At 32.3% G+C, this 71,844-nt stretch overlaps 1 protein-coding gene across 1 annotated transcript; it reads left to right on the plus strand.

Moving 5' to 3' along the window:
- The first annotated feature begins 20,427 nt into the window (after positions 1-20,427).
- Positions 20,428-59,284, plus strand: LOC111085158 (synaptotagmin-10-like). The gene is made up of 9 exons (XM_022382535.1): positions 20,428-20,686; positions 38,688-39,050; positions 41,946-42,142; positions 44,347-44,459; position 45,250; positions 45,843-46,052; positions 55,870-55,990; positions 58,001-58,172; positions 58,691-59,284. The coding sequence occupies exons 1-9, from the start codon at positions 20,611-20,613 to the stop codon at positions 58,890-58,892; spliced, it is 1,455 nt and encodes a 484-aa protein (XP_022238243.1). The 5' UTR covers positions 20,428-20,610; the 3' UTR covers positions 58,893-59,284.
- The last annotated feature ends 12,560 nt before the right edge of the window (positions 59,285-71,844 follow it).

Below are 71,844 nucleotides of genomic sequence, written 5' to 3' on the forward strand. Positions count from 1 at the left end.
GGAAGGTCTTATTCGTAAATAAAAATATTGCAAGTAGTTTTAAGCTATATCAGTACTCCTATACCTTCAAACAAAATCTCATTCATCATTTGTAAAACGTTCCAATCAAATAAATTAATATGAAGTTTTGAAAGAGTTTGAAACTCACTAAGGGATTGTTTCAAAAGTCAATACTGGGCTGTATTTTACTTGAGCCCATTATCACTTACATGCTGGAAAAAAAAAAACATACATTCCCAAGGCGTGTCTTTGAAAATATAATCGTGGTACTTTTTATAAAAAAAACTTACATGATCATGTAAATGGCATTTTTAAAGTACAAAAGTTAAAGTTTCTAGTGTTCCTATTTGAACTATATTACTACAGTGTAATATACTCAAATGAGGAAAATATATTCTCTACTGACTTTATTTATAGTCCTTTTTCAATTGGAAATTGCCCTTAGGGAACTCAAATTCTATTACTGAATGTCAAAGGAAAAAATCTCTAAATATTTATTCGATTGTAGTAATACTGTGCATAAGAGTTCTATGATATACTGGCTGGCTATATTATTCGGACCAACACATACATGTACAGAAAATGTTATTTATTTACATGTGCATAATAAGCTGTTATGCCTCGTGAGTGTTTGTGGAGATCTTTTAGTTGCAAGGCAAGGTACTTTTTAAATACATTGTTGTTATACTATAATTAGTTCAGTTGAAGCGAAAAACAGGATTACAAAGACTCGTGACAAAAAAGGTGTTTCTATTAAACCGATTTTGTCAAACCTGGACACTTATATATTATACTTATAGATAATACTTCGTCGGAATATGTTATTCACAACATTTTTTACTTCGATAAGTTCATAAAATATGCTAGTGCTTTGATGCTAACTCACCAGAGTATATTCTAATAGTTGTATTAAAAAACAATGACATAGCTTGTGAACTTGTTTTTGCCCCTCCTCAGATTATTTATGCTGCAGCAAAAAATTTATTTTAAAAACAATTACAATTTATAACTAAGGAACCTTATTTTGTTCTTTAATGAAGACTTTTATGACCAGACACATTTTCTTGGCGCTCCGTCCCTGTAGAACCTCTTTATGTCACATAACAAAGCACAATGGCTGCACAACTTTCCGTTATCTTTTTATGACCAGACACATTTTCTTGGCGCTCCGTCCCTGTAGAACCTCTTTATGTCACATAACAAAGCACAATGGCTGCACAACTTTCCGTTATTTTTTAATCCTTTTTGCTACTCCAGATGCGTGTTATCGTTTTCGAGTCTTCCTGAATAGGCACCATAATTACACAAATAAAAACATAAAAACACAGTTTTTACTTTTAATTAGAAAGTGACTGCAACCTTCTTTACCTTGAGACTCTCATCAAACTTATGATTTGTATTCTAATTTCTAGGCTTCGTTCTTCATTATTTTGAGAAAAATATAGTTTCCGTTCATGTATCTAGGGTTTGTAAACTAGTTAGTTCTTATAAACTGTAAATATAGTTTCCGTTCATGTATCTAGGGTTTGTAAACTAGTTAGTTCTTATAAACTGTAAATATAGTTTCCGTTCATGTATCTAGGGTTTGTAAACTAGTTACTTCTTATAAACTGTAAATATAGTTTCCGTTCATGTATCTAGGGTTTGTAAGCTAGTTACTTCTTATAAACTGTAAATATAGTTTCCGTTCATGTATCTAGGGTTTGTAAACTAGTTAGTTCTTATAAACTGTTCCATAAAATATATTATAGTTACTAGAAGTATAGTTAGTGGAAATATCTATCCTAGACCTTTCATTGGTAAAACCATTGCATCCTTAATCTGTCTTATACAACAAATTTTAGTTCCATTTTTGCAATATTACACCTATTAGATGAACTTTCGTATACCTTGCGTGATAAGTTGAAAAGCTTGGTAATCAAAGAAAATTTTCAAATCTCTCCGTGAACTAAACTATATTTCGGAGCTATTTACAACTTAAAAGTTGGTTCACATTCAATGACAAAATATCCTAAGTGCAAACTTCATTTATTATCTATGTTTTTAGTACCATCCAACAACTAGAAATGGGATATTTGGAAAATGCGTCAGGAAGTCCAAATAACACATCGTATGTGTACTATCTCTTGTATGGAAAACATGATTTGTCTATTTGAATGCAAAATTTCGAAATTCTTAATATAGCTGTTAGCGAACAAGAACTAGGCATCAAGGAAACACTCCCTCTACCTGAAATGAAACCTGAACTAAATTCCAAAGTATATGTTAACTATTAATCTGCGTGTTTAGGCCTAATTACACTTTGCCCAATCAATTCGGACAAATAGCATTAAGAAATAAAGAGAAAAAAATTGAAATTATAAAAATATGTCGTCGTCGTTGTTGTTATTATTAAGCACAAAGCTACACAAAGGGGTATCTGTGTTATGCCCACCACGGGTATCGAAATCCGGTTTCTAGCGGTATAAGACCACAGACATACCACTGTGCACTGGGGGCAAACCATGTCGTATTGTAGTAATTATCAGTCCAAATAGTTGATTTTTTTTCGAAACTGTTACACCAATTCTAATTGCTTGTCTATTGCCAAAACAATATAAACAAGGTCATGTGCTTCATGTGTTTTTTTCTATTTTTTACTCTACGGTCAATCTGGGAAATGGTGAAACAAATTTAATCAGATCGCATCACATGTTTCAAGTTATTAACTTTCCACGCTTTGTATTGAGCTTTTCCGTTTTTTTGGAAAAGGTAGATAAAATCCACAGAGTGACTGAGCTTTACTGCTGACCATATTTACCTAATAATTTTTTTCCTATTTCTATCTTGATGAACAAGGACTCTTCCAAGGCGATAATGGAACAATCCAATGTTCTCGTATTACCTAGAAATAGTTTCAAGAGCAGAACAGTGACTTCAGTCACCTTCTCGTGCAAGTACAATCTCTGAATCTGAATCCAGTTAAGCAGCTTTGGAATACAAACGAACCCCGCATTTGGCATGATAATCCACTATTGACATTGTAAACCAACAAATAGGCCATGAATGATCCTTGACGAAAGTATTATAACTGAATAAAACACCTTCTGGTTTCTTTTGAAGTGCATGTCCAGCTCGGTCTTCTCTATTATCGTGGCGAAAAATTATCAAATATAAATTTTATAAGGTTACAAGATAGCTGACTCATGTCCGTTAACTGGCATTAAATAAATAATAACTGTTTCGTCCGGGACGAATATTTTACAAAGTTATTCAAATTAAATAAAAAATTCAGTGTTGTTTTTTTAACATCTTTCAAATTTATTATTATATAAGTAATTTCATGTCATCATTGATGAACGGAGATAAAAAAAAATATTTAAAATGAGTTGTTAAAAGGTCTTGACGAAGGTAATTTTTTCATATTCAATTTTGCTTTTGTTGAAAATGATCGAGCTTGTCAGAAGAGCTAGATATTCTTCGTTCGGAAATTTAAAAAACTCTTATCTATTAGGAGCAAAACTCAGCCAATAGTTTACAGTAAGAATCAAAACGTAAAACATGATACAGTCATCACTATATAAATATCGGGCAGCAAAATACGTTTTTTGTTTTTAGAGTTTTTGCTTCAGAAGCTTACAAATATATGGAGTTAAACCTGCGGGGAAGAGGGTTGAGCTGTCAGCACTCATCAACTGTCATTGCCAGTCTCCTTTCAGGCTAAAAAACACAAAAGTCTTGAATTTTATAAAGTACTGACAAATTACACATATATGCCGATTTCTGTTTCTTTTTGTTCTTACCACATATTTTTTATAATTTTATGATATCCGAAGCTTCGAACTGAAATTTTTTACATCAAACATAAAACTTTCTGATAGTTTACAGTTTGCAAACAAAGCGAAACACTGTATTTTTTACACAAACAAATTCTAGTACGTTGACAGGTAGGTTTAAAATGCAGCATTCGTGTTTGTTATCTATTCTGCTAATCAAATTTAATTAATATATATGTGTGTGTCTGTGTTTGTGTGTGTGTGAACTTGTTCACAAATGTTATATTAAAATGCTACTTACGTTTTTTTTTGATAGATTGTTTAGGCAGCGTATTCATGATGAAATTTGGTTGAATTGATGGCAATTGCTGTCCATTGAACCAAATTTTATCGTTTCTTACATGTATTGGTTTTCCATGTATATATATCATCCTACACTTGGAAATCATGGAGCGAAAATATTTATCAATACAGTCACATCACAGTTCATATTACTATCATTAATTCCCAGTTACGAAACCACTGACATGTTATTAAATGCACTTAATCTGTTTAGTGTAATACCACAGTTCAATCTGAACAAAAGTAGAAGAGGTTACTGTGTTTAATTTTTTTATATTCTGCATTTATCATCGACTATTGCATGCATGTGCTGTACACTAGTTTATGGTCTTATATTAAATCATTTACAACTGAAAACGTCTCGAATTTAATAGAGATGTTTGTATCAGCTCAAAATCTTGCTGGTTATTTAAAAAAAAAGAAAATGTAATGCTGAAACCTATAATAGTATATACGTTTTTCTCTTCCATATAATTTTATTTAATGCCAACTTTAGCTCATTATCATCCTTTAGTTTTAGTTAGCTTTGCTTGTTTTCGCTTTACAAACAGCTGCATAAGAGTACTTACTTTTTTTTTTGAAAGAGTGGTAAATTCTTTATTCAACAATATATTATTTGTCTAAATAGTTTGACGCCATCCCTCTTACATACGTAGCACATTTAAAAAAAAAACAGGATTTGGAACAATGCTTTACAGTTGTACAGAGTTATAGTCTCTTGATAAAGAGTATAGCCGAAACATTGAGACAAAAATAATACATGCTGGAATAAAACAAACGTCAAGCCTAATTCTTTTAATACGTTCAAAACCTTATTGCACTGTACTGAATATATCTTAGACTGCATTTTACACACAAGCTGGCTTTTTTTCTGGATAGTATTCCCGCAACTGGATAGTGTATTGCCATTCAGATGTTAATAGTCCACACTGGACTCGAGTGCATCAAATTAGTCTACTCACAACCAGGTATTATATACTCATGTAATAGCGTACTTGCATCTAGGTAGTATATCAACATTTATATAGTATTCTCAAAGTGAAGAAGTATACCAGTAGAGAAGTAGTGTACTCATAACTGAATATCTGTATCCGTTACACTCACAATCATATAAAATACTTCTCATACAGCTATTTTACCCATTTATTTCCATTTTAAGACTTTATCACACTGTAGTTGTACTTGTTTGTTATTCATATTACAGTAGTATAGTACACTCGTTCTTGGATAGAATACTCACAAAAGGTAGTGTACACTCACTCAGATAGTGTATTCATTACTATGTAGTTCGCTCAGAGCAAGGGTGCACACTCGCATTCAGATTGTATACTCGTATTTGGATAGCATACTCACAGCCGAGTTATTTCTTTACATCAGATAGTATACTCATATCTGTGTAGTGTATTATCTGAATAGTATACTTACACCAATATAACATACTGAATGCGGTGATGTATCTGCATCTTGATACTACACTCTCTTCCATATATATATATTCACATCCGAGTAATATGTTCACATGTGACTTGTATTCTCAAATCTATATAGTTTATTCACGATTTTCAGAAAATGGCTGTGACAGTTACAAGTACTATTAAGTATGAAAATATATACAGTCAAGTAATATAAAAATGACGATCAATCCCATTTTAGTTCCAAAACCGGGCAAAGCTTTTATGGTGGCGCTTACTGTTAACTGGCTGCCTTCCATCTGGTCAATCTGGTCAGAAGGGGTCTTTGACCTGGTAATTTAGCTTAAGTGCGCATAAGGTGATGTTCAATTTGAAAACGCCTATACCAATTAGAAACATTCGTTATTAAGGAAGTGTTTGTTTCTGTGGGTAAAAATTATTCACTAAAGCTATGAACAAGGTTTTACTAAGATTATAAGGTTTTTTGCTATCTAATGTGTAAATAGCAATAAACTGAGACTGAAGATTTGTCCAGTAAAAATCTATAAGCTGATAATGTACTGGCATACTTTTAAACAGCTCCTAAGCAGTCATCCATTCCTTCTTTATATGGATAGATGGCATTGAATAAAAAATATATATGTTTAATTTTTAGACCCTAAACATGCCTTATATTTTAAATCCACGCTGACGACAAAAAGTTACTATCTTTGAATTACTACGATAACTCTTCTCTAAGGTTCTTTACCTTTCAATTTCAAATATCATGTCACAGATTGTGCCAAGTATGTACGTGATATACAGTACGGTGTTAATAACGTAAATAGAAAGACATGTGTAGTTTACAGTGAATTCTCAATCATTCTGTAGTGTCCTACTGCAACGTGTAGCTTTTCAAGTAGAGGAATATAAAATAACTTTTCCGAAGATAAATCTTAATATAGCAAGATTGTTAAATGGCGTAGGATCAAAGGGTACAATATTTTAGAGACAAAGGACGTTGCATTTCGAAGAGAAGAGCCTTCATTGTTCCCTATGAAACACTTGCACAGCAGAACATTTAGGACAGCAACAGTTTTCGAGACCACGCTGCAGTCCAATTCGGAGCAAAGTCTTCAACTGCAAAATGAAGACAGTGATTATAAAACATAATCCTTCAGCCCCCCCCCCCACAAAAGAAAAGATTGTGTTGAAGCTAGGCTGATGCCGTTTACAAGATAAAAAGCAAACATTAGAATTGACAGATTTCACGAGCCAAAATTTCACAAGCTTCCAAAATCCACGGCTATTTTCATAAGCAAGATTTTCAAAGAAACGGGAATCACAGTAATCCTGTTTACCCATATGCTCGTAAAATTCCCAATGCACGTTCTATAAATCTTTATGCCTTCGGTCTGCTTAAACGTTATTCTAAAAGCCGACATCCACGTGGAGTGTCTTTAAGAAGCTTGTCAAGATGAGTTATCTAAGTACGACTTCGACACTCTCCGCAGAAGTTTCTTACAATGAAGCTTGGTTGTATGGTAATAACGCGTAATCATGGTAATCAGAGACTGGTCGTAGGCAACATATTGTATACGTAACTCTCAGAAACTAATTTAAACAATATCTGTCCAACCATTTGAAGTAAACAAAACCTGCATTGCGATAATTATTACAGTAAACATGTACCAGGGTAGCACTAATGATCACAATAGTAATTATATTCATCGTGGTATGTCTACTGATCACAGAACATCTCTACAATGGTGATGTCAATACTCATAAAACATGTGTACCATAATCACATTAATGAAAATAACATTATAATGGTGATGCTCATGAGGCAAATATTTGAACTCTGAAGATTTAAATAGACGTATTGATGAACACAAGAAAAATGTGTCATGGTAACATTGATTATACAAATAGAACAGACTCAACTATCTTAATGTTAAAGATCCTAATACATTTGTACCAAGGTAATGATGATAATTCAAATAAGTTTGCACAGTTAATATGCTGATGATTAAAATAAGTCAATACCATAACAGTGCTGCTAATCACATTCTCTACCATGAAAATGATTATCACAAGATACGAGAACATGGTGATACTGACGATTACAGTACACCTGGACAATAACATCTGAGCAAAAGTAAACTAGCTTTATATATCAGAAAACAAAGTAACCTACAAACTAATTAAGCCTATTTTACGTAGTAATCTCACTATTTAGAAGTGTACAGCGTAATGAACCATCACAATGAATAAAAAACAAAAACTGTAATGGTTAAAATGCACTGCTTCATTAATTGGTTACCGGTTTGGGTGTAGCCCAGTGGTTAGCACGCCAAGTTGCGGATCGAAACATCCTTAGATTCGCATTGTGATTCTGCTGAGCAAGTTTTGCCATTTTCAGTTGTGTCTGTGCTATAAGTATAACAGTCATTTTTCGTTTCAAAATCGGACATAGCCTTTATGGTAGCGGGTACTATTAACAGAAGGGGTCGCTGACTTAGCTGCTTAGCCTAAGTGCGCATATGATGCAGTTCAAGTTGAAAATACCAATATCGATTGGGAACATTCGTTATTCATGATATTTCCAGCAGTAAACTCAATAATATCTCATGAATTTCGGGCAGCTTAGGAGACATAGATTAGTCTTAAACCCATATGGTAAGAGAACAATGCAAAGTTATCTCCAGAGGTGTAACAATAAATAACAATAATATTCAGAAGTATTTTTTAAAATTATAACCAACAATATTAATGAAACTAACCAAAGTAGTGTATGTTGCCTCACAAAAAAAAATGCTTACTCTTACATTCTGTCTTATTACCTAGAAAATGTTCATGATCACAAAAAGTTGGTGAATGGTAAAAACGAATAACCAGAAAGAATATTTACCATACCAATGCCCATGTTTACATTGGATCTTCAACGTGTAATCTATGATGAACTCATTGGATCCGAGTTCTAGCAATACCTGAGACTAGCTCTTCAACATGGCAATAATGCTAGTGATCAAATTTAAGCTGTAAAATGTTAATAGCCATTAATATATGTAGCAATGTAAAGTTGATAATCTCAGCGTGTCAAGAGCCATGCTTATGGAAATGTTGATAAATGCTTTAGATGCGTAAATGAAGTATCACGGTGATTCTGATTATTACATTAGATTAGATTATTAGATTATTATTAGATCCTGTACTATAGTAATGCTGATGACTACATTAGATCTAAGCCCTCTGTACCATGATAATGCTGATGATTACTTTTGTATCACAGATATGATGACGATCAAAACATTTTGGAACTATAATAATACTGCTGCTTACACTCACAAAAACATCTATAGAATTGATTATGTTGAACATTAAATTAATTATGATTCACAAAAATTCTTATTAACAGTAATTATATGTACCACGGTAATTATAAGTTTAAAAAATTCTGTAAAACGATATAATACGAAGTTGTAAAATTTCTGTACCATTGTAATTCTAACTCACAAAATGTCTGTGCCGTGAAAAAGCTAGATCACAAAATTTCTGTATCATGGTACTATTTATGATTGCATTAGAATTGCACTTTGGTAGTTGGAATTATCTCAGTACTCTCTCTGAGTCAGTTCCAGTGTAGCTATGATAGTCATAACACTGATATTTACCCTATAATTGTAACGATGAAACTGTTTTTGTATCACGGTTGTTTGTCAATGCCAAGTTACGATACAAAACCGCAGCCAATAAATGTTTGATAAACACTCTAAATAATGCAAAGTTTAGAAGATTTAAAAGAATTAGAGTGGAAACTTTATCTATACATGAACCTGAATAAAAATGCATATATTAAACCTTTCAGAAATGAACTAGTATGCTAAGCCAATAAGCTAAACGTAAAGTTTAGACACACTTGCAATGTATTGTTGATTACTGTACGAGTAGAGAGTTTGTTGACGCATACACATAACGTTATAGTTCCTTGTTTGGTGACACACGAAGGATTTATACTAAAACGGGAGTTTACAGCTGAAGATTGGACGCACAATAATTTTGAGTATAATAGCTAAGTGCTTAATACCGTAGCTTTTTTGAATACAGCAGTTGATGGTTGGACACATAGTTTTGTTTAATGTAACCATTGATTGTTTGACAAACAATAACTATGTTAAACATATCAATTAATGGTTTTACACGCAATACACTTGTTGAATATAGCAGTTGATGGTTTGGCATACAGAAAGGCTATTGAGTTGAGTATAGCAGTGAGAATTTAACAGGCAATAAAGCTATTAAATACAGCAGTTGAGGGTATGACAGGCAAAACGTTTGTTAAATATAGCAGTTGACATTTTAACAGGCAGTAAATTTGTTGGATACAGCAGTTGAAAGTTTAACACGCAGTAAGTTTGTTAAATATAGCAATTAACTGTTTGAGAAGCAGTAATTTTGTTGAATATAGCAGTGGACAGTTTGGCAGGAAGTAAGTTTGTTGAATATAACAGTTTATGGTTTGACAGGAAGTAAGCTTGTTTTAAGTAACCGAACATTGGACATTCATTTAATACATTGCAAAAGTTGTTTAGTTTCTGTAAAACATATTTTTATTATCTACTCAGAACTATAGCAGTTATTGCACTTGGTATTTTTATTGTTCACACTTATGCCTAATGTTCAATTTGTTTGTCCTATAGTTGGTTAGCGGGAAGTCTACGGACTTACAATACTAAAATCCGGGCTTCGATTCCCCGCGGTGGACAGAGCGCAGTTAACTTATTGTGTGGCTTTGAAAGAAATTGTCGGACATATAGAGAAAAAGAAAATTGCTATTAAGTAATCCACATTATCTGAAACTTGTTATCAACTCTTTACTTACAGCTCTGATTCAGCGACAATTCTCAGGTTCTACGTCAGTGTGTTGTACTAGATAATAATAATCTAACAATATTTCAGTCCTTGCTTAAGTTCAAACGTCCCCACGTGGTTTGAAAAATGTTTGAATTTTAAAGATTGAAAGAACCAAATTTAAGAATGCTAAGTATTTATTGAAAGTATTTCGTTTTTATGGATGCATTTAGAAAAAATCAAGTAAAATAACTTGCATCTTAATGTGTCAGTGTTTGCTTTGTTATATTCAAAGAACACCACCAAATGTTTAATCTTCTAGTCACGATTCAGTAAAAGAACCAACAAAAACTATTTAAGGTTTCACGTCAGACATAGATGTTTTATAGCTGAAAAGGAGATAACTTAGCGCTCTAGTTTTTTCCAGCAGAAACTACTTATCGATTTGATACCATTTCCAGGGCCTCAGAACGGTTTTGCTGAAACAACCTTTTTTTTTTTTAGCTAGCTGAAACAATGAGCAGTCTAATCACATGTCACACTTTTTCAATACACATGCAAGGAATCTTTTAACGTGGGTAACCTGCTTCCTCCTGATCGAGTGGTAAAATTATAGTTTAAAACCCATGAAAGAAAACTTAAGCTTCAATAATAGTTATGAAAGTAAGACAGGAAAAGAGAAAGCTTCATAATAATTTAGCTTTTGAAATTAATAGCTAATTTGTAGAAGCTGCAAAACATTATTTTATAGGAAAACATATTAAATTAAGCAGTACGTTGAAATTTAAGGATAACCTGCATAAATCACTTTGAAAATTCCTTCGTGTTAAGCGGCAAAGTTTGCTTCTTTGTGAAGCAAAATCAACAGCTGAGTAACCAAATCATTTGAACTTATTATGATTATTTAATCAAATAGTGTCTACTGATCTTGGTATCTTTCACAGTTTATTGTTAGAAAGTGCTAAATATGCAACCTTCAGAGAAAAATAATTATATACAATAGTTTTCTATTCCTTCAGTGTAACTATTTAAATATTTTTGTACCATCATCAACAGGAAATGTATAAGAATTATATATACTTGCTTTGTTTTACTTTTACTATTCCTACAGTGTAACTGCTTAAATGTTTTTGTACCATTATCAACAAGACAGGAAATGTACAAGAATTATATATACTTGTTTTGTTTTACTTTTACTATTCCTACAGTGTAACTGCTTAAATGTTTTTGTACCATTATCAACAAGACAGGAAATGTATAAGAATTATATATACTTGTTTTGTTTTACTTTTACTATTCCTACAGTGTAACTGCTTAAATGTTTTTCTACCATCATCAACAGGACAGGAAATGTATTACTCAACATGGTTAAAGCGTTCAAGAAAAACACTAACATTTTGGTTAATTTGTCAACATAAAAATAGTGCTAAAGCCCCTTTAAAGTTCATTACAAGTTCAACGTAAGCCGTGTTCTCAAACACTCGTTAATAACTAGTACTTAAAGATTTTTATATGGCAATATTTTCCATAATGAATTATCCTCAGTTTAAGCTACATATAATTAAAAGCTACTAGTTTTATCTTAGTTTATTGACTAAAAGTGATTATTTCGTCCTCTGCTGAATCATTCAAAAAATTTACCTAGCGTTTTCTATTTTCAATTTCTTAAAGATGTGTGAAACTTTTAGCTGTGCAACGGCAACGTATAATTAGACGAGATGTATTTAACCTCATTTTCATGCATAAGTATAGATTTAAAGTTTTTATTCTGCCTAACTATAACTGATTGACATACATAGTTTAAATTATTTATAGGGCATCAATACAGAGTAGTTCATTCAAATAAAATATTTTGTATTGTAATAAGTTTCAACGTCGTCCCTCGGTGGTGGGAAAGCAGTAAGATTACGGACTAACAATGCTAAAATCCGAAGTTCGACCCCTCGCAGTGGACATATAAGATAGCCCAATGTGGCTTTATTCTATAACAAATAAATTTTCAATATTTGTTTTGCTATACCAACTATCAATAATATACATCTAAGACTTCAAAACTTAAATCAAAGTGTTTACTATGATATCATATATTTCATATACATTCTACGAATTCAATTTTTTTAGACTTAAGAATGTATGGAATATTTAAGCTTATAGATGTTAATGTGTATAAAAGAGCTGACATTGAAAAAAACATCCTCATTCGTAATGGAAATTTTAGATCTGATGTATGCCATGTTCATACATCTTATTACCTCAAGAGACTCATTACAGCAGTCCTCGATGAAAATTATTATTTTTTTTTGTTTTTCATCCGCTACTTTCTCAAATTAAAATGTATTTCACTTTTTAAAACAACCAAAAAGGTAAACTGAATATAGAGAATATTTATACATACACAACATTTTACTCTTTTCAATATTAAAAAGGTTATTCAACTAGATTTATCATTGGGTGTTTATTAACTTGGCTACAGTATTACTTGAAATATGAAACGTATATACCCATACTGGATAACAAATCCCATACGATCAGATGAGTTCTATGCTTCCCAAATATATCAGTTCTTATTATATAGAGTTAATTTGGATAACACTTTCTATAACAACTCGAAACTGCAGTATACTCAGTTCATTGTGGTATGGGATTTACGATCCGTTTCGTGAATATAATACAATCATTGAAGGTAAGATAAGACATTTTTTTATCTTCATGTCTCTCTTTTTTTTAATGGGTGTAATATTTGAGGATAATCTTCTTAAGTTCTTGACCACCTTGCGAGAGTCCCAATCAGTGATAAGACTCAATGAGTCTGCAAAATAAAATTACAATTTAGTTTTATGAAAGAAACTGCGAAAGGTACACTTGGTACGAAAACTCTTATTTTAAAACTTATCCCATATAAATGATCAATTAACAGTATTTGGATTAGATGTGTAATCTATACATGTAAACAAAAATTACTGACATGCCATTAATATACAAGGCCTGCATTATTTATTTGGTTCTCTCTTCCAAGCAGCACTAATGAGACGTGAATTCGGCGAAACTAGTCTGTTGCAGTGGATTAGTGAATAAAATAATATGTAAGGCCTCTCTCTATTTTACATTTTCTTCACTGAAACTTGCGTGTTGGTGGAGAAAAGATATTAACAATTAGCTAACACTTTTCAATTATATACATATAGAGTAGATTATGTTTAACCAGCTTCATTGCAGTATTATATTGTTTCAATAACTTTTAATATTAACATATCTTTACAAAATTATACTTCGACTGCTTGCAAATTAAGAATAAAATCTTAAGTTTTAGTCATCTATGTACGTCTGGTTTTGCTATAAGAATTTCCTTAAAGTTCTGAAACTTATATATATTTGTATATGGTGTTTTGGACCTGGTTAAAGTTGTTGTAGCTTACACGTCTGGTTTTGCTATAAGAATTTCCTTAAAGTTCTGAAACTTATATATATTTGTATATGGTGTTTTGGACCTGGTTAAAGTTCTTGTAGCTTACTCTACATTCTTGTGTCCATCTGGTTCGACTGATAGAGCATACTTTCATAAGTTTCTTTAGTTTAATTTTATGACAGAAATGTTTAACATATCTAATAGTTTAGGTTAACCTATCGTCTAATAAATTTTACCGCCATATATTTATTCTTTTTCTATTTATTCTCATATACCTTCTAATTAGTCTCATAGTTAGTCACTAGGATGGACTGGAAAAAACCGAAAATATTTTGATTATTCTTTTGTATAATATATGATCTCATATATGTATATTTTTCTTGCTTTTAATTATTAAATACACGCCATATTTTTCAAGGTTTTAACACACCTATTGACATATTTTATCTGGTATCGAACAAATAAAGGACTTGCTTCGAAAAAGTTGGAAGAGGTGGTCCAACAAAGTGTAGATTATGGTGGGTATTTTTTTCTTCTTCTTCTTTTATAGAGCAACATCTTTACTTTGATTTCATTTTTATTTAACTAATTTATCACTAACATTGACCTTGCAAGATTTCAGGTTTGTTTTTCATTGCACTGGTTGTCTATTTTTTTTCTTTCTAGCTTTTTTCTAATACAGTATATGGACAAATTAGTTTAAATTATCAACATTTTTATGGATCAAACTCATTCCTTTGTTGGTTGAAGGGCGAAATTATAAATGTTCCCTATTGAACATGAGACACTTTAGGCGTAATTGCACATATATACTAATCATAATGTTGAGAAATGCGTTGCTATTTTTAAGACAGGTTCATTTATTTCTGCCTAAAACCCTAAAAAATTTAACTCCGATAAGCAACATTTTGAAAGTTCTTAGATTAAAAGATAGTGGAATAGTGATAGCGTGTAGGAAAAAGGAACAGTTTTTACTTATTTTTATTTGTTTATTTATTTTTATTTTTTGAGGAACAGTTTGGTATATCATCCTAATTGTAGAATGAAGTGATATGGGTTTTATAATACCGTCACACAATAAAGTAGCTGAAATGAACAAAGAGCGTGCCAAAAATGTAAAAGGATCCAATTGGTCAATAAGACATAGTCGTTATCTTTGTAATAATTGTGTTACCTTTCGCTATTACTATAAACTTTTAACGCCCTTTTTATACTTCAAATCGTCTTCAGTGTTACAAAGTTCTTTTCTTTTCACACATTATTGTGAAGTGTGGAGATACTCTGTTTACCATTTATAATAAAGTAGTGTCTAGTTGCGGTCAATAGATTTGCTAAAAACATAAACTATCTCTTTACATTCTTATGCAGTTGTCCAAATCACATAGAAGCGTAAGCTGAGTGATGGACGCCCATTCTATGGTGAATTCACCTTTTTTCATAAGTTGGTAGTTAGACATAAGTAGTTGCTGATCCAGTATCATTCTATATATTCAAACTCTAACAACCTCAAATACCAATATCATATTTTGTTGTTGTTGTTGTTGTTGTTTGTGAGTGAAATTATGAACGATTCCCATAAAATCTTGAAAACTTATAAGAGAATAAATATTTTGACAAAGGCAGCTTGAATACCTAATATCATTTTTCCTCAGGATGACCATTGGTCTGTTTAAGCTATTTCACTGTGACAAATAGCTACTGCTTTCTTACTATCAAGAGATTATACAATATGTTGCCAGAGATAAACATAACTTAGTAGTTATCTGTAAAACTTGTTTACAATCCCCCACTCTTTTTATGGATACATATAATTGCAGTTGGATTAGTGTAATCATCAACGAGATAGCGTATATTTTGTATTTCGTCCAGATGTATTTTTCTTTAAAAGTTCTGAATATTCCTCTTTTAGTGTACTGTGAAGATGTTCTACTTTTTAGAATGTTTCATGAGATTTTTTTATACATTTAATACCCTTGTAAACGTGTTAGAGTAGAATATTTAAGTTATTTTCACTACAGTTTAGAACTATTTATTTTATTTGGGGTTTAACATCTTTTTTATATATATATATAACTGAAATTATGCAGATACAAATGGTAGAGTAGTAGAATTTATCTTCCAAGAAAAGAGGTTGGTATATTTGGATAATTGTGCATCTTCTAAGAGGTTTTGAAGTATAACTGATGATAAGTCTATGTCTATTTAGGATTAAGAATAAATATTTAATTCTGTACTAATTTACTGTCTACTGTGTATAATGTTTTTCTTAAGTTTTTTGGATATGATTTTATAACTGTTGTCCAGGTATCTTTATTTTGCTGTAAACTAGAAATAGCCGATCTGGCTTTAGTTTATACTCTCCTGATTTTTCAGGGTACCGTAAATTTTGTCTAACTCTTTTCAAAATTGTATCTTCTAATGTAAACACCCACCTTTTCTAAGGTATTTCGTAGGATATAAATGTCAACGATATCTTCTGTTGGAAGCAAAGTTAAAGCCTTACACCTAAGTGCTTCTCTCTCTCCAACGTTTTCTGGTGGTAAATCAATACTGGACTAAAATATGAAATTTCCGTTTTACTGCACTATAATGTCATTAAATAATTTCACATGAATGATTTGGCTATTGAAACTCTCCTTTCATCTGAACGATGGCTCTATGGTTCTAATAATAAATGGCACAACTAATGTTATTAAAAATGTCAATGCGGTCTCTAACTCTATTTTTATACAAAATATGTGCCAGGTAATCAGTCGTGTGATTTTATATGAAAATATCTTCCAGTGTAGTCCATGCTCATAAATACTCTCTTGATACTACTCTCTTTGCAGCTCCGGAAGTGATAAGAAAACATGGGTTGATAAAATGTATAACCACTTCAAACACTAAAGCAAGGTTATGAATCAATGAGATGCTAAGAACTTATGGCTGACCCTTCTATTACAGTTACTTCTCATTGATCAACATTACTTAGTGGTGAATCACATGCTGCCAAACGTCTTCTTAGAGCATCCATCAGATTAAAGTCCAGTAAACATGCTATCCAGTCAATTCACTTGATACTCTATTCTTCCATAAACATGTTGAAAAGTTGAACCTGATGAATGTTATCACTTATCAAAAAAGGTTCTGATCAACTACATTCAAAGTGTCATACCATAGCACCTTAAACATGTATTCCATCAACTCCATACATGTGACTTTCATTCGTGAAACTTGGGTTGTAAATGGTTCTGGGCACTCTTAAAATATGTACTTGTCTCATAGCAGTCTACAGTTTGAAACCTGGTTTAGCTATGGGTAAGACATTCGCTCACATGTCATTTAGCCAACCCCTATAGAGGAACCACACCATTGTTGTTTAGAAAGAAAGTCAACCTTAAACCTGTTTCTAATCGTTTGTATACTGATTTGTCGGCCACTAATTGCTCTGCAATGCTGATTCAGTTCAGGAGCTGAGGTGCGAGGGTTTCTTTGATACACAACAATGGTCTACCCTGTTCATGTCTCCAGCTAAATGTATTGATGGTCTGAAAGCGTGTCTACGTCCTGCTTACCACATTTTGGAAGACTTAAAGCCATTTTGCAAAGACTTGTTGTGTTTGATTAGCTTCTAACCAATCTATTGCTCTCAGTATCTCGAGCACAATGTGTTTATTATGATATTGAAACTATCAACCTGATCTATTTACACACTCAGCTGTTGTTCAAACTGTTAACTGAGAACACATTCTTCCATTTTCTATGCAACTGCAATTTGGAAGTCAGATGATATGACAGGCCATCTGACATTTGTTTTACATAAACATGAACTCAGATCTGTCATTGACATTACATAATAAAAATAGTTGTGCTTTGTCATAACTTGAATATAGACAATTCCGAATATAAATTAATTATTTCGAAAAGTGTACATTTAACAGCCAAACATTCTGTTTCAACGAAATCGAATTTCTTTCCAATTTCAGGTTTTGTTTACCAACTTTTAACATTTGAACTTTCGGTCTTACATGAAACATTTTCACAAACTTAAAACTAGTCTGTTGCAGTGGATTAGTGAATAAAATAATATGTTAGGCCTTTCTCTACTTTACATTTTCTTCACTGAAACTTGCATGTTGGTGGAGAAAAGATATTAACAATTAGCTAACACTTTTCAATTATATACATATAGAGTAGATTATGTTTAACCAACTTCATTGCAGTATTATATTGTTTCAATAACTTTTAATATTAACATATCTTTAATTTGTGCCTTCTTGGAGTACTATAAATGAAAGACTGTCTCTTTGCTTTCTTTTACTATACGTTTTGTTTAGTGTATTCTTAAAACCTATCCTTTACTTCCGTCACGCAGAAGCCTTTGCTTTCCATTAACTTTCATTCTATAACCTATTTGATGCCTAGCTTGCCTTGAAATGTGGAATCTTCTAGTCCCAGCCTATTGAGTGAGGAACGTTTGAATTTTTTCCTGGCCTTTTACTTTTTTATCATATAAGTCTTTCTCTGAGCTTCTAATCTCCGCACTCTTGTTGGTGATAAGATTGTTGCGAAATATATTCTTCATCTTCCCACACGTCGTCCTTATCCATCAGTGCTACTTTTATGTACTAATCCTCCAATACAAGTGGCACGCTGTATTAGGCAGTTGCTGCCTATTTCACCTTTCTTTGTTCATCATATAGACTTTGCTAAATCATCTATAAAAGAATAAATTGATAATTAATTTGGAAAAACATTGTTAAAGTAATCATACCTTTAAAGTTTTGCATTTAGCGAGCCTAACTGATTATCCAGTTATCCAAAACTAATCTTCGGATCTTCTTTTCACCAGGAGTTTGTGGTTAGAATTTACCATTTCTGAAATTGAACTTCTTTACTCCATTTTATGTCACCACTTAAACCATTGAACAGAAACGTTTTCCAACTGTTTGTCATTAATTCTATTTGAGAGCAAGTTAAGCAATCTTCTCTTGAAAAATTACACCATTTTATCTATATGTTTTCCTTATTAACAAATCTCTTTCTCATCATTATCGAGCTCAGATGTATATTGTCGTGCTAGGTTTTATTATCTGATACTAAATGTTTTATCGTTTTGAGTAATGTTGTTCCCTGTTTCTCTGTGTTTACTAAATTGCCTTAACTTTTTACATCATTCATCCTCACTAACAGAAAAACGTTTGTCTCTTTGTCCTTTGTGGTTTCTATTTTGTTTTGGAATCTATAAAAGTATCGTTATAAACTACAATATATTTTTAATTGGTGAACGATTGGTTTCTTTTGTTAATATGTTTATTCTATAAACAAATTGTGCATTAAAATTTGAAAATTCCTCTTGAGTGTAAGTTTTCGTCGCTTTAATGTCTGCAGGCTTGCGGGAATACTCTTGTTCTTTGATTATTTCCCACATCGCATATCCTTTGTTGTCAAGAAGTAAGTGAGTTGGAAATACCTCATTAAACTTATTTATGGCCACCATGTATAATATAGGAACATGGAAACAAGGTAAAATATTCAAAGAAATGATGGTATTCACCACGAACGATTTAGCACCGATTGTATGCTGTAAAATACTAGTGAGCTTTGAACCTTTTTGCATATTTCCGATTTAATATTTTATTGCTTCTGAAGAAGACAGTAAAATAATTTTATCCCATTGGCTTGTATGCAATAGACACTCACACTTAGATAACAGGCCAGAGCAAAAAGGATGACAAAAGAAACAGTATTTGTTCTCCCGTGGTTATATTTTTTTAAATATTTATCATGAAATATACTATGACTAATAAACACTTCGTGTTCTAGTAAAGTTGTGTTATAGATTTCTCGAAGTTGTTTGATTTGACATATTTTCAAGAAACATAAATCCAGCGTTAGATAAAGTTTTAAGATATAATAACGAAACGAGTTTTCCTTAAATAAAATAGAGGTTTAGCTGAATTAGTTAAAATAGTTGTATTTCTAATCAAATGGCTATTTTTTTAGTTATGTAAATGTATGTTTTCTGTTTGTTTGTTTTTTATTTCACACAAAGCTACACGAGGGCTATCTGCGCTATCCGTCACTAATTTAGCAGTGAAAGACTAAAGGGAAGGCAGCTAGTCATCACCTCCCACCGCCAACTCTTTGGTTACTCTTTTATCAACGAATAGTGGGATTGACCTTCACATTATAATGCCCCACGACTAAAAGGGCGAGCATGTTTGGTGGGACGAGGATTCGAACCCGTGACCCTCAGATTGCAAGTCAAGTGCCCTAAACAGTATGTTTTCTTAAGAAATTTTGGTTCAATAGCAAGAAATCTAGGTGATATAACATACCTAAGCCATTTTATCAGTTCATTCATATGCCATTTTGCCTGCAAATTAGGAGTAGAAAATTATAGATTAATGTGTTTAATAACCTAATAGAACGTATGATAAATGTTATTAGATTTTTATGAATTGTCTTAAAAGTTAAAAAATTGAGATTTTGCTAAACGAAAAACTTAAAACGTAATGTATCAAAAGCATCTACAAGTACTAGTCTGTAAAGCATTGTTATAGACATAAATTTGGTTAACGAGACTATGCAACTAGTTGCCAGCTATTTGTCAACTCAACCTACTGTTGCAAAATGTTTCAATTTTCGGTCGCTTTCAACCAACGCAGTTAGCTACGTCACGAAAACGTAGCCCGAGCCAAGAGATCAATTCAAGTGATAGTCATTTCCATGTCAAATTAACCTGTGGCATCCGCCAGTGTTTCTCATAATTTACCTATTTCTCGTCGATAAGGGTTGTTTCCTTGTAGTCCACTCGTGGCGCTAGAGTCCTTCTGCAGGTTCAAGCAAGAGTCCGGAAATTCTGACAACCACTGAAGCTATGGGAGTGTGGAACAGGAATGAAAACATAGGTTTCACCCAGTCACCTCGTGTTACTCAGATTTTATCACCAGAAGGTAGGTTGGTTTTATTAAGACTGTCTTACAGTTATAGTAATTATACATTACTGACGGTTTAAATTTTTAATGTATTAAACTTTGCTATGCTAAAATATATAGTTTCATACAATTCAAAGATTAAGTTAACTTTGTAGAATATAAAATGTTATCATTACATTATATATTATAGGCGTGCTAATAATACTTTGCGTTCTTCTAGATTTTCTACACTTTTTTACTTCCTAATGAGTTAGTGTTACATGATATATTATTAAAGTCTTAACGTTGCGAAATAAGTTCCTGAAGCTATACCTTAAGTATTTCTAGAAAAATATCATTGCATCATATATTCATAAAGCATTAGCACTATTTAATACGTTCTTAATGTTCACACAATGTTACATACTTTAAAAACGTTTGCAACGCGTTACATATTGTTAAATTTTTAGTGCTGGTTTACTCATTCCAAGTGATAGATCTAAGTTATATATTTCTAGTCTGAGGACTGCATCAGATATTTGCAGAACATTAGCATTACGTTATATATTCCTGCAATGTGTACACGAAGATATATATGTATATTCCTAAGTATGAGCACTCATTACATATTCCAAGAGTACACTGTCTACATTATAAGTTCTTAGAGTTTTAACATAACTTTGTATATCTCTAGAGCATTAGCAATATATTATATATATAATATATAATATATTTCTAGACACTTACTGCTACTATACATACTCCAAGTGTCAATTTAGATATGTTGTTTTCAGTCTGTCATGTTTCATATATATGTCTAGAATATCAAACTTAGGTTATATATATTCCTATAATATTAGTACTACGTTACATATACCTATAATATAGGCACTTATTACACAATCCTAGAGTGCTAGTTTTATGTTATAGAGTTTCTCAGTATTATACAATCGTTAGGGTTTTGTTATATACTCATAGAGTATTAGTTTTTAGCTAGGGGTTATATCGTTTTTCAATAGTCACTTTTAACAATCTAGTATTAGAAATGTACTGGCTGTTTAACTACATGATAATGTTTGAGCTGAGGGTATTACTATGTCCTGTTGGTGTGAATTCTCTGCTTAGTTGTAAACTCTTTTAACGATAATAACAGATTAACTAGATCTTGAATTATATAAGTTGATTCTTTATTAAACACTGTACGAATTTACTTACTTTTAGCTATATAATTGACTTCTTCCCAGCAACTGTTAAACTGTATACTATATTATACTCGCTGTTTGATTGCTTTTATGATCTATTTTATGAACATGTAACTGAGTTTTTATTCTGTATTGTTACATTGTCTCATATATATTGTCTGTTTAATTTTGTTCTGTCTTGCATAAAATGACTGTTTACATTTGCAGTGAATTATACAGATATTCTTCTAAATGAACTACCTACGCTTGTTAGATTTAGGTTTAGTTTAATATTAGCGTCACTGAGTTATAAAAGCAGTTAATTCATCTTTATATAATTTTTACAGATCAGTTACCAGTATTTTTGTTGTTGTTGTTGTTGTTTTAAAACTAGCTGAACGTTAACTTCTCTAACTCCGTTGCTATTTGCGCTTTGTATCGCAAAGATCGAATTCTAAACCTTAACATTGTAAACCCCAGTGGATGGCATAAAAATCATACCAAAGTTAAATTGAACTTTAAATTAACTTGTTAGACCAACCGCTCCTATTTTCCTAATGATTTTTTTCTGCTCCATATGTATATAAGGTTTTCTAATTAAATAATTGTTTGTTTTTATTTTGAGTTTTTTTTTTAAACGCAACAAACTAACTATAGTACCCAAAAGAACAACTATGCATTATATCAAGACAATTAAACTGGATGAAACTTATAATAATTTTAACTTAGAATATCATGTATAGTTGTCTCTAATTTTAAACTGATATACTAGAAAGGAAGAAGATAGACACCGGCATCCACCGCCAACTTTCAAGTTATGGGATACTCCACAAAATGATATACATCTGCTTAACTGGTAATATTTTATAAACTAAAGTTACACGTATTTTTGTTGTCAAGTGACACTATATTTCCTTTAGGTGCTGTTACTATTCTTAAAATTAACAGTGCTATTATTGTTAAATTCCAAAACAAAAACTATAACAAATTCAGGCCTAAAAAGGTAAAAATATGGGGAACTGTAGCTTAAGACAAAGATTCATAAGCTAAACCACTGTTTTTTTTGTCTTAATAATCACACCAGTGATCTAAACAACCTGTTACCAAAACAAATCTTACTTATTGAAAAATGCTTTTTATTTATTCAGTTTTATTTTTTATTATTGATTTTTTTTCATTTTTCGTATCTTATACATTAATTCTCTAATATTAGCATTCTGATTTAATTAGTTTTACCTGTGGAGTGTAGTTAAGTTTTTTATTCTTTATTTGATTTTATTATTGGGCAACTACCTTCCAATAATTGGCTGCAGGTAGTTTGAACGTGTAGTTTGGTTCAAAGCATTATGAATTCAATAAGGCTCTCTAATAGTTTCAAATGTCTTCATTGTTGAAAGCAAATTGTTACCCGCGTTGGTGTATAATTGAATAAACAAATTATCTTCAACGTTATTTGAATGCTAGTACGCAGTCATGCACCACTGACGACTAAATAGGTTTTGGACATTTTGTTTCGAGATGTCTTGTATTTGCGCGTTTTTGGATTACATTTTACGATATTTTCCATTCATATTTTTGTATTTTCTCACAACTTTCGCCCACTTACACGTGTTGATGTAAAGTTCTCATTTTGTAACTGCATATTTATGATTAATACTATATGTTTATACACGGTCAGAAATAGAAAAATGTGGAATTACTGTTGCCATTGTGGGGAAAATTTACGCTAAAGTAAAAAATATATAAGTGCTTCATTGTAATGTTTCTCAATATATATACATACATACAAGAGGGAAAAGCTAATACATCTCATGAAATGGAAAGTTAACAATGCATAAACAAATAAAACATATAACAACTGTTTAGAATATTTTAAAACATTTGATGTACACCGATCGTGATCCTAATTACCTTATATAGGTCTAAGTCAGGAACGTTATATATTCAAATTTAATTTAATTTGTTGGTGTATTTATCATGACAGTTATTACATATGCGTATTTTAATTCCAATGTGAACAACGTTTGTTTTTGTTTCTTCATTGAAAAGAGAGTTCGCTAATCTAAATTTAAAGCAAGATAATTCTAGGATAACCAAACACGAAACGTTTAAAAATAATCTTTATAAAGTTACGTCCGTGCATTCGTTATATTAATTTATTCATTTACTTCCTACCGGTTTACTGAGCTTCAACTAACATTCAACCTGTACATCTGATGAAAGTTGGATTTTTCATTGTCACTATATATATATACAATTTGCTATACAGTATACACGTGTTAGTTCTGTCTTTTGTATCATTTCAGAATGAATAATCACTGTATTTACTCTATTTAATCCCATACACTAGGTTTTTAATTTTCTTGACTTCACGTGCAAAGTTCTAAATACAGCCAACACGGCCTCTAAAACAAAGTGCGTATTATTCGTTTTATTGCATAATAAGATGAAAGAAAATCAGTTAATTATATCTCTCCATAAAAGCAGCGTATGATAATGTATAACTTTGTGATAGAAAATGTGACCTTTTTGTTTTATTTTGTTAGATCGATAGGAGATACAAATACCAGTCTCCACTAAACGGCATATCCATGTCTTGTGTCATGTGATTCAAGACGTGCAAATAACCAGCTTTTCTCCATTATTATATGTGTATATGTGGTTCAACATGTGTATATGTTGCTCAACATGTGTAATGGAACACGTTTCTTTCGGGTAAACATTGCATGATTTTCTTTTATAGGCTGCTAAATAATGTGAGTTTTACATGACATTACAATTCTTCCAACCGCGAGGATCTTATGTTCTTACATAGATATCGTAGTAAGCTAGTTTCACCCACATCTTGAAGAAACAAGCTTTTTTACTTGTTTGCTTTTGCAAGAAAATAATTAAGGACATTAGGTTGGTGTAATTTACAAGGTTGTCATGCAATGATATAAATAGCATACCACTAACTTGTAATACCTAAAACTTACGTTTATTTGCCGTGTAATGATGAAAACAGAACCTGAGCAACTTGTCAAGCCTAAAGCTTATATTTTGTTGTGGTGTAGGGATGAAATCAGAACATGAGCAACTTTTCCTATGTATGCTTATGTTTTGTTATAGTGTAGTAATGGAAATAAACTATGAGCAACTTGTTAGGATTAAAGCTTATGCTTTATATTGTCGAACAATTAGTATCTTAGGCTAGTTTTAATAAAAATGGAATATTTTAGCAGGTGTTAAATACATAGCTTTCTCTTTAAACACAAACTGATAGACAGGTCGAAAACCTGAGACATATGGCTGTATAAAATGTTAGAAATATTTTTTGAAAAATGTTGGTAAATACTTTGAATGTGCTGAATCAAAATCTACTGTCTGCCAAGCTCTATTTTGACTGCTTAGACTTTAAAATCCTAAAACTCAAATGGCCGCCAGTGAAGAGAAAAATCAGTTATTTTCCATGACACTACCTACTGGAGACCCGACCTTCCATTTAATAATACTGTCTAGTCATTTCCGCGCATACTAAATTTTGAGCAATTGTTATTTTTGTTGAATTTCAAAATAATCGGGCATTTTTTGTTGTTGTTTATCTTTCCGCGTGGCGATGCTTTTCATAGCATACTTGATACCTCTTCGTGTTTGTGATAAATATTATACCCCCCAACATACTACTCAAACAAATAATCTGAAACCCTTCATTACAACAAAAGTAAGAGGGTTTGGACCGTGAAAATGTTGTTCACTGCAGCTGAGACTGTGAACTCCTAGTGATTATCACCATGCATGTAACATATTTCCTGCATAAGATGACTTTTAACCACTCCAGCTTTCGTAATTTGCTGACTGACTGCTAATTATATAAAGCATAAATGTTAGTAGAAGTACAATATATAGTACTGGTAATCCATTTTACTGTTTATGTTAGGAAACAAATATTAGTTGTTTCTTTTCTCTGTCAAGTCTCAATGAAAGCGAGGATAAGAAAGAGGCGTGGCCATGTTACTAGCCAAATCCAAAGGGCAATAGAAAGCGGAGATCCCCCCTCCCTTCACCATGAGTAGTTGATTGCCTAAGCCCCACACATCAAAACCATTGTCGTAACTGATTGGTTCGACCACGTAAAAATGGTGGAATTATCCAATCTGGATGCGAATACAGCAAATTTTGAAGCACGGCATGAGGAGGCTGGCACAAGAAGTATTCTCCACTATGTTGAGAACCAAATAGGTGACACAATGGTTCGTGCATGTGATACTGATATCCTGGTTATACTCTTGTCCAATTATCATAGGATGCTATGTACAAACTCTGGCTCAAAGTTTTAACAGTTGAAAAGAAGAGATACATCCTAATTCACTCCATTGTGCAACAGATGGCCTATGGCGCAGCTGTTTTGAAAAGCACTCAAGAATGTCATGCTTTAAGTGGGACTAACACTACTTTGTACATTTAAGGCCACAACAACGCAATGAGCTACTGCAAAACGTAGGAAAAGGTGACCTGACTTATGCAGCAACGTTCAGTTGCAAATTGTACAGTGTTCAAAATATTTCTAATTTTGACCAGGCTTCACCAGTATTTTTCATCAGGCCTTATGCACGTGAGTCCCATTCACCAACAGGTGTCATTTTATCATTTCATATCAAGCGTTCCTGTTCCCAGTGTTTGAGTGAAAAACTTTATAATATTATAAAAATATAATTATCGACGCTATTCGATAACCACGACACTAGTGCCAAGTATGAGCTAATCGTTTTTTTCTGCACTCATGTTTGTACTTTAGTGATGTAAGACGTCTCTATGATGTTAAGTCCTCAACAAGAATAACAACAGCTGAGATCAACATACTTCTGTTGTTATCACCGAAAGGTTACTTAATGTTCAGTAATGAGTTTGTGTAAGGTATAATATCATTAAAATGACAGACAAACGGTTCTTTTTTCTGCAGTCCATGTTTGCAGTATTTCGAATTTTTGTACCATTATAAACTAGTTATGGTCAACTTGTTTTTTATTATATAAAACTTTCAAGTTGCGTGTTGTTTTCACTTAATGGTAAAACTTGAAAACACACTTATTAGATCGTAGAAACCCAACTGGACACGAATTCATCATTTACTGGATAGATAACACTACAAACTCGCCGCCGCTATAGTGACTTCGTAAGTATCAAAATGACCGTATGTTCTCTTTAGTGATCTAGAATTATACATATTTAAGATTCAAAGCAAATTTCTTCATAAAAATTACAATATCAGTTCATATAAAGGGAGCAGTTTGGTCTTTCCACGTTATTACGGCCATTTTGTTTTTTTTTAGATTTCTGAAGATTATGGAGTTAAAATACAGCTTGGCAGCCAGCAAACTCAGATTCAACATATTCAAATTAAGTAAAAAAAGTGAATTAGCCAACTTTTCTTTTAAAATGTCTATAAAGTTTTCTTATGCCTATTTTCTAAGAATCCGTCCTGTCTATGAAGATGGAAAGCCTATATAGTAAGAGAGGAAAACTAATATTAAGATAAATTTTTCTTTACCTTGTTTAAATTTATGGTTATTAGTAATGTTTGGAGACGGCTTGAATGGATAATGAAGAAAAATTTAATATAAGTTTAACAACAGCAAAGGTTTACTAATTGTAAGCGTAATAAATAATTTACTGTTTGATACTACTTCGTTATGCTTAATGGATCACACTTCAGGTGATATTCTTAAAGTGTTTCACTTCTTTATTATCTATGTCGTCCCTTGAGATATCACATACAATAATACACTTTCTTTTAACACTTTCAACGCTTAAAACCGGATTTTGATACCCGCGGTTAGCAGAGCACAAATAACCCATCATGTAGCTTGGCGCTTAATAGCAAACAAATATTTTGATATATGCCATTTTTAAATGTTTTAAATATTTCTATATCACCAATAGAGCGTCGTATTATTTCTCCGAAAGGGGGCCGAACATCAAAAACAAGAAATAAAAATATTTGTTACTCTTAATTTGGAGTTCATTTACTCTTGAAACAGAACACTTTCGGGGACTCTGCGGAAATACGTCTAGTAATATTCTCTTAGTGCACTTGTATGTGAATATATTATTTTAATATCGTATACACAAAACTTTAATGAAAACATAGTTTGAAAAGTACCAAATGTTTTTCTTAGAGGGTGTAGAAACGAATGCAATCACTGTAAAGAAAGAGTAATATTAATAATTGCAGTGATGTTTGGTATATTTGGTAGAAAAATTAAAGACATAATTAACTGAATCATATCATAAACTCAACCAATAACTCACCCACTATAAGACAGGACTTCGTTCTCGAATATCTTTCTAGTTAGCCAATAGTAAGATTTTTACCATTATATGTATATTTTTTACAAGATCAGGACTATGTTACGTATAAAAGTTTTCTCCCTAAATAGAAAGAGTAGTTCATCGAGATTCAGTTCTATAAGCTGAAGAATTGATTATATTCAGTATATTGTTTTAAAACTCCAATTTCTAATATGTCAGATAGTCTTCATTTATTACAGAATTATCCTAAATCAAATCATGTGTCCCTTAAACAAATCGCGAATAGCTGTAAAGAAAGTTGAGGCCACTAATATATTGTAGTCTACTTATTATTTTAAATGCGAAAAAAAACGTAATCAATAAGAAAATCTGGCATTATGATTTAGAGCCAAACAGTGTACTAACTCATATTATTACCTGATTTTTAGAAACGTAATAAAATTCATGATGTCATCAATGTTCACGACACTGGTACGCATATACATGCATATCTGAATTTGTTCTTCAGGGAGACACCTAACAAATAAGTGATAAAACGATTAGTAAAGTGGGTGACTTTTGCTTATCAAAATAGATTAATATCATTTTTAATTTAAATTTTTGTTTTGTTTGAAGTTAAGAATAAAGCTACACAATGGGCTATGTGTGCTCTTCCCACCACGGGTATCGAAACCCGGTTGCTAGAGCTGTAAATCCACAAACAATCCGCTGTGCCAGTGAAGTCCTTTTATTTTAAAACCGCTTGTAATTAATATTATCTTCCTATCAGAGCAAGCTACCTAGTTAGATCAAAAATAAAAATGAATCCAGCAATGATTATAGCTAATTAAATACACTGTTCTTACGTTCTGCTTATAAAGATTAGAACGCATTATTTCATCATTTAGGTACCCTCACCGTTAACGATATATTTGATCATAAACCTAATAATATCTCACGGATTTGTCCAACTTTGGAGATTTGTGTTAGTCCTAAATCCATATGCTAAGCTAACAAAGCGAAACAGGATATATAATATAAGTATAATAAAAAATTAAAATAATAGAACTACATATAATATACATTCTAAATAAGTCTTTAAGTTACAGTAAAGAAATATTAGAGTAAACTTTACTTACGGTATACACAAACATTAGCTGATGGCTTCATGTGCAGTCGTGGATTTAATGTTCATTGAACAACGTAATATCTCTATAACGTGTATGAGCAAATAGGTAACAATTAAATCCTTTACTATTTAGTAGAGAGCAAAAAGTAAATGGTTTATAAGTTATGTTTTTTCCACACATTACAAACTTGTTAGTAAAATTACACTGCATTTCTAATGAAGTACGTTGGCATGTTTTACCGCCTAAAATAATTTTTTTAAACTTTAGAAATATTTGTATAATTCTTTGAACAAAACTAATAACGCATTTGGTTCTTGCCAAAAGCTGCTGACTATATTTTGATTCTAGTCCCACTTCCATATGTGATCCTTGTATTCTGCAGAACAATAAATGCTTACAAGAATCACATGATCTACTTTATGCATTGAACTTCTCTGTATGATCGTATCTGTATGATTAATATCAGTAAGATGGTGTAATTTTTAGAGTCTTGCAACAAAACCAATATTTTGCTACACAGCGATGAGTTATTGACTAAGCCGTGTGTTTTTACGGTCCTGAATTACTCATTAGTTATTCAGATATGTTATATTCCTTTAACTTACATAATTATAAAACCATATTGTAATTAAACACGATTTTGTAGTATCATTAGTAAATGTGTTTCAAAACCATTGTTGTGAATAAAAATCACATACAACAAATCGTTTTATATTGTTGGCTAACTAGAAGGAAACTTGTGACCTGTATATCATATATATGTATATCATAGGCTATTTTGTTATATACTTAGGAAGCAGTTATTTTTCTAAGATTAAATTAGTTTATTGTTGCTAAATAGATCCTAGGTAAATTTAACTTCCAGTGTTCGTATATACTCTTCTGTACCATCTGAAATGTTTTACACATTATTACATATCACATGATAGTGTGGTATGTAGTAGCTTATGAAAAATATGATCCATATCATTTTGATGAAAGTATTAAATATCAAGTTATTTTTTTTAAAGTGTCTCTTAAATAAGTTTGCAGTTAATACGTGATTCTTTGTCGTAAGTCATATATTTATATATTTAGTAAACGTTAGAGAATACCATAAATCCACGCAGACAAAACATACTAGGTGTCTAATGTGTTTTTATTTTAACCATGATAATAAAGTATGTTTTATGACTACCATATGTATGCATAAATGTTAAAAACTTTAAAATACCTAAAGTATCAAATATTTGCCGGATACTAATTCACAGGATCTGTTTAAAGAAAACTAAAAATTGATCAAATTTGATATCTTTACATTTCTGCTTGTAACATAACTCTTTAATAGCTCGATTTTAGTGTCTCTGCTCATTATGAGTGTTTGGAAAAACATTCCACTAAAGCTTGTATTCTTATGTATTTGGAATGTAAAATAAAATGGCGTCATAACTGGCGGTTATATTTTTATTTGTCTATTTAGGGAATGTTCTAAAACCGGTCGTAATGTATATATATACACATGTTTTTACAATGTATTAAAATAGTGAGTCGTGGAGAACGTTTTACTTGTACTTACGTGTTTCGTTGTTACTTATTAATCATTCTGACTTTTAAATATCTGAATAACAGCTAATTTTCTTGTTATATTTTAAATAATGTATGGTGTCTGTAAAACAAGCACTGTGCAAACCTTTTCATTCTTTTTTCTGTGGCAAAGATGCTATTGTCGTTCTTTTATCTATATTATTTATATATCGCTTTATTGTTTATTTCTTCAACAATCTACAATATGTTGCAGAAAGATATATTTTCTTGACTAATTATATCTACCTCTTGTTACTGAACTTTTTTTTTATGGTTCATCTGTATCTTATTATTGGTTTATCAAACTCCATAAAATTTTGATCGCAAAGTGTAATCATTATAAAAAAAAAACAATAAATGTCATTAATTTTATTGATCAAAGTATATCAAATTATCGATGTTTTCGTATTTTAATTGATTTATGCGCAAATGGGAATACACTTTGGAATTTAAAGACACTTTATACTGTTAAAAATACTAATGATCACCAGGTATATCTTATGGGTGTGTATATTCAAACTATAATTGTCAAACATAAGGATTCTATTCATATAAATATAAAATATTTTAGTCGCGACTCCTTAAACCTTTTTGTTTTTGCCACCACGTTTTGGTTTATCTTCATTGATTAGCGTTGTTTATCAATCGCACTGCTGTTAGCTACAGTGAAACGTCATCAGGCCTATACTGGTAGCCAATCTAAGGCATAGTGAACTAACGTCAATTACTGCTGGTAACTATCCTTAGTGACGGGAGGCTGTTCACTAGTCACGTCTGTTGCTAAGTTATAATGAAGTAACGTCAAGTTCTGTTGGTAGCCAACCTTAGTAACAAAACGTAGTTCGTTAGTCACTCTTGTTGTTAGCTGCAGTCAAACATCATCAGGCATCAACTGGTAACCAATCTAAAATATAGTGAAGTAACGTCATGTAGTGATGGTAGTCAACCTTAGCAATGGAACGTATGTAGTTTACAAGCCATGCCTGTTGCTAGGTTATAGTGAAGTAACGTCAAGTTCTGTTGGTAGCCAGTTTTAATTCACCAATTACGTCTGTTGTTAGCTAGGGTGGAACATCTTCATGCTCTACTGGTAGTCAGTCTTAATGACAAAACACAGTTCTCTAGTCACGCCTATTCTTTTTTATACCAAGCTTTATAATTATTGGAATTAATGTCTAAAAGAACATTTATAGTAGATAACTTATCTATAGTTAAAAGCATTATAATATTTCAAAATAAACGTTATACACTTAATCATTAGTATATCAGATATAGTACTATTTTTTATCACATTAATATACTATGAAGGAATTCTGTACATTTTGTACAGTGAAAAGGCACACGAGCGAGAAGTAAAATTGCTCTAAACATCATTAGTTTTAGCATATACACGTGATTCATAATTATTTAGGCTGTTTAAATAAAACCCAAATAAACATCTATTTTTTACTGACAAACATAAGTTTAAGATTGTATAAAACTATGTACTTACCACTTCCAAGATTTCTTTTAGTTGATCATTTTAGCTACATTTCCTTTAGTGGCATATAAATATTTTTAACACATTTCAATAACTCAAACAAACATTTTTTTAAATGATAAGTACATTTAAATCTATTCTAAATCCCAAGAGGTAATATTAGAATTACAGATTAAAATACAGAGAACATCGAGAGTTAGCCAATTATTATCAAATGTATTAAAGTATTCTACATTTCAATTCCTTTAATTAATTAATAATACAATGCACATATATTATATTATTCTTCCACTCAGATTATTATTCTTCCAAGCTATTCAGTAGTTATTAATTTACATGAAATATGATATATCTGTTTAACTAATAAAACCAAAGTTTTTCACTAACGTGAATTTTATTTTAGAGTATTTTATGTTATTTCCAGTTTTGACTTTGTTATGTTCATAAATTATGAGCAATAATATATAAGTTTATAACATATATAAACCAACAAATTAAAATAGTTTATATAAATAAATACAAAATCTGATATGCTACGCGTTTTGCAACAACTAAATATTTAAGAAAGAAAAACGTGGTTACAATAAATTTAATTAGGTCATAATTTATGTAGAAAATTCTCAGAACAATCATGTTAAATATTGATACACTGGGAAGTAGGAATTATCAAGAACTATCCTGTAAACACATGGAACCATAGATGATACTTTTTAATTTTTAGTTAGACAGTTGATGATATTTTTAAAGGTGTTCATTTTATATTGCTGGTGTTAATATTATCAAAATATTTATAAATTAGGTGTAATATATTTTCTTCGTTACCGCATGCTAAAGTAAAATTGAAACCAAACTCTGTGATTTCCATTTACGCCTTCTCATTTTGTCTTGGAGTAACCATCTGTTTACGTTACTTTTAACTGTTTAAATTCTGAGTAACATTTTCGGTAAGATTAAAACAAGAAAACTCGCACATTTCAAAAGTTGAAACTTTATCCACAAATGTTCTACAAACATATCTTCATTAAATTTGTAACTTATCGTAATCTTCAAAATATCTATACTTTATTTATTACACTCTGCTAACCTTTACCGTTTACGTGTTTTAATACTTGATCTATATTAAACAAGAGCTGAGTCCTCTTTGCGCTTATCTAATACCTCTAACTCAACCACAGTTTATAAGTATGTATATACTAAAGTTTAACTAATGCATTACTTAGTATATGACAACTACCATTCTCAGGGAAACAAAGAAATGGTTTTGGGCTATTCTTGAAGTTTCGCCACAATATGTCAACTCCTCACGTGTTCTTGTCAATCAAATTTTTTTGTTCAGAAATACATGAAACAAGTCGTTTGTGAAGGTAAAATCCTCTGATCACGTCATTCTACAACTTTAGCTTGTCATTTCCATCTGTCTCTGATTCAATTACAACGCACGTATTTGGAAAGACCAAGTGAGACGTGTTGACAAAAATAACCATCTGGATTTTTATGGTCAAAGAAACTATGAAGATTCTTTTGTCTTTCTGAAAGTCTAATACGAACCAGGAATAGTATCCTATACTCCTTCAATCTAGTTTGTTATTCGACCAAGTAATTCTTTGTCTGCACAGAGGGGTTCACTTGGGTTTACAAGAAAGGAAAAAATATGAGTTAGAACCATAAAACCCCGTCTACGCACAGAATTTTCTTGAAGTCAATGATCATCTTTGTGTTTAACTAAACAATAAATACAAATAAACGTTAGCTGTTACAGGCCTCAATGATCGTTTTGTATTATTTATTTATAAAACAGTTCACCTTTCAAGATTTGCTTAACAAGAGCATCATTTTCTTTAGATCATTATTCCACGAACAAAGAAATTAACTAGTAAACCATAACCACGACGTTTAAAAATCACGCATTTTGGGATTAATTATATATTGTTAGTTTGTTTTTTGAATTTCACGCAAAGCTACACGAGGGTTATCTGCGCTAGCCGTCCGCCGTCCCTAACTTAGCAGTGTAAGACTAGAGGGAAGGCAGCTTGTCATCACCACCCACCGCCAACTATTGGGCTACTCTTTTACCAACGAATAGTGGAATAGTTATAACGCCCCCACGGCTGAAAGGGCGAGCATGTTTGTTTGGTTAATTAATGCTACAAACTTTTTTCATTAATGTGTATGTTATTCTGTAGTATTCGAGTTTTATTTATGTTTAGAAATTATGAACAATAATTTTGCAAAAGAATTTAGTAAGAATTTATCCAAACAATTATTTGGAAAATATCCCGATAGGATCTTATGTGTATTTTACAGAGAAAATTCGATATTTCTTAAGTTCGAGGACATACTGAATTGACTTTACTTCTAAAACCTGGTATTCAAAGTTTTTCGTTAAAAAAATGTTTTAAGAATTTTTCAACATCGCGTGCTCTATACCATCAAGAATATTACATTTTTACGACTCGACTTCCTGATAATTATATTATAAAATCTCTTAGAAACCGGGATATGCCTCAGGCAAATCATTTTTGTGAAACATTAGTATAGATAATAAGGTTATCTTTTAGCGTTTATACTAAGAATATCGATTACTTGTTTGTTTTTTAGAACAAAACCACATTGGGCTATCTGCTGTGTTAACCGCGGGGAATCGAACCCCGGATTTTAGCGTTGTAAATCCGTAAACTTACCGATGTTCCACCGAGAGCCCCCCCCCCCAGTGGCACAGCAGTATGTCTGCAGACTTACAACGCTAAAAACCGGAATTCGATACCCGTGGTGGGCAGAGCTGAGATAGCCCATTGTGCAGCTTTGTGCTTAATTACAAACAAACGAACAATCCACCGAGAGACCCGTAATATCGATTAAACTGCATGTTGCTGTATAAGCAATGAAAGTTTTAAATCAAATTTTGGTGATTATTAAATTTGGTGAAACATTTTATAAGACTACATGTTATTCTAACATGGATCCCATAAACTACAAGATTTATTTCGTTGCTGAAATAACTTATGAATGATTAAAACCACGAATGTACCTGAAGTTGTCGAAGGCGAAAATTTAAATATAAGCAAATTAACAAGAATTTGTACCATGCATTTTCAAAATAATCTATGATATATTTTCATAGAAAAGCATTTTGGTGTAATAATGGAAACTTACTAGTAAACTATACCAATGCTAAAAATTGCCGCTTAATTGTCGTCGTACTTATATCAGCATCAATGGAGAAATAAACCTATTTTCAGTTGATGCCAGGCGACATTTCCTTAGTCTACGAAAAATTCGCATTACGTTTCTGTGGAGTCAAGCAATCAAACACACTTATGTCAATCAATAAAGCTTGATAAATACGTCAAAACATTTGTCCAAATACATTATGTTGTCTTCATCTTTTGGCTATACGAACTGGAAGCGCTCTATATTTGCTGAGAACTTTACCAATAGATATTACTGGAAAAAAAATTGAAAGCAAAGCCCTTAGGTATATAAGTAGGACGTCATAGTAATCCTCTAGCAAAAGAGCTAGATTATCTCATAATGAGCGGAAATTACTTACAAACAGAAAAATAAACCCACCGTTTCAAATTTTGGTACAATCGTTGAAAGTTCAGCAGAATGTTTACATGGGTTTATTTTTAATTTACTTTCGAACATCCACAATGTGGTGAAAAGAGTCGCTAATTTTGAATAACCATTCAAAGAGAAATATCACAATAATAATCATCCAGGTTTAATACATCAATGTTTACACATAAAATGTATTATTTATTTTAACGATCTTGTTATAAGTATTTTCGTAAAACGTTTTTATGGGAAACTTAATGTATACTGAAGCTGTATTAATCAAATACACTCAGAGAGTTTTATGTTTTTTAATCTAGTTTCTGAAAATATGTAGGCAGTCTGAATATAAAGTAGATTAATAAGTTACTATTACTTCCGAACGAACAATGAAAGAGTTCTGCATTAAAACGCGTAAAGTCACGCACTCTTTCTGGTTGTAACGTAGCAGTACGATTATCAGCACCGCGTACAAGTGGAGCTAGTTTTACACGTGATTTGAAAATGGACGGCTATGAAAAAGGAGGTTCTTATGTCGTATTTAAAAATCGTTGATGACGTTGCCTGTTTGAATTAGACGCAAATTCTACTTTCTTTTAAAGACTTTGGTATTCACGCTGTAAATTGATTGTATAGACAAACTTAATATATTTACAGCAGCTTTGTTTGCCTTCTGAAAGTTTTAAAAGTTTTGTGTCCGTTAATGAAACTTTGGGAAGTACATGGTGTCCTGCAGTCAAAGTATTTCAGAATTTTTGAAGTGAGTACATTTTCATAATACTACACTTTTCTTTTACAGCATGTTAATAATCAGAGGAAAGGCTTTGTTTGTTCGAATATTTGGTTTTGGCCTTTATAAGGAAACTCGTTTCTTTCATCATTTTATGAACTTCATTTATTTTTTATTTTGATACGAAATACGAGCTGTCAAGGAATCCTGGAAATCCCGTATGTATATTAAGTTCAACTACTATATTCAAGAGAGAAAACTAAAATAGGTTGTATTAACTTGGAAAATATGAGCTTTACTGACAACGCATTAAAAACGTGTTAAAGTTGAAGGAAGATGCAAACTTTGTCATAACTTAATATCTGCCAATAACCAGTCCTCACAATTACCTGTTTATATTGATAAAAAAAATAATTTTTGAAAAATACGAAACTTATAATAAATTTTAATTTACTACCGGTGATATTCCGAAACTCCGGTTATTCTTTCTTAGATGGCTTTCCATGACGTGTTTGTGCAGCTTAAAATCAGGATTACACGAAGGCTTGTAATATTTCAAGTCCGAACAAAAATAGAACCCAAAGCTAAAATAAATAATAAATGAAGCTTGTACCTATACATATGCTACTTGATCCGTATATATCCTACTTCGTGTTTTCCTTTGTTTACAACCAAACACAATTTGAATTTCAACGTATACAGTTTTGTATTTCTATTCTTTCACTTTAATAACGTATATATGTTTATGTATGTGTAGCATTCCTTATGAATATTCTATGCTATAAGTTCCATTTGTGACTGATCAAGAACCCTACTCTTTTTTTTACAACTGCCTTATAATTTCTTTAAGACGTTTATGAAACAAATGAATTTCGTTCGTCTTCTCTAACACATTCAACTAACTTAAAATTGAATTTCGAATAATTTTCTGAACTTTACAGTAATTTTCAATGAAGGGCACGAATGTTTCATAACCTATATGAATAACTACAGTAGTTTTAATGATCGAAAATAAACGTTTCAGAACTCTATAAACGTGTAAATCGCTTCTCAGAAATTACTGTAGTTATAAGGATACGAATTTGCACCATCACATTCACTACGGTTATCACTATATTTAGCTTATTATTCTACAATAAAAGAAGAAATCAGATCAAAATTGATGCTATTATATTCAGCATATATATGTATACATATCATAGTAATTTATAATAAAATATATGAAACAATGTATTTACAATGCACTCGGCATGTCTTAATTTGTTATATCATACACTTCAAAACTTATTATATCTTTCTCACTCTGGTACTATACTTTCACTTTACTGTTTCTTGTTGTTGTTTTCGTTCGTTCATCATGTATCAAACTCCCATACAATCAATACATCCTTCGGGTTTCTCTGGTGTTTCAGTCGTAATAGCATGTCAGGGTAAGCAATATAAAACAATATCTCACAACTTACCTAGTCATCCCTGACAAAATAATTCCAGACAGATTAGGTTTAAAGAATTTGTTTACCACTGCGAGTAGTGATAAACACACTACTCGTATAGCCGTTGCATATGTTTATTATTTAGAGTCTGACATGGCGTTTTTTGTTGGCTTAATTTAATTCATTGCTTAAGTGGGGGGCACATTTCATTGTCTAGTATATATACATGATATATACAGAGAGAACTTCAGGGTTTGACTAATCACAGCAAATTATCCAATCAACACTAATGTTCTTTATCTTAGTAAATAATGGATCAAATCTACTACTCTTTTGCTCAAATATCGTTATTTTTATTTATGTTTAAACTTTTCGCTACAAGCTTCTATAAATAAGGTTGAACATAATAGGTCACATACCTCCGTGTGTCATAGATAGGCAGTGAAATAGTTATTTATAATATATGCTTTTTTCTCAGTTCTTCAACCATTTAGCATTTCTAAAGTTCAAATAAGTTTCTCTTTGCTACCAAATTGTTAGTGCTCTTGAAGATATCATTACGAAATATTAGTACATTCTTCCAAAACAAAAACTATCGATTAAAACCTTACAAAATTAACGTTGTTGTACCTATTTGCATATTGTTATTGTAGTTATTGCAACAATTATGATAAGTTTCTTCAATCTTTTTTTTTTAGATACTGAATATGTTGCAGTGCCCCAGCTTATTGTTGTTATCATAATTATAGTTGCAGCAGTTGTAGGCGTGATGACTTATTTCAGCTATCGCTGGTTAATCTCCATCCTTCAACCAAACCATTCTACAAATGACAATAGTGCTAACCTAATGCCAAATACACGGTCATCAGAGTCCATTAACACCCCATCGTTGAAGATAAGCCACAGTTTGCCTCATATAACAGAAGAAATTCCAAAAGAAGTTCATTGTAAGAAAATCGCTCCTCCACGTCAAACCACTTTACCAACTGTTCCAACTCGTCATTTATCATTTCAGAGACAACTTTCTCACCGACTGGATATTTACAATGTTCCATTTGAAAGTAAGTAATTGTTTGAATATACTTCAGCTGAATTAGTTTCCACAATATGTTAGTAATAATGCTTCTCTGTGACACAAAATACAGAGAACGTTTCCTTATTTTCAGAAAGATAATCAAACGAGACCCGTTAAATGCTTAGGACATTAAATTGTGTCTGATGAAAGTTTAAACAACCCAAGCGTCATAGCAACATATAATAAAATATGCTAATACAAGCTAAGACACTGAAAAACGAGACTAACTTGGTAGATGCTAGTAAATCGTTTTAGAATAAACCTCATAAGTAAAAATAACGCATTATATTATGATTCCCCAGTGAATACGTAATAGGTTAATTTGGGCAGATAAGAGATACTTTTTTTAGTCTTATAAACACCAATTGATGAGATTCTTATCTTCAGGGCATCGAATTTGTTTTTCCATGAAAAAAGTATTCATTAATGTAAAATATAGGAAACTGCTTCATATAAGGATGAGTTTGTTTGTCTGAAGTTTAGCACAAAGCTACACAATGGGCTATCTGTGCTCTGCCCACAACGGGTATCGAAACCCGGATTATAGCGTTGTAAGTCCGCAGACATACCGCTGTGACACTGGGGAGCCATAAGGATGAGGGAAAAATAGAAAAATCGGCTTTTATTATTTATTTCAGTATTATAATAAGGGGACAAATAAAACCGGGAATGATATAGAGTTAAATATTTAATAGTACTAATAAATAAGAAAAGTGAGTTTCTCGGATTTTTTTCAGATACAGAAGTACTTTCTTTATATTAGCGTTCCATCTTTTTAAGGCGTATTGAAATGCCCATAAACATCAAACATTAAAGCAAATGCTTAGATTATTCTAAGTAACTTTAGAAACTCTATAAATGAAAAGCGACGTTAAATAGAAAGAATTTCAAGGACTTTCGGCATTAGAATCCTCTAAAGAAAATCCTCTTTATGAAAGGAAAACATAACTATTAACAAAATGAGTGTTCTTAACGACAGTGAGTATGAATCTGTGCGTTCAATAAATCATTTTTTTTATCTTCTCTATTTTCGTTAAAAATTTACAAATTATGAATTAATATATCTGAACCGTAAGACACTGTTTAATAAAAACAAGCTATCGGAAATTCACGCAAAACTGCACAAGGGCTGTCTCAGCTAATTGTTCCTAACTCGTTTCTAGAGAAAGGTCACATTGGGCTACCTGGTATGTCCACCGCGGAAAATCGAACCCCGGATTTTAACGCTGTAAGTTCATAGACTTACCGCTGTCACCCGGAGGGCATTCCTAATTTTGAATTGATAGACTATAACGTACTTACAGCCTTAAAAGTGAGGAACACATTTTTGACACAACGGAATGAGAATAATAGATCTTCAGATTCACATTTCGTCATGTTAGTCATTAGGTCACGCCAGTCCTCACAAACCATTGGTAAGATCCTAGAAAATAACATAAATAAGATTACGCAAACTATTTTTATTTTTTGTTTGTTTTTGTTGTTGTTGTTGTTTTAATTATCTAGAAGTTTCTTAGTTTCCCTAGGAGATTGGTATTGTTTTACAACTTGTTAATTAAATAAATAGGATTTGGCTATTTCTTATTAAGTTTCCTAAACGAATATTTCCCTATAACATAATAACAATGTGGTGTCGTAATGCTTTCGTTCTTTGTACTCCTTCTACATATATTTAGCACTCAGCTATGCCTCTAAGTGTATTATCATTCCAACTACAGTGCACGTTTGGTGAGAATGTAATACAGTCTTTTCTGCTCTTAATGGGCTTTTATCATTTTTTCTCGTTAATTTTTGGATATGAAGCTTTTCGTTTTTGTGTTCCTAAAATGAATAACTTTTCCTTCCTCTTTTATGATTTGGATATTTTTTCGAAAAAACGTTCGGTTTCCTATCATTTTAGGTATTTAATATTCACATGCTATAAAATTGTCGTGATATTTTTTTATTGTTATTGACATACTTAGTATTAACATGCTAATTTATATTTCATAAGTTTCCACAAACATTGGCGGCGCTGTAAACTTTCTTTATATGTATGTTCAACTAGTCGTGGCCTAATGGTTAGCGTGTCGAGTGGCATGTCGAAAGGCTCAAGCTTTCCTTAACGAAACGGCTAAATATGCTGCACACTCTCAGCTGTGGGTGCGTTATGAGAGTGACAGTCAATCCAACCGTTAGTCTCAATACCGGACAAAGCCCTTGTACTGAAAGTTGTAGCTGCATGTTCTGGTAGCTGACTGTCTTTTCTTTATCATGATGAGTTATTAATACCTACATGCATGTTTTATTTTTAAGAACTATGATTATGTAATTTTATCCTATTAATAAAGTATATCATTTTTTAGAAGACAAAAATTACCCTTCATAATGACTGTTATTTTTGCATTTAACATTTCATATGCTTCTTATTTGCTGTAGAATTTGTAGGGAAAAAGTTAGACCTATTTTATCAAAGATTTTATTCACATGCTAAAGTTATTCCAGAAAGTTTTAAAGACGATCTCCATCAACTAAGAAATAAGCAAAATTTACGCTTATTTTAATTTGTTGTTAAAAATGTATTGTTTGATTGCCTATCTCTAATAATATACCACAATATGAAATTTGTAAATATGTAAAATAACAGCAAACATTCAAACAATTCCGCATGAAATAGCGGCCTTTTTAAAAAAAAAGAAAAACAGTGAAAATAAGTTTTGTATATAATTTCTGTCCTGTTATTTCATCTAGATTATTAAATACTAAAATAACTCATAGAATAAATACATACTACTTACTAAAATAATATACCTTTTTGTTGTTGTTTTTATAAAAAATAACTTCAAAAAGTTTGCCTCTCTTGTTAAACAGTCAACATGAATGTATATATTTATTTATTTAGTTTGTAACAAGCCACCCCGTGAAATGCCATCTGTTGGAGAAATCAAGCCTGAATTGTACAAGAGGGAACAACTACTGAGTGAAACCTCCACTGAGCTTGGGGGTAAGTTGGGAGACGACTTAGACCTCGGAACCCCCTGCGGCAAACTCCACTTTGCTCTTAAATACGATGAAGATGTGGAAGGATTAATTGTCAGAGTAAGAAGACAATTATTGTCGTTCAAATCGAACTCGGTATTTCTTAAGTATTAAAAAATGATGATAACCAAAAACTGAGGGTTTTTATCTGTTTTAGAGCAACTTGTAAAGTAGTTATTTGTTACGACCTTTATTACAATCATTGAAAAACAAAAAATTACGAAATATTAGTTAAAAGTGATAACAAAAATGTACATAAGGTAAAAAAATAATAATCATAACTAAAGAACTCTCTTGATCAAAATAGAGCCCGACATGGCCAGGTGGTTAGGGCGCTCGACTAGCAATCCGAGGGTCGCGGGTTCGAATCCCCGTCACACCGAACATGCTCGCCCTTTCAGCCGTGAGGGCGTTATAATATGACGGTCAATCCCACTACTTGTTGGTAAAAGAGCAGCCCAAGATTTGGCGGTGGATGGTGATGACTAGCTGCCTTCCCTCTAGTCTTACACTGTTAAATTAGGGACGGCTAGCGCAGATAACCCTCGTGTAGCTTTGCACGAAAATAAACAAATGATCAAAATAGTTGCTGTTAGGAAGTGATATTGTCTGATATTGTCATTAATTAAGTTCTAGCATTGTATGATTTTTTTTTTTATATTATGCGAGTTATGAAAGCAATGTTATCTAAAGACGGTAATTACTGAATAAGTCAAGAAAATGGGAAACCATATATGTAATAGATATCATGTACCATGCGAAAAGGTGTTTTTTTTTCTAAATATTACATTCATTATATACATGTTTAAGATTTCTTTTCTATATGGTGAACTAAAACGGATTCAAAATCCCATAGATATTACACTCATTATTTAGATTATAAAAATACTTTTTTCTGGTTATAATAATGCCTGTATGAGTCAGACAAGTAATGTTTTGCTTGTTTGTTTGTTTTCTGTTTGATATTCACTAACCTAGTCAAAAAAACTAGTATTGTGTAATTTCGATAGTCACTGGCTAAGTCAAGAAACCAGTGTTGACTGGATATAATTGACAAAGGATGAGAAAAGAAAACTAGCATTGGATGGTTATAATAGTCAGTGATTGAGTTAAGAAATCAGTGTTGACTGAATATAACTGACACAGGATGAGACAAGAAACTAGCATTGAGTGGTTATGGTAGTCAATGAATGAGTCGTAAAACCAATGTTGTTTCTAATAACATTCTTGCTTTCTTGACTCAACTGAGACAATATTACTGAAAATTACTCCTAGATGGTGCTATCTAGTTTGTTGACTAAGTTAGTGACTACTTTAACCATTCAATGCTAGTTTCTTGACTCAGTCTGTGTCTATTGTATTCCAGCAACACTAGTTTCTTCACTCATCCTGTGTCTATTATATTCAATGTCTTAGACTCAACAGATAACCAATACTTATTTATAACTATGCCCTTCTGTATTAACAACGCGGGTATTTTATATGAATATCTCTATTTTCAAAAAGAAAACTACAAGACATCTACAATGATTTAAATTCCATTATTCATCATTTGAGTTTTAAAGCCAGGACCATCGGTTTTAATATATATGCGGATAGTCCTCCGGCGGGACAACGGTAACTTTATCAACATACAATGTGAAAATCCGGGGTTCGATTCTCCGCAGTGGAAACAGCACATAGCCCGATGTGGCTTTTCTCTAAAACAAACAAGCAAACATTTGCGAGACGTGAGTGAATTCTATATTTCAATGAACCCAGAAGTCTAATAGATAATTCCCATTTTCTAATAAAGACATCTATACGGTCAATGAAAACATCCAGGCATACTTAGAAACACGTTAAAAAAAGACGATCATTAGGCTACAGATCGCGGAGTTAATTAGTAAGCCATTATAAAAACTTAGTTATTCGAAAAACAGCAAACTCTGAAAATAAATACCAAATAACGTTTCTTAGAATAAGTTTTAACCTGTTACTTGGTTATAGATTGGTTCTTTTTTTGTATTATTTGAACTTGAACTTCGAATATGCCGCCATTTGATTAATACTAACGATAAATACTTTAATCTACAAAGTGTAATCAGAGTCAGAAAGTAATTTTTCCTCTTCCTTCCCAACCTAGAGTTTTTCAGAGATTTAACAGCTATTTTAATACGTTATTGGTATGTTTTAACTTTGTATATTATATTTTCTAATCATCAAGGAAGAAATACATTTATAAACCCAGGTAAATTTGTTTAATCCAATGTTGGTTACTGTAGGTTTTGCAAGCCAGAGATCTCCCAGTGAAGGATTTCATGGGCTCCTCAGATCCATACGTGAAGGTTTATCTCCAGCCAGATCGCAAGAAGAAGTTTCAGACCCGGGTTAGTAGGTTTCACATCTGCATATTAGATTAAGGTACCATGCGACTCTCAGCTCGTCTGTAATGCGCTGCAGTCTTCTATGTTTAGCACTGCCGGTTCCTTACTACGTTCAGAGCTACAGTTTCCGCTTCTCTGTCTAGCTTTACACTCTCCGCTCCTCTATTTAGCCATACAGTCTCACCTATGTTTAGCACTGCAGTCTCCGCTCATCTGTTTAGCCTTGCAGTCTCCGCTCCTCTATTTAGCCATACAGTCTCACCTATGTTTAGCCTTCCAGTCTCCGCTCCTCTATTTAGCATTGCAGTCTCTGCTTCTCTGTTTAGTCTTGCAGTTTCCACGCCTCTGTTTAACCTTGCAGTCTCCTCTTCTATGTTTAGCATTGCAGTCTCCGCTTCTTTGTTTAGCACTGCAATCTCCGCTCCTCTGTTTAGCCTTGCAGTCTCTTCTATATGCTTAGTCCTAAAACAGCAGCCTTCGCAGAATCAATTGATTTCTTAGAGAAAACTAGTTTAACACATTTATATTATAGTGCTGATTTGTAGCTTGGCTTTCTATAGAAAACAAAATAAAAAAGTCAAATTAAAAGTTGAAAATACCAGGACGCCATTACACCTTCCATTGTTAACTTTCCATTTTACTTCCTAGTTTATGCCTACTTTAATCTGGCTTAGAATAAAACTGAAAAGCAAATTATAGTGACGTTAAATATCGTTCCATAAATTGATTTATCAAATATTACAAATCCAAAAATTCAATTTATTCAGTTATTAACTACTGTTATCTTTGAAACTACCCAAGGGTCAGAACAAATTAGTGTTATAACATATATAGGCCTATATATATATGCAGAGTGAGCCATAGCAGAAACACAAACACACACACTAAAGATGGAGGCCCGGCATGGCCAGGTGGTTAGGGTGCTCGACTCGCAGTCTGCGGGTCGCCGGTTCGAATCCCCGTTACACCAAACATGCTCGCTCTTTCAGCCGTGGGGGCGTTATAATGTGACGGTCAATCCCACTATTCGTTGGTAAAAGAGTAGCCCAAGAGTTTGCGGTGGGTGGTGATGACTAGCTGCCCTCCCTCTAGTCTTACACTGCTAAATTAGGGACAGCTAGCGCAGATAGCCCTCGTGTAGCTTTGCGCGAAATTCAAAAACAAACAAACAAACACTAAAGATGGTAAGGATGCTAACTCAAAGTGAATTTTTTGGAAACAATAACTATAATATTACATATGCACTGATAATAGTGGTGAACATTTTGAACATTTGGAATTTTGTAATGATCACGCAAGTAGATCTTAATAATAATAAACATTTGTTGTACTGTTTATAGATTCGTTTTCCTTTACCAAGGTGATTTATTTATTTATGTTTTATAGGTCCATAGAAAAATTTAAACCCGGTCTTTAATGAAACATTTGTATTCGGCGTCAGTTACGACCAGTTGAAGAGTCGCACATTACAATTTTCTGTATACGACTTCGACCGATTCTCTAAACATGATTTAATTGGACAAGTCCTCGTCAAAGGATTGGCTGAGCTGTGTGACGTCAAGTATGAAATGGAGTACATCATGGATATAATGTGTGTGCCTCAGGTAAGAAGTATAAGATATCAAACTAATAATGATGAAGGTGTGTGTGTATATATATTACACTTGATAAAAACCTGATCACCATAATTTTGTCTCTCTGCATTAACTATTTGTATAATGTGAATATTTACTCTCTGGTAAGAGTTTTCCCATTTTAAGTAATTTTGATAGTTTTGTATAAAAGTGTTATGTGACTTTTAGAAAATGTTGGGCCTGTTTTACATTAAGTAGTAAATTCGCATTGAATCACTAAACTACCAGTTATTCTAGGATTAAGATAACTATCGTTCTCTGTTCCGATAATTAGGTCTTTATTAAATCCGTTCATTCTGTGGGCGCGGACATGGGCGCTCCTTCATCCCCCCCCCCCGAGGACGCCCGTGAATAGTTAGTTATATTATTCAGCAACCTGGCGCGGACATGGGCGCTCCTTCATCCCCCCCCCGAGGACGCCCGTGAATAGTTAGTTATATTATTCAGCAACCTCGCCTTTATGTTCTGTAGAAATAGGAATAATACAAGTTTCGAAAAAAAAAAGTTAATGATCAATATTAATCGCACCAGCAACCTTACCATTAGTTTCTGTAGAATCGAGTTAGTATATGTTCTTGAAAAGGTTAGAGATCAACACTATTCACACCAGCAACCTTACCATTAGTTTCTGTAGAATCGAGTTAGTATATGTTCTTGAAAAGGTTAGAGATCAACACTATTCACACCAGCAACCTTAGCGTTATTTTCTGTAGATCTAAGACTATTATTTGTTCCTAAAAATTTTAGTGATCAACAATAAACACACTCTAAAAGACATTTAACCCGCCACGCAAATGATAAATATCACAATTACTTCGTTTAAAAGGTGATAGTTTTTTCTAAGTTTTCTCATTCTGACTAAATTAGGAACTATTTGAGTATGGAGAACACTGTGAACATACGAAAAAATATATATACAATTGCTCATTTTGAGAAACAGCGGTAGTGAATAATGTATTGTTTTAAATACTGTACGAAAGTGACACCAGAATTTCTTTATAACCTGTGTATTAAAAACTAGAACTCAACTGGAAACATTGTAACCATCTCTGTTCTCTACTTTTCTCTTGTGATCTGAAATAGAAAACAAAGGCATGATAACTGAGGTTTGGAGTTACTTATCCATTAGCTTACTTTCACAAAATGAGTTACGTAAGTTTTAGAACTACTTTCTCTTTAGATTAATTTAACAAAGTCTTCTAACTAAGCTTCGGCATTACTTGTCCTTTAGGTTAATTTGATAAAATCCGTTAAGTAAGCTTTAGAATAATTTATACGTTAGATTAATTTGATAAAGTATTCTAAATAAACATTCAAAAGTATATATTTGTCGAACTAACTTAACAAAATATGTTGGGTAAGTCTTAGAACTTCGTAGACCGATTGATTATTTGTATGGCGACAAATACTCAGCTGAATGTTTGAATAATAATAACTATAACAAACAATAAAGTGATCCCAGTCCGAACGTTTTAATCATATTTTAGCTTGTAGCTAAGTACAAGATGTCTATGTGTCACAAAAGTAACGGCTCGTTCTTCAGTGCCCCCAGTGGCACAGCGGCATGTCTGCGGACTTACAGCGCTAGAATCCGGGTTTCGATACCCGTGATGGGCAGAGCACAGATAGCCCATTGTGTAGCTTTGTGCTTAATTACGAACAAGCAAACAAACGTTCTTCAGTAAGTAAATATTATAGACAAGTGATTGGCAAAAACATTTTACTGTGGTATGACTAATATATCTATCCGTTAAACCTCATCATACTGTCTATTTTCAGCATTTAAAGAGGGGGGAGGTTGCCTTACACACATATAAAACAGTCATGCATCTTTAGGGCAAGTTCATAAATACCTTTTTATATCCAAATGCTGAGCTCGCATTAAATTCAAATTAGACGTCATTATTTACTTTGAACATAATATAAAATATCCAAACCATTTATATTGTCTGCTTTTTCGTAATTACTTTTTTCTGTTATAACGAGGTGTTTCTCAAAATATATTTGGAGCAATTCTTAAAGCCAAAAACATGCTTTAAAGAATTCAGAAACCAGTGGGGTTATTGAGTTTAGCACTTTGATTTAAGTCAACTGATAAGCAAACATTGTCTACTTTTATCTTTAAATCGCTCAAAAATATTTTAAGACTACATTGTGCGGGTAGTATTGACGAAATAAGTATTTTCGAGTAGGCCATGGAATTGCAATATGTGTACATTACTGGAAATAATTATTTAAAGAGTGAATAAATGTAAATTATATATATAATTGCTCTCTTTCTATTTCATGAAAATTAGCTGCAATAGTACACATGTTAATAGTTTACACAACCAATCAGATAGTGCCACACAAGCATAATGTTTATAAAAGTACAGACATTCGTACAATTCCCAACAGTAGTGTGGTGAATGCACTCATGGTCCCCAAGACTGAAATGCAATATGAAAAAAATCCAGAAATCAAAGTTTGGGCTGGTAAAGACTACACCATGCGACAGAATTTGCGAAATTTCATGCTTCAGTAGGAGTTGTATTGCAAGTCTAAAGAAGGATCTTGAAACTAGTTTTCTTAATAATAGAAGTGGTAGAGGTAGAAAGCCCAAATAGAGAAATGACCTCAATATATGTGTAGCTGCTCAAAATCTGCTGCTTAAGAAAGACAACTAAACCAAAAAGCTGAAATGAGCATCAGACTTAAATAATGGGATGAACGAGGTATTCTTATGGAAGAACCCAAATTCAGATTTTTTTTGGAAAAGTCAACGACAATTTGTTTGATGGGCGAGAAAAATACGGCATCACGCTCAACGTACAACATCTGCTGTGAAGCATGTTGGGGACCAACACAAGCGTGAGCTTCATCTCAGTCAACAGTGTTAGAAAACACAGTGTTGGGAATAAGATATGCTGGAACAAGAAAGTGATTCCAAACAAGTAGCAAATATGGTGAAAGATACCAGGGTGTAACAAAAAGGCCGATGATATTTGATATTGATATTTTTAGCATGCATTATTTCATCACAGGTAAAAAACAAAAATACAAAAATACAAACGTTTTTTTTAAGTTTATTTGTCTATTATTTGTTAAGCAAAAAGCTACACAGTGTGTTGTGCCCACCACGGGTATCGAAAACTGACTTGTAGCGTTTTAAGTCTTCAGACTTACGGCTTAGCTATAGGAGGGCAGTTTAATTGGAGCTCAAAAAATCGCGACAAACATTTTTATCTTATTTACTATACATGTATAATTCATTATTATTATTGTTTTATATGCCATTCAGTGGCTCATCGTTAAGTTTGACGGCTTATAATGTTAAAGGGTTTGGAAACCCATCGTGGGCACAGCACAGATAGCCCATTGGATAGCTTTGCGCTTAACAACAACCAAACCAATCGAGTATAGTACTTGGCTTAGCATATCAAGCAAATAATTGTATATTAATATAACTTTCTTTCTCTTTAAAAACATTCTAATTTGTTTCTACAATGTCTTAAAGCAAAAATAATAATGTTGTATTTCTTTCATGCGTTCTATATAAAATAGATAAACATAAGCTTATTGTGCAATGTACTTTCTTGTAAACAGGCTTTCTAGCCATTTGGAACATTTACGTATGTTCTTGTTTAACACACAAGGTCACATTTACTTTTAATCAACACCAAAATGCGATCTTTGAATCATACATAATGTTGCATGCTTTCTCCAAGTCTCCTTTCTTTCTTTTTCCGAGTCTCCTTTCAAGAAGATTTGATTAACTCCCAAGGGTGCAATGTTCATCATAGATGAGAGCTTTGAGTGATGCAGCTCTTTTGGTTCAAACGGTACAAGTAAGCTTAATAATGATAGCACATCAATATAAGTTTCATCTATACAAAAAATAAATCAGAAAAAACTGAGCCAATTGACATAAAAATGTCGAAAACCCGAATATCTGGTGTTTATTGTCTAGATTATACTATTTTAATCATTGAATATATAAAAATATCAGTTTTAAGTATAGAAGTCGTTTCTTAATATAGTATTTTGGTCAAACAGTAAATATCTGTTAATGAAAGTTTATAGATTAACTTTTATACATACAAACCCTGCCACAAAAGGAAAAACTCTGAAATTAGAAATCTTATTTTTTTAAGTAAGAACTTATCAAAAAATATATCTAAATATGTCTTTCTCTCTCTATTGTTTAGCGTAGACACTTTCGCGCAAAATCCATCTGTGAATTTTTATTTAAATAAACATAATACTTTAGATAGGTAGAACACAGTATTAATTACTTTATTCGCTGTATACTTTAACAATGCAATTTATAACTGTAACATATTCTATAAACTAGATTAAGGTGAAATATAAAAGTATTCATTTGTATTTTAGAAACAAAAACATTTAACGTGTAATTGATTATAATTAAGCACGAATAATTGAAACAGCATTTTCATTAATGTCAAACCAGCAAAGTAAAATAATAACTCAGATCTTTCTAAATGTGGCGCTTATAATGTTTCTTTTTTATTTAAATTTGCCTTGAAACAAATACATTCAACGAACCATAGTTTAGACTTCGATCCACCCATTTAGATAATCAATAACGTTATTTTAATGAACACGACCTACTCCTTCAACCTTCCTGTTAGGTGTTAAAAGATGTGGGCGGAATGACATGAAACAGAATCAAACTGTGATATTACGTTCGCGTTCATGACTAAGCACCTAAAAGCCTTAAAGTTGTTTGTTTGTTTTTTCAAGTTCAAACAGTAAAATACTCAACGATCAAATAACTCTGTGGGTGAAAGTGTTTCCAACGACTAACTAATTTAACAGAAACTATTAAATTAGAAGCCAGTAAAAAAAAAAAACATTACTGGTGATGCAGAATAAGAACCAGTTGTGCGCCGTTTCGTTTCATAAGTAACGTTTCCACAAGTCATCACATTTTCTCCATAACAAATAGGGAAAATGAAGCTTTCGCATAAATGATCTTTTGCGTGTTTGGGGCATTGATTTTTTGTAAATAATTAGAAACAAAATAATATTTTCACATCGCAAGCATTATGTGAACAACTTCAGATTACTATAACGTGTTCTGGAATTCAAAATTTGACTAAAACGTTTTTTTCTTTATAAAATTTTCAAGTAAGATTTTGTCATAAAACGACACCTTACCATTGACGCTAATATATTGTTTCATCCCTGTTTATCTCTCGATTTACTTTAATGTGAGTCAAATCTTTGTGTAACATCCCTCATTATTTGTATTAACCTAATTCGATGTTCATAACTCAGCTCCTGATATCTGCTTGGCGAAACGACACTTTACCATTGACTCTAATATATTGTTTCACCCTGTTTATCTCTCGATTTACTTTAATGTGAGTCAAATCTTTGTGTAACATCCCTCATTATTTGTATTAACCTAATTCGATGTTCATAACTCAGCTCCTGATATCTGCTTGGCGAAACGACACTTTACCATTGACGCTAATATATTGTTTCACCCTGTTTATCTCTCGATTTACTTTAATGTGAATCAAATCTTTGTGTAACATCACTCATTATTTGTATTAACCTAATTCGATGTTCATAACTCAGCTCCTGATATCTGCTTGGCGAATGTATTTCATAATATGCTAAATGTTTTTGATATTATAATATAAATATTTCATTAAACGGTGTTGTAACAAATAAAATATTTTGAGAGCTCACTTTAAATATATTATCAAGAGCACTATGATATCCCACCTCTAGCTAGAAATGATATCGTCCTTCCTGAAGGTAAACGTTAAACCAATGATGCACTGTAGTATATATTATATAAAGGTCATCAGCTGTCACAGCCAGCCAATTGAAGCAAAATGCCACGAAGAAGAAAGCTCATGCATATTCAAAAGTTAAGTTTTCGGCCATAACATTGGTGATACGAATATATGGAACATTTGTGAACACCCACACATCCTCAGTCCACTGTCGGTAATTTGTTCATAAAACACTCATAATAAGTGCGAATACAAGGCGTAGGTTCTCATGTTACCTTAAGTGTTTGAATTAAACCGAAAAGTCGGAAAAACTCGTCATGTGGAGTGATGAATCCGCATTTCATTGTTTGCTTAGGAGCTGTATATCACTTTATGGGCCTGCTTTAACTGATACATTTTTTTTTGTCCACTTATAACAGTTAAGGAAATCATAAATGCTTCATCATCTCGTAGACATTTGTTGTGACTGAATTCTGTGGGAAAGAACCACACATCTTTCATTTAATATCACAATGCATATCCAGAAATATTTTGAAACAATGAACTTTCAGAATCCACCTTGTTTAGCGTAAAGTTCTATTTTGAATAGAAATTAATCGCCCTTAGATAGAATATCGCTACACCTTAAGATGCTTTGAAAAAAGTTGGTAGCAAGTGTTAATTAGAAAGCTTAAGCTGTATTTGATATCGTAAGTTTGTCCTCTCTTTATTCGTACAAAGCACAAACGGAGAGATACCAGCCTTCCATTCACAAGGTGTGATGCCTCAAATGTTTTGTTAGAGTATAGTATACATACATAAATGTGGAGCTAGCGTAATGACAATTTTTTGTTGTTGTTTTTTATTATTTTTAGGGTGTAAATAACTTGAAGTTAAATCTAAAATCACTTAGTTATTTTCATAAATATTGAAATAATATAAAAGTTAGATAAACTTTAGAATGTTTTATGCATGTCATGAATTAAATAAACATCGTAAAAGGAGTCATTCATTAATGCACTTATTCGCTTTAATAGCATATATTTATTGAAGTTATTTTATTACTCGTATATCATATCATAGTTAACTTAACTAATGCATGGTTTAGAAATTGTTATGACGGTTAACAGGTTTAAATTACCTATACGATGCATTATTCGGCTAAATAATAATTTGATTTATAAAACAATATCTTATATTAAGTAACTGGAGTCCCATCTTAGGGGCAGGTGTGGTCTAATATTTATCGTACTGGTCTGTGAATCTGGGGATTCATATTTCACATCACAATGCCACAGAATCTGTGTGATTCGACTAGCCCAAGAGTTGGAGATGGGTAACGTTGACTAGTTATCTTCCCTCTTGCCTATAAATTCAAGATTAGGGATGGCTAGTGCTGAGTACCCTTGAGTAGCTTTGCGCAAATGTCTGAAAAAAAAACAGACATATTTTAATAGTGTGTAAGCCAAATTACCGTTTTTAAAAAGATATCCCGCTCCACCACAGTAACTCAGTGGTAAGTCTCTGGGTTTGTGGTGTTAGAAATCAGGTTTCAATACTGGCGGTGGGCACAGCACAAATAGCCCATCGTATAGCTTCGTGCTTAACAAGAAGCAAAATAAAAACGATGAAATGTTTATAAGTTGATACAATCACACATTATCAATAACATCAATGGACATTTAAATTGTTTTAGTTAAAAAATAACTTTCACTTTATTAGTCTTAGTTTAGTTACTGTATAATGCAAATGGACAAACTTTTAATTCTTTGATTTACATCTTGATGTTGAATTCACAGTTATCACAGTTTTATTAAACTCCAACTTCATTTCTTGTATTAGAACTGATCTACGTAAATAATGCTGTGACTTTTAAATAAAGTATAGGATACTTAAACCTCGTCTTCACTGATAAATCATGTATTAGTCGGCTTACGTACAGTTGATCATGAAATCTGGTTCTCTGCATATCAAATAGGAAGTTTGGCAAAAATATTTTACAGCTTATAAACTCCGCAATATTTTCATGCAGTAGAAAGTTCAAATGTTATATTACTACAACTTTGGTGTCAAAGATAATTTAGATAAAAATGTAACATTTAGTGCCCACATATTATTTACAACATAACTTTACGCATTCAAAGAACAATTAAAATGGGTATTATTAGAAACTGATTACAGCGGGAAGTGTTGTATTGTATTAATTGAATTTAGAGATGTAACATCAAATTTTATAATTCTTCATAATATTTATCCTCCTACTCATCTTAAATGTGTCTATTTTGGAAGCTGGAAAGAAGCTTCGTTAACGTGTTTTTAATAACATACTTAGAAAAAGATTAATTTTGTTCAGTGTAATAAACAGTTTCATTGTGCTTCTATGAGTTTTCCATAGCTTGCTGCACACTTGAATAGTAGTTCTACAGTTGGAATGTGTGGGCTTAATCATCCTTATAAGCGTCTGCTTCTCAGGGAAAAAAAATGTATTTCACGTTTAAAAATAGAAGTATATTTTGATATACATTGCATATCATCTCTCTGTGGGTTTCTCTTAAGCTATAATACCCTCCCACAAAGCTGTTACGGTATACTTTCTACTCCTGTATACAGATTATAAGTCTGATTTTATATCCTCGTGGTGTTTTTATTCTTTTTAACAAATTCCATGTTGTGTTTGACATTATCAATACGTTCATTTGATCGATAAGCATACAATAAAATATGTTTAACAACTACACATTTATGTTCAAAGTTCGTGCAAAGTATCGTAAATAAGCTCTTAATGTAATTCTTTTAGATGACTTCTCCTACATTAAATGTGGTATAACCTGATTAATTTCAACTGTGTTTCTTAAGGTCTATGATTTGCCTCCCGTTTCTGCGACATCGCGCTCCGCTCTTAGGGGTCTTGGGTGCCTTATAAGAGTGATGGTCAAATCCTACTATTCGCATAGAGTATACCATGCATTGGCGGAGGGTGCTGTTGATTATATGCCTTCCCTCTAGTCTATCAGCTCAAAATTAGGGACAACACATGTAACTTTGTGCGAATATTTGAAGCACTCATTTCATTATAATTTACGTTTTTTGTTTTCATTAATCAGCTTAATCTAGTTATAGAGAACATTTATCCCCAACAAAGTTCGAAATGTTTAACATGTATTCTAAATTATGTAAACTATGTGGGTTTTGGTGGATCCCTTCTTGTATTACTTGAAAGTGCCGTTTATAGATTTAACGAGTAAAGTTAATAATGCCACTAGGTCTTCAATAGTACCTTTACAAATCACTTTAATTGTGACAAGTTAAGTCGATAAATGGATAGATTCTGCACAATAACTTGGCAAAGCCACTTTCATTCTTACGTTTTTGAGTCTATCTTACGAGCAAATCAAGCTCAATGTCTTGATAAAGTCAAGTTGTTGCTGTTTTTTCTAACACGTAAGCTAATCATGCTCGGTATAATGACAAAGGCACCTCTCTTCTAATAACGACAAATAATTAGGATAATGGCATTGTTGGAACCATTAAGTATTTTATATACTTTATCACCGTGGACCTATTTTACCAGGGTCAAAGAATATATTGAAAAGTAATACATTTTTCATTCTGTGCTCTTATCATTCTTCACCTAACAATATCTGAATAATAACGATATTTATGAAAAGTGAAACTGGAAAACATTGTTTTATTCATCATTTATTTGGGAAAAAAATGTTTCAAAGTATAGCTAGGCCAAACATTTTTAGCCATATCTGTGAAACATAGAGGACACAAATTAGACAATTAGCTCACAAAGTATTGACGAAAAAGCCTAATCATTAAGTCAACTGATGAAATAAATATGCAGTAAAAAATTAACTTCTGGTATGTTGTCAATATCATTCGCACTGCACCATCTGGTTATAAATAGCATCTGACCCTAGTTGTAGTTGATAATTGCTTTAAACATCCTGATCTCATCTAGCAAGGTCATATAACACTTATAAAAATGATACTGTTGCAGTTAGCAACTGTTTTATAATCTTATTGTTTTTTTTAATATATATTCAACCAAGGTCAAAGACAACTTAGGAGAGTTGATGTTATCATTGTGTTACCTCCCGACTGCTGGCAGACTAACAGTTACAATTATGAAGGCAAGAAACTTGAAAGCGATGGACATCACTGGGTCATCAGGTGAATCTTTTTTGTTGTTGTTGTTGTTTTACAGCATTCTTACATCATTTATTCAACGTACTTGTTTTTATCATGGTGGTCGTTGAAAATTACTAATTATTTTACTAATATCTGTTACATTATTCATGAAAGTTGCCAGTGCACTCATCTGCTTAATGGATATTGATAAATATTCTGATAAATTATTTACAATGCTTATATAATTCATAGCAGTGGCCAGCTGCTCTGTTAACTTACTAATAACAGAGTAACCAGCTCCTCTGTTAACTTACTAATGACACAGTAGCCAGCTGTTCTGTTAATTTACTAATAACACAGTAATCAGCTGCTCTGTTAGCTTACTAATGGCGCAGTAAGCAGTTGCTCTGCTACCTTACTAATGATATTTGCGTGACCTTATAGAATGTAACTGGAAGTTACCAGTTGTTTGTTTGTTTCAGAATTTTCGGGCAAAGGCACACAAAGAGCTATACGCGTATAGCTGTCCTTTATTTGGAATTGTCGACTAGATCAAGGACAGCTATTCAACACCACCCACCCCCAACTTTTGGGCTACTCTTGTCGTACTGAATAATGGCGTCTCACAGTCACTCTTATAATGCAACCACGTCATAATTGGCAAGTGTGTTTCTCCGACAGCAAGTCAAGAACCGTGAACCCATCAGATTCACAGTTAAAGCACATTAACAACCAGGCCACGCCCAGCCCTTTGGTGATGTTGCAACGCTAATAGTAATCATATAGTATATAAATAAAACCGGATTATCAGATATCTTAACTTTTTTAGTAACACATTTTATGTGGATTCTTTAGCATTATAGTAATTACTGCATTTAAATGATCACATAATCTATAGAAATAAAAAAAAACATATAGAATCATCCTGGCTTTTCAAAAACGCTTAAATACATTCCGGATTGCACCACTGGTGCACAAAATTGCCTTATTTGCAGCTAGTTTAGTTTGCTGCTTCGCCAGTCAGTTCTTCTGAATAATAGAGTTAATTCAAATAAAAATAATAATAGCAGAGATAATCTGTGTTAAAATGAAATAAACAAATAATATTGTGATATTAATCCTTATCCTAAAAATCCGATTTGTAAATGATTTGAATAAAACTGATGATATTTACAATTCACTTACTCAATCTAGTTCACACCATAACAGTGTTGTTCACGATATAAATAGAGACTAGATACTGCTATGTCTGTCGCCCTGATGAGCCCTGTTATTGGGCGAAAAGCTTCATCGGCACTATAACGTAGATGTGATACGGTTGACATGTTATAATATATTCATCATTACTTTCACTGTTAAATTCGTATATGATATTTTTGGTTTTGGTTTCTTAACGTTTTTTTAATTTTTTTGCATTTAACTTTTGTATTTAGTATAAAGTTAGTTAGGCTATCTGCCGCTGTTCTTAATTTTGAACTACTAACCAAATGTTGGTTGGTTTGTTTTGAATTTTGTGCAAAGCTATTTGAGTGCTAACTACACTAGCCGTCCCTAATTTAGCAGCGATAGACTTGAGGGAAGGCAGTTAGTCAACATCTCCCACCTCCAAGTCTTGGGCTACTCTTTTACCAACGAATAGTCGGATCGACCGTCATATTATAACGCCTCGTGGCTGTAAGGGCGAGCATGTTCGGTGACAAGAATTCGAACCCGCGACCCGCAGATTATTAGTCTAGAACCCTAACCAACAGGCCATGACAGGCCCAATCTTGGAAATTTATCGAAAAATTATTGGAGCTTTATAACCTAAGATATTCACGTTATTGGAAAAAAATACTAAAATCTGTTATACCTTTCTAGTTTCATTATTGAAATTTTGCATCATTTTTGTTTTTTATCATTAAACATCGCCAATGTAATAAAAGTCTCGTTAACTAAAATTATAAATGAGTGAAACATACTTTTATTGAAGTTTTTATCAAGCAGTTTCACTTCCTAGTTTTCTTCGATAAACATCTAAAAACATCTATGTTCTTAATTTTATGTTTTCAGATCCTTACGTCAAAGTTTCTCTTGTCTGTCAAGGAAAGCGAATTAAGAAAAAGAAGACAACCGTAAAAAAATCAACTTTGAATCCCGTTTACAATGAAGCGCTAGTTTTTGATGTCCCAGCGGGAAATATTGAAGATGTTAACCTATTAGTCAAAGTTATTGACTATGACAGGTACGTATATTGTACAGTTATGTGAAGTGAATTTTGTGATATACAAACAATGGATAAAGAGTCCTGGGAACTTTCTTATTCGAATTTAAATGGCTTGTTCGCTTTATTGTTTGTCAAAAACCATCCTCATTCGGAGATTGAACGCAAATTTTCTTAATATACAAACTATCACACACAATCAGTGTTAAAATGTTTTGAACATGTGCATGACCTGATGTAGTAAATGTTCCAAAGCTATCGTGATGAAGTTTTATTTAAAAATGTACAATGTACTAAAAGTAATAGTTGTTAAAGAATTACAAAATTTAAGTAGTCAAATGTGTGTAGCAATTCATAAACTTCTTATCAAAATGAAATCAACTCAATCTGCAGTGGTTAAAGTGCAAGCGAAATAATGTGATTTTAAAAATGGTTTAAAATCATCTATTATATTGTTATTTGTATGAAATAAAATATGCTTCCTTGTACATTTTCAACGCAGCAATACTAATTCATAATTATTGTTTTTCTCTTTTTAGAGTTGGGGCAAATGAAATGCTTGGCTGTTGTGCAATTGGTAGCCAATGTATTGGTTTGGGACGAGATCACTGGCTGGAAATGTTGGACACACCTCGAGAACCTGTAGCCCAGTGGTACCCCCTAGTGGAGTGTGCTCCAAGTTTCTTAGAAGTGTCAGAACGGTCGCATATAAAATGTATCAGTATCAGGACAGGACAGTAAAAGCTTCGATTAAATTAATTACTTTGATGTAATCATTAGCATGTTTAGAACACAAACTAAGAGAGATATAACGTTAAAAACGTGGTTTTAAACATTATAACTAGTTCTTGACGTTTCTTGGTCGCTGTCTCAATGCATAGTATTGTTTTCAGTGACAATAATGTGGTACCTCAAGCACCAATAACGTTACATTTGATCGTTCACTTATGTTGGTTTAAGTGTACCGCACAACGTTGCTTGAATAATAATAATAATATAACTTATCTGAAATAAAAATTCTCCCCTCCAAACATGTATCCTTATTGATCAATGTGTGTTTTAAAGCATGTCGTTAATATAACAGTTTCTGTAATTATATATTAGATAATATTACAAATAAAAAATACCATATGTTCAATCCAGTGCTATGTATACAATAATTAAATTAAATATGTTTGTTTTGAAGATTGTGTTTTATAAAATAATTTAAAGGATTTCGCTAGTAATACAAATATTTTAGGTTTTCCTGTAAGTCCAAAATAACTTATTCAGCATCCTCTTCTCTTTTATTTATTTTTTTTTTATTTCCAGATGTTACATTTATCGCGCCTTTTGTAAATGACTGGTTTTATATCTGTTTCTTTTTATATAATTTAAATAATTTGTTGTTAGGTACTTCCTTATCATTTTTCTTCTTTTAACTAGCAGCTCTTCATGTAATATTTCAGTAATATGTTTTCTGCAGTTATCAAATGTTAGTATGTATTTCATTCATAATTTTAAATATAGTAGCAGTATGTTCGCTACTCAAAATTCTTTGTGTTTAATAAATGACAAAGTTTCAAAACCAAAATCTAAACAGGGTGCAAAATCCTTTGTGATCAAAGTATAGGAGAATAAAAGGAGATTCGAACAAGATATTTATTACGAAGTTCCTCTAAATAACTGAGTTCGTGAAAAGGGAATAAAGAGACTGGACACAATAGTGCAAAAATACAATGAACAATCTTCATTGAAACCCAAACACGGTGTTTGTGCTTGCTTTATACGACATACTGTTGCTTCTGTTGAATCAAAACTAATTTCTCTCCGTACTGCCTTGATTGAGGCCATGTTCTGGACTGATTAAACCTTAAGTGACTTAGTTAAACGGTAGCTCTGACGTACCCAGAACGACTAAAGCTACACATGTAACTGGTCATTTATATTCAGATATAAAGGAGGTTGTAATCTAACTTACCATTAGATATCAACTTCCTTAACCATGTGTTCTATGAAAACTGCACATACTCAGAATAACTGACAAGCTTCGAAAAAATCTTTATTGAAACAATAAGGTAAAAAACACGTGACATGTTATGCCTGCATACAACACTGCTAAAGATATGAACAAACATTGCACTGTTCTGTTCCTCCTACTTCGACCAGGACAGAATATTTTAACCATTAGTTAGTGACCATTATAGAAATACTGTATTGTAGATTAAAGAAAGTAGATCTGGTGATGTTTATGTGAAAGTTACTAAATCAACGTAATTTTTACTCAAAACTGAAGAAATTTTAAAAGTATATTAAATGCATGAATATACCTTTAAAATAGTTAGATTTACTTAAGAACTTGAGGTTATCCGTGTACCATATTTATGGTAATCACGCGCCAAATTAGCAGTACATAAACCCTATGACATAAAAGTTGACACAAAAAATAGAAAACATAATTATACATCATGTTTGATCACTCAGTCTTTAGTCATTCATAAATCGTTGAACAAAATGAGTAACAAAGAAACAGTCGAAACTGAAAGTTTTACGTATACGTTATCAGCAATGTCAATAAAGAGAAATCAATCGTAAAAGCTTTCATTAAGGCAAAGTATAATGCTCAAACCAAAACACTTTATCACACTCTTAAAGATTAATAGTATTTTATTCAACCTTTTTCCAAACGATCAGATTTTAAGAGACAGTTACTTACTTGTCGTTCGATGATCTTACTCAACTCCAGGAAACTACCGCTAGGAAAAGTGGTGTCAAACTTTATTAGTATACTAGCCACAAAATATAAAAATTAAAAGAAGCAAATTAACGTAAAAACAGCATGTAAGAAAAATGAAACACACAGACAGACAAAAAATGCAAAAGCTATTGATAAAGCAAAACACGGTATTTGAAACACGATAAGAAGTAGGTAGAATGTAATGCAATAAGGCATAAAGTCTGTGTGAGTATATATATATGGATAATATCGGTACAAATAATTAAAACGGAATATACATTTTATACGATAAACTGATTAATAGCCTGAAAATAGAACAAACAGTTATCAGGTGTAGAGAAGAATTTTTTATAGCTGTGTTGTATCCACATTGTCTATTTCAGAAAAAATGGCTCCACATCGTATAATAGCTTTCAATTTCATAATCTGGATGATATAAACCATCTATAGATCAATATTTCTGTCGTATATTTATTTTGAACGATTTCACCATTCGTGATCAGCCGATCTCCTCCAAGACAATCGACACTCCAAACTAGAAGTTTCGTTTCGTTTGTACTGTTTACATATATAGGGTTGTACTACATTATTCATCCATAAGTTTTAAAACAACAACGGTTGAACGCAGAGACACTGAAACGTAGCTTAGTTGTACTTAATGATGTCAACTTACCCTACACACAATTAAAAGTCCACGTCCTCGCCATCATGAGTATTGCAACGGATGTAGGGATAGCACCCATCGTCTCATACTTTCAAACTTGATATAGGAGCATTTCGTGTCATTACAGGCATGAATAATTTTACTTATAACTAAGCAAAGTTTCAATTACATTTGTGGTCCTACCTTTTACCTTATGGTATTTTACTTTCGAGTACATAATTTTGGAACACCGTGTATTTTTACCTATTTAAAAGATGTAAATTTTGAAATTATTTAAAGTTTTTATTTTCTCACGCTTGATAAATGCATTGGAATCTCTTGTGTTCTGTATCTATTCTTACGTTTCTGTTTCGTTAATTATAGAAGCTGTCACAATGCTGAACGAACTTAACCTGTCACAAAAAAAAAAGAGAGAAAGAAACTGACCTTTCTCAGATAAACGAGGTGGTTAGTATTCCAAAAGTGCCATTCCTGGAATGCTTGGTCAGCTAAAACATTGTATTCACTAAAGAACGCCAGATATTATTTCAGGGTAAAAGACTCATTTATTCTAGGCTGAGTTCGACGTCAAGTTACTTTTTTTTGTTATACATAGATTTTTGTAACCATTCTATACAGTCTCCTACTTTAATTTTTTTTTATTTTGTGTATGAGCTGATGAAGAGCTAATTGTTCTAAAATTGCTTAAATGTGTAGAAATTGTAGTACCGAAAAAAAGGCTTTGCAATATGTTAAGATAACGTGTTATTTGCATAGTTTTACATACATCCCTATTCTTATAGAATCAGAGAGAATTCATTTAATTGTTTATTTCTTTTCATTCTTTACGTTAGATAATATTTGATAATAATGCGCACAAGAATCTTTTAGACTCTAGTCAGACCAAAATATCAGAGTCACTCTAAAGTAAAAGCCATGTACTTTTCGAGAGGTAGGACTATGAATTAAGTGTTTAGAAATATATTTCATAAGTAAAGAGATGCGTGTTCAAAAAAATCTCTGAACGTTATGCTCATTTCTCTATTAGTTAGAAAATTATTCTAATGCATTACTATTCTTGCTGTGCAAATTAATAAATCTATATAAATAGTAGTATTGTCTGTTGTAACTACTTTGCAGGGTGTAGATGGATTTTCACCCAAATTTATATTGTGGTTCATTAGGCCCATGCGGAGGAACATACAAATTTTTAGATTTGCATTTTGCGGTTTTTATGGGCGTTTTTTGCTACTACTCCGCTTTCTTTAAATGGACCTTCGCCAAATTTGATATGGAGATTCATTGGGTCCATGGGGAGATATATACAAATTTTCAGTTTTGCATTTTTTGGTTTTTATAGGTGTTTCTTACCACTACTTCGCTCCCTCTTGATCGATCTTCACCAAACTTGAAATGAAAGTTTGTTGGTCCATGCGATACATGCAAAGTTGTGGTTTCATATTTTGTGTTTTGCTGTTTTTATGGGCGTTTTTGCGTTTTTTACAATTACATATAAGGGAAGCAACTTTTCATGCCCTAAGATAACTTTTCATTGATCATGAATTTGCATACCTTTCGTCCAGGGGACGGGTACTCTAGCTAATGTATAATAATTTTCAAATAAATTAATAAATATTGATAGTATTTACACAACTATTGTGTCTAATTTTAATGTTTTCTTATATTTTGTTCCCCAGTGGCTCAGATGTAAAGCTCGAAGACTTATAACACTAGAATTTGAGGCTCGATTCCCCACTGTGGACACAGCAACATAGACAGCCGATGATGTAATGTAGCGCTTAAAAGATAAACAACTAATCATTATTGCTTGAATATCGCTTTATTGAGTAAAAATATTCTCACGACACCTAATGTTGTACTGATTTAAGAAAATATGAGCAAAAGAGTGTTCACTTGCAATTGAATTATTCAGTTATAGAAGATATAGTTATTATTCTTAAATAAGGCTTGTTTCTTTGTTTTTAGAGCAAAGCCACATTGGCTATCTGTTGTGTCCACCGCGAGGAATCGAACCCCATATTTTAGCATTGTAAGTTCGTAAACTTATCGCAGTCCCGTGAGAGACTTTAAATAACGCAACTGAATGAATACTTCTTAAAATATTTAAATAGAAATAGCCAAATAATAAACTTATAGCCCAAATGTAACATGATTCAAGGTTGCTATTTCTATTCTATCTAATACTAATCGGCATTGATGAAAATGTTGGTTTATCATAAACTGAATTTTCTAAGTGTTATTTTGCAAAACATTACACTCCTGAGGATGACGCAAGATATACGTCGAAACATGTAGAGTGTATGAGATTGTTTTCCAGTCACGTCGGGAATTTTACCACTTTTTAACCTTGTACAGTAAGTTATTATTTTAATATTTTATTTTAATAATTTGGAGACTGGAAACAATCTCATTATATTGAATTGTGTATAAAATAATCGTTGTTTTTAAATAAAACTTTTTAGTTTTCAAAATTAAACTTATAGGTCTTTTTAAAAAATACATGATTTTTATTGAAACTGGTTTATCATTTTATGTTGGTGGAGAAGTAATTTTGGGTAGAAAAGTTTAAAAGTATACGTTACAATTATAAAAGGTAGGTTTTCCATCAGACTTGTACGCCAGAAATTACTTACCTACTTTTGTAGCTTAAACATAAACTGTGTATTTAATAGGCTTAATTTAAGTGATGACATTTGGTTACTGCTGATTGGTTTATGGTGTTTCACCAGCTTTCAGCATTCAATATCATCGTATGAAACTGCAACTATGTTAAGTTTTTAAAGCATCTCGGAAAAAAAAAATGTCTCAGATCGCTTTAAGTGATTCACTAAATATAAATACATTTTATATAAACTACAAGATTTTTTTCAAACATATACGAAAATTAGTGATTTAAATAACAAAATATACAATATAATTTTAAACAGTTTAGTCAGTGGGTAACAAATATAACGAAATATAATATTATCATGGTAATACTGAAAATTATTTGAATCATAATATTTTAGGCCTAATTTGAGTTTCTACAGAGCAAGAAGATTGCATATAAAACCTTTCAACTGATTGTTTCTGTTTTGCAATACCTTGCTTTGACTCAGATTACATCATTATAAAGTCGTAGTTCAAACACTAATTTTATCAGCCGTTTATGAAGCATCAGGCTCATGGTTATGAACCCGAATCTGGTGACTCATGATATCTTAATGGATAATATGTCTGATATTACACCACAATAAGACTTTTAATAATTTTAATTACATTATTTTTCATCGACCCTGTTCGCGTTTCCAGTGACAACAGTGTGTAATAGTATTTGTGGTACTTCTGTTATACGTCAATGCGTACAGAAGAGGTATTTTAAACAAAACCGGAGATCTTATAACTACTTCGATTGTTATCTTCTCCCTCTTTTCTTTTTCGTTTGTATAAATGTGCGACTTTTCGGACTCCAGACTGTTAGTATTTTGTTACATAAAGTTATATGTATAAAATACCTAAGATTCAAAAATCATTTTGTCGAAAGATCAAGGATCCCTAAACGTAATCCATTACGAGAAACATAGTATGCAATCCATAAGGACTTTCAGATTCTGAACTAAAATACCGTTTAATCTGTCGTATTCTGATTTAGTCGTTTGTGATACAAGCAAAAAATGTAAAGATGGTATTGCTTGTGTGACCGTGACTGTTAGTGTTTCAACAGAATTACAAAATGTCAAATCTGTTAAAATTTTGGAAACCGAACAAACACAGGGAAAAGTAGCACAATATTTTCTCATATTCAGATCTATAGTGGAAACGTTGCGGGTATGATATCATATATTAATTGGTCTGTACTACTGACAGCCTGGACAACTTTTGAAAGGACAACTGCGTAATGATTGATATGTGCATAGCCGCTATAAATCGATTGTCAGTGAGCATTCGCTAAGGAATAAACTTGAGGAGACTGACTAAAACTCCTCACGAAGACAAACGTTTTTACATACATTCACACTGACGTCTCCTCAAACCATACATTCACACTGACGTCTCCTCAAACCATACATTCACACTGACGTCTCCTCAAACCATACATTCACACTGACGTCTCCTCAAACCATACATTCACACTGACGTCTCCTCAATCCATACAGTCACACTGACGTCTCCTCAATCAATACATTCGCACTGGCGTCTCCTCAATCCATACATTCGCACTGACGTCTCCTCAAACCATGACTGAACCGTCGCCAAAAGGTTACAAGTTGTACTCAGTATAGTCATTCATTTCTGACTCACCAAACGCAGTATAGTAATGTTAAACATTGTGACACCGATTTCGTTACCGGGCGATTTGATGATGCAGTGTTGAACCAGTTGTACGACCTTTCGCGAATGGAATAATACTCAATAGCTTGCTGCCAGAATTGTGATGATCTAACTTCAACAAGGAACTCTAATGGTTATATTCTATGTAGCAAGGAGTTGGCAGCTAAATCCCATAGAACTCTTTCGGGTGCTACTTGCTCTCTATATGTTATTTATGTTATCACAAATATAACAGCAGCAAGGCCTTCCATTTCAATAAACTTAATTTAAGAAATGTTTTATAAACTGTTTGAAAATATTATACGCGGTATATTTACTTTTATCAGTTCGAATATAAAATAACGTTTTATTTTGAAGTCTGTTTTATCATAAGCTACTTAATATTAAAACCTTAAGTTAAACAATGATCGAAAATGGATTATTATTGAACACAAATATTATATATATTAGATTATTATTATTATAATCATAGTAACAGTCAAAAACAAAATAATTATTTAGTTCAATAGATAGAAATAATGTTTAACGGTGTAATTTAAGCTGACGTGATCGTGACGCAAGTTCAGCCGATGTTAGTACTTCTGTTATCTCAAAAGCAAGCTTATTTGTAAGTTAATCCTTTCATACACGTTGCCAACAGTGTTGCTAATATCGCATTAGATGCTCTTTTGGTGTTACTTATTTCTAGAGCAATAGTAATGAAATGTCAAATAGAATTATCTGTCATGAAGTTTTGGAAACTACGGTCCAGTATTCTGATTTATTAACGAAGCGAAATATTTCCCACCAACTCATATTATAATAACAAGAAGCCGGATAAAAGTAAGTATTTATCCATTAGTTGGTTGGATGAAACTGTCTGGAGGATTGGTTTCAATTAAATACATATTCTTATCTTCCTCTAACATTTGTAAATGAATGTTTCTGTAATTAAATATTGCAATTTATTTGGCTTTTCAACATATTCAACTGTCATTTTCCAATCACTTTCCCAGATGATGTCTGCTTTTATTCTAACAATAGAAAGAAGCCATTCATTAGGCTTTACATAAAGGTACGACATAGGAAATATGTTTATTAAATAAACTTATATACTAGCAGGAGGAAAACAGCCAATGTTCAATTTAAACACAATAATATACCAAAGTAGGTGACTGATTCGTTTGCACATAAATAAGGTTACAGTTATTTTGAAAGTTCCCTAAGAATATTATATTATTATATTGGCATTAAAAGATTACTAAACGGTTAGTGACTTTTTCTTAAACTAAAAATACAAAAGAAATGGTTATAGAAAGAACAGAACAATATGGAAGAATGTATTTAAATAACTGGAAATAAGTGAACAGTTAAGTTCGTTATTTGTATTGCATTTGGACAGGGCATGGTTGAGTGCATTCGAACTGTGAATCCAAAAGTTCATGGTTCGCGGCCTGTTGCCGCAAATCATTTGGGTCGTTGGTGCATTATAAAAGTAAATGTCAAATCCCACTATTCGGTCAGAAAAGAGTATGTGTTGTTGGCTAGCTACCTTCCCTTTATTCTATCATTTCAAACCTAGGACCAGCGATGTGTAAATAGCTCTTTGTGTAGCATTATTAAAAAAATTAAAAGTATTAAATGTTTACTATAGTTCTATTTATTTCTATCAATATTATCGTGCCTAAATAGCAATTTTCTGTGCATTACAGGTATGTAAAATATTTGAATATACTAAGTTATTATATCGAATAAAAACGAGGAAACCAAACTGCAGATAAGCAGCAAAACTAGAACATTAGTAGACTTTTGCAATTTAACGATCTTTTCTATAACATAAAAAATCTTGTATTTATAAAATCCTTTTCACCTATAAAAGTATGATAATTTGTATACAACTTTTACCCTGTAATATGTAAGGGTAAAGGTAAAACGGTTAGAAAGAGCTTTTTTCGTGTGTTTTTGCAATGGCTTCCGATCAGTGACTTTCACAGAGCTAGCTAGCTCCCTAGTAGTGAATTGTACCTACATCAACTCGAAATTAACTCGCTCATCGTGAATTCTCGATAAGATATCAAGGAAGTCCCAGAGTAGAAAGAAGACTTTATATTGCTTGTACGTTTGTAAAACTTCTGTATATAAATCATTGTTTGTAATAACTATTTGTAATAACTGATATTGTAAATTGTATTGTTGTTTATATATTAAAACATATTTCTATTAAAAAAAGAATTTTTTTGTATCAATCTTGTTGGCAAATATCATAAATTGGATATATATCGGCATTTATTTAACAACTGAATTTAAATTATCATTTAGCTCGGTTTCAGACCATTCGAAATTGTAATACGTAACAACTACAACACTTGTTATTACTAAACATAAATCTTGTAAACTATTTAATACAAAACCTATTGTTATAAAATACAGATCTGGTAATTTATTTGCTACAAAATTTGTTATTGTTAAACACTGGTCTTGTAAATTATTTACTACAACACATGTTATTACTAAACACAAATCTTGCAAATTATTTACTACAACACTTGTTATTACTAAACACAAATCTTGCAAACTATTTACTACAAAAACCTGTTGTTATAAAATACAGATCTGATAAAAGAAAAATTACTATAAAACTTGTTATTATAAAAAAAAATAGGTCTTGTAAATTATTTACTACAACACTTGTTATTACTAAACACAGATCCTGTAAAGTATTTACTACATAAACTTGTTATTATCAAACACAGATCTGGTAAATTAATTACTACAAAACTTGTTATTAATAAACAAAGGTCTTGTAAATTATTTATTACAACACTTGCTATTATTAAACAGAGACCTAGTAAACTATTTATTACAAAACTTGTTATTATTAAACACAGACCTAGTAAACTATTTGTTACAAAGCTTGTTGTTACGAGCACAAAACAGTTCAAATAGGACATTATGAAAAGAAGACCATTGAACAAGCTGGGAAATATTCTTTCAAAGTTGATCCGGTCGTCATCATAATGCCTGATGATATTCGAGTCAACTTCGGAAAAAGTGTTGCCTACATTTTGATCAGTTTCTTTTCATTACATTCTATCTTAAATTATTTATGACTTTCACCTTTTTGCATTAGAACACGTCCAATTATTTCGTTCCAATACCTAATATTGCTTAAGTTCTGAAACATAAGATAACAGTTTCGAAATATCATTGGCTTTCATATTTCATTGTTTCATTTCGTTTTCTGTCTTTTTTAGAACATTTGGACATACAGCCATTTCATCAAAGTAGCGTGTAATCAGATTAATATAGATTTTTTTCAGATATCATTATAGACATTAAATAAGGTAGTTAATTTTAATTAATAATTCGTTTATATCTCAAAGAAAAAAATATTTGAAAATGCGAAAACAATGTGATATTATCTTCCGATGGGACAGCAATAGGTTTACGAACTTACAACACTAAAATACAGGGCTCGATTTCCCGCGGTGGACACAGTAGATAGCCCAATGTGGCTTTATTCTAACGCAAACAAACAATGTGATATATATTTACTTCAAACCTAAATGTTAAAAATAAATCCAAAAACTTTAATGATGCCAGATTAAAACATTATCTTAAAATATCAACTGAACCTACAAACACAGCCTAAAAAAGTAGCGAGCATTTCTTAGAACAAAATTGAAACATCAGCTTTTGTAGTTTTTCTTATAACCATTTTTAAGTCCCCCGGTAGGGCAACGGTGAGTTTACGTACTTACAACACTAAAATCCAGCGTTCGATTTCCCGCACAGATAGCCCATTGTGTAGCTTTATGCTTAACTACAAAAACAAAACTTATTACCCGGTTTAGATTCTTTCGATATCCAGTATTAGAAATATTTAAACAAACAATAAATAAAATGAGCGAACAGTTTTATTATATTAAGATTTCTTCCTCTTTTTGCATGAAAAACAATAACAACTAAACCAGAGTTTAGACAATTGTTGATAGTATACACAGTGGTTGATATCGGACCTATCATACCGTGCCGCGTTTACCGTTTACATAATCCCTCTAACAATACAAACAAACTATTCCAAGCAGTAGTGTAATAAATGTTCTCATGGTTCCAAGTACAAAAATACCACGTGGCAAACGTGTAGAAATCAAAGTTCTGGATGGTGAAAATATACAACAAAACAGGTTGAGGCGAATTTTTTTGTTCTAGTAGTAGCTGTGTGGAAACTCTGAAGAATATACATGAAATTAGTTCTGTTAATAATAGAAGCGATCAAGGTACGAAGTTCAAACTTTTTAAATGAGAATTGAAGTGACTGAAGGTGTGCTCTTTACGTGTTTGGAATTTCGCGCAAAACTACACGAAGGCTATTTGTGCTAGCCGTCCCTAATTTAGCAGTGTAAGACAAGATGGAAGCCAGCTAGTCATCACCACCCACCGCCAACTCTTGGGCTACTCTTTTACCAACGAATAATGGGATTGACCGTGACATTACAACGCCCCCACAGCTGAAAGAGCGAGCATGTTTAGTGTGACGAGGATTCGAACCCGCTACCCTCAGATTACGAGTCGAGCGCCCTAACCACCAGGTCATGCGGGCCGACGATCCTGCTAGTGACCCAGCTATAATGATAGGGGTTAATGTTACCTCTCGAACAATAAGACAATTCTAAAAAAAATCAATATTTTTTTTTTTTACATGAAGAGCATAATAACCACCATGGCTTTCAATAACTAAAGTTAACTGGAGCGGGGTGAAGGGGATAACAATACCCCCGAACACCCCAGTTGGGAAACTTAGAGAAATTCATCTAAACTAAATCCCTGTCACGTTTTAGATATCTACATACGTATATGCATTAGTGCTAAGTGGCATCAATGGATGTGTGCTGCTCAAAATCTACCGCCAGTTTAAAAAATATAACCAAACCAAAAGACTAAAAAAGAAATCATACTTCAAACAATGGCATGATGGTTGGTTGGTGTTTTATGGAGTAAAGCATCTAGGCTATCTGCGTCAAACAACCAGTAAAAACAGTAAAAGTACATTATAGTAAAATGTAAAAATAAAGTGAGTTAAAACCAAAATATGTCCAAAGAACAGATGAAAGAAATAAATAAAATTTAAAAGACCAATTGTTCTTAAAAAATTGAAAATACAATCAAGTTGGACAGTGTCACTATCGCCAATGGCACTGTCCAACGTCAGGGGTAAACCCTTACAAAACACGTGTCTAAAATGGTGCCGCCGCTCACGGTCGTAACGACGGCACGGCACGACAGTAAAGTATGGGATATTGTGACTTGAGTGTCACAAATGCTAAACATGGGAGGGTCAATACCAGATAAAAGAAAACGATTAGTTAAAAAACTGTGACCAATGTGTAGCCAGGACAACTTCCTTCTTCCAATCCTCATGGAAGCAAGACGGCCAAAGAGCAACAGAAGGTTAGATCTGGAAAAGCATGTTATGGTGTTTGTTTGTTATGGATTTTGCGCAAAGGTACATGAGGACTATCTGCGCTAGCCGTCCCTAAATTAGAAGTATAAGACTAGAGGGAAGGCAGTTATTCATCACCACCCACCGCTAACTCTTGGGCTACTCTTTTACCAACAAAAAGTGGGATTGATCTTCACATTATAACGCCCCTACGGCTGAAAGGGTGAGTATGTTTGGTGGAACGGGGATTCGAACCCCCGACCCTCAGATTGCGATTCGAGCACCTTAACCACCTGACCATGCCAGGCCAGCTTGTTATGATGTTGCTCACCCCAAGTCGACCGCCAACTTCCGTGAAGCCGCGTCTTGAATACAGGGCCATAGTCCATGTATGGGACAGGCACAGCCGTGATGGTGCCAGAGCAGATGGACTTAGCTGCGGTGTCAGCGATCTCGTTCCCGCGAATACCGACTTGGCCAGGTATCCAGAAAAACAGGATGGAAATGGAAGATAGAGAAAACTGGGCCAGACGTTATTGAATATCGACGAGAACAGGGTGAGAACTAACGTTAAGCGACT

Source organism: Limulus polyphemus, unplaced genomic scaffold (genome assembly GCF_000517525.1).
Source record: "Limulus polyphemus unplaced genomic scaffold, Limulus_polyphemus-2.1.2 Scaffold255, whole genome shotgun sequence".
Lineage (NCBI taxonomy): Eukaryota > Metazoa > Arthropoda > Merostomata > Xiphosura > Limulidae > Limulus > Limulus polyphemus.

What these genes read in the sequence shown, in the direction of transcription:
- LOC111085158 (XM_022382535.1), top strand. Translation starts at nt 20,611, where the DNA reads ATGGGAGTGTGGAACAGGAATGAAAACATAGGTTTCACCCAGTCACCT. An exon ending in TCAGATTTTATCACCAGAAG is followed by an intron (nt 20,687 to 38,687) that starts GTAGGTTGGTTT and finishes TTTTTTTTTTAG; the next exon opens with ATACTGAATATGTTGCAGTG. An exon ending in GGACATCACTGGGTCATCAG is followed by an intron (nt 55,991 to 58,000) that starts GTGAATCTTTTT and finishes TTATGTTTTCAG; the next exon opens with ATCCTTACGTCAAAGTTTCT.